Genomic DNA, 60948 nt, shown 5'->3' on the forward strand with positions numbered 1-60948 from the left:
TGAGTAACAAACCATTCTTAATCATTTTTTTGACCAGAAGCTGTAGAAGGAAAGAATGAGACATAGACTGACTGACGTTGATCTAAGAACCTTCTCTTTGGTATATGCAGGCTAAAGTACTCAAGTTGTTCCCCAAGACAATAAATACTGTGGAGATATATATATATATATATATATATATATATATATATATATATATATATATATATAATTTTTTTTTTTTTGCCAGGCACGGTGGCACACACCTGTAATCCCAGCTTCTTGGGATGCTGAGGCAGGAGAATCATGAGTTCAAAGCCAGCCTCGGTAAAAGCAAGGTGCTAAGAGATGCTGTCTCTTATAAATAAAATACAAAATAGGGCTGGGGATGTGGCTCAGTGGTTGAGTGGCCCCAAGTTCAATCCCCTGTTCCCCCCCACCACCACCAAAAAAAGATATAGAATATTTGGAAGACAGTTTATGATTTTAAAGGCATAGACTGAATGAGTTCATGGAGAGATCCTGGTATATTCCAGCATTAAGAGGGTGACAATAAAGTGAAGGGCCAGAAAGAAGACTAAAAAGAAGTGTTAAAAAAGGAAAGAGAAAAACAAAGAGTATGATGAAATTTGGGTGTTTCAATGAAAAAAAAAAAAGTGCTTTTCTTTAAATTATGTCAAAGGCTGCTGATAGGTCAAAAGAGATGAGGGCTAGCACCTGGACAGTGAAATCAACAACATATGACACTGGTGACCTTGACAAGAGAGCAACTGAGGGCAAAACATATGGACAATGTTGAGGGCCACAGCCGAGTCGGGATGATGCATGGCATTTTTGCCAGAAGTAGTAGTTGAGAGCTGACACCAGCGAGCCATTAAGATGATGACTTTTGTGTTCTCGAGGAGTTCCCATGGAGTTCCAGTTGAGCTCTTGCAGGGATTCCTGAAGAGTTCGCGTTGGTTGGTAAAGTTCCAGTGGTGGGAGTTCCGGTTGGTGTGTGGTGTGTTCCTGGAGGAGCCACGTGGGTGGCGTTCGGGAGAGTTCCTAGGGAGTGTGGAGTGTGCTGGTGAAGTTCGGAAATGAAGTTTGTTCCTGCTTGAGTGGCTCGTGATTTGTGCCCAGCCAGACTGCAGCATTTGGTGGCCTGTGCGGGGAACACCTGAAGCTCGGAGGTAAGTAAAATTGCTCACCCCTGAGGGAAGGAGAGAGAATGGGTGACCATTTCAAAAAACAATGTGTTCTTGTTTTGATTTGTTTAAAGCTGCCTATCCCTAGAACTTTCTCAGGCAAATTGGGGAAAATGGTTGGCTCAAGGTTTGAAGTTGTTTGGCCCTGAGGAACAGATAGAGATAGACCACGAAAATACATTTCAAGAAAATAGGAAAATTGTTACAACAATTTTTTGTTCCATTTTTGTTTCTTTCTGTTTCAGTTTTGTTTTGTGTTATAGTAGATCAGAAATTAGTAAAAAACAAACTGAAAGAGTGTTAAGTAAATTGTTAGAGATTCAGACTATGGTAGAAGACATTTTAGATCAAGCAAAAGAGAAGGTCTCTCGAGCTAGTCAGACAGAGGAAGAAAGTTTAAAGGAAAAGGGGCTATCAGGGAAAAAGTTACAACAGGAGGCTGCTACTAACACCTTTCTATCACCAGAGGGTGTAAGTGTCCAACCAACAGCTCCACCTATGGGGCCCCCAACCCCCGTAGTTGATAGATGGGATCCTGAGACAGGACCTCAAAGATTGGCATGCCCTGTACTTGAGCAGGCAGGAGGGCAGCAAATTCACCGTGCTTTAGATTTCAAAACAGTGAAGCAGTTAAAGGAGGCTGTAACAACCTATGGTCCCCAAGCACCCTTCACTGTAAGCATGGTCGAATCCATTACCAACTTGGACATGATGCCAGCAGACTGGGCTAGCATGTGTAAAGCTGTGCTAAATGGAGGACAATATTTGTTATGGAAGGTTGCCAATGAGGAATTTTGCATGGAGATGGCTAGGCGAAATGCAGCAGCCGGTTACCCTCAAAGAAATTTAGATATTTTGTTAGGAAAAGGACCATATGAGGGTCAACAGCAACAAATTGAATATGATCCTGCTATATATTCACAAATTGCTACAGATGCAGTTAGGGCATGGAAGATTTTACAAGGACATGGAGATTTACAAGGTCAATTATCTAAGATAATACAAGGAGCTAATTAACCTTATGCTGAATTTGTAGATAGGCTTATTCAAACAGCTACCAGAGTTTTTGGGGATACAGAGCAGGCAATGCCATTAATTAAACAGCTAGCCTTTGACCAAGCAAACAAAGGGTGCAGGGAGGTCATTAGACCATGGAAACATGAAGATTTAAACACATATATTAAATTATGTAGAGACATTAATGAACAAGGGCAAGTCTTGGCAACTGCAGTACAACAGGCTTTAGATGCCAGGCCAAAAACATGCTACAATTGTGAACAAACAGGACATTTTAAAAGGAGTTGCCCCATAGGAGGAGGGTTTAACAAAGCTCGGTATCAAAGGAGTAGAATACCGGGTATTTGCCCACGATGCTGTAGAGGGAGACATTGGGCTAATGAATGCCATTCTCAAACCACCATAGAGGGTACTCCGTTATCAAAAAACGGACAAGGACCAGGTGTTTACCCATGATATTGTGGAGAAAAGCATCAGGCTCCATTGCCAAAAAACGGACAGGGGGGCCCAATGCTCTGGGGCCCACGACCACAAATATACGGAGCGCTGGAGAAACCCAGTGACACCATCAGGGTAGTGCCCAGGACACATTGTCCATTAGATCTCATTAGACAAACCAGAGGAAGTGCAGGATTGGACACCTGCACCTCCGCCAGAGCAGTACTAACTCCAGAGATGGGAGTTCAAATCATTCCCACAGGGATGAAAGGACCTCTTCCCCAAGGAACAGTAGGCTTATTATTGGGACGCAGTTCTTCCACTCTAAAAGGACTTATGATAAGTCCTGGGGTAATTAATCCTGATTATGAAGGTAAAATAAAAATTATAGCTAGTTCTCAAAGAGGTATATCAGTAATTTCACCAGGAGATAGAATAGCACAGTTATTAATAATACCCAGCCTGCATGATAAATTTTCCAGCCGTACTATAGAAAGAGGTTCCAGGGGATTAGGCTCCACAGGTGTAGATTGGGCTATGCTGTTTTTAAATTTAGATTCTCGCCCAATGCTAAAACTAAATATTCAAGGATATGAATATAATGGGCTACTGGACACAGTTGCAGACCTTAACATCATCTCTCATCAAGAATGGTTGAAACATTGGCCATTACAACAAGCCACTCAAATGCTTCGAGGCCTAGGAGTGGTGACTAATCCCCATAGAAGTGCAATGGTATTAGATTGGAAGGATCCTGAAGGATGTGAAGGAACTATACAGCCATATGTATTGGATCATCTTCCTATAAATTTATGGGGACGAGATGTCCTAGATCAATTAGGTTTGACATTAACAAATAACATCAATCCAAATGCACCCACTATTAGGGCTAGACAAGGTTTTAGGAAAGAAGAAAGATTAGGAGAACAAGAACAAGGTATAGCAGCACCAATACAAATAGATCAAGAAATAGATAGACATGGATTGGATTTTCAGAAGGGGTCACTGAGACAATAAAAATTACTTGGAAATCAGAAAGACCAGTATGGGTTCCTCAGTGGCCCCTGACTAAAGAAAACATACAAGCAGCCCATGACCTGGTCAAACAACAATTAGTGGAGGGACATATACAACCTTTCGTATATCCCCATAACTCTCCCATTTTTGTCATTAAAAAGAAATCTGATAAATGGAGATTATTGCAAGATTTAAGAGCCATTAATAATGAGATGGTTATTATGCGACCTGCTCAATCAGGGATTCCTCAACTGTCTGCTTTGCCAAAAACCTGGCATGTTTTAGCTATAGCTATCAAAGATTGTTTTTTTTTTCAATTCCAATTCATCCTGAGGATAGTCCACGTTTTGCATTTACTATCCCTGCACTGAATCATGAAGGTCCTGATCAGAGATATGAATGGAAAGTACTCCCTCAAGGGATGGGTACAGCCCAACTATGTGTCAAATTTATGTTAACAAAGCAATCCAGACACTTAGAAATCAAAATCCTGAACTACAAATATTTCACTATATGGATGATATATTATTAGCACACAAAGATAAAAACACATTGCTGGAATGTTATGCCACACTTACAAACTTATTAAAAATTATAATCTAGAGATAGCAATAGATAAAGTACAATTAAATCTTCCAATTAATTATTTAGGAGTTCTATTATCCTCAACCATGGTCCGTCCACCAAAAATTCAAATACGAGTAGATCAACTTAAATCACTTAATGACTTTCAAAAGTTATTAGGAGACATAAATTGGATAAGGCCTTATCTAGGCATACCAACAGGAGAGTTGGGACCTTTATTTGATATCCTAAAAGGTCCATCAGATCCAAATTCACCCCGCATGTTAACACCTGAAGCAAGAAAGGCATTAAAAATCATTGAAACATATATGGAAAATATGCATTTGGATAGAACTGATATAGGTTTGCCTTTATTACTTATTGTACTACCAACAAAAAATATTCCTACAGGAGTATTTTGGCAAGAAGGTCCATTATTGTGGATACATTTATCTTATTCTCCTAATACTATTCTTACTAGGTATCCTGAAGCTGTAGGAGAATTAATACTCAAAGGAATAAAAGCAGGAAAGGGAGTGTTTGGAATTTCTCCCAATAAAATTATTACTCCATATACTATGGATCAAATTGATGAGTTAGCTAATGAGTTAAATACTTGGGCAATAATGATGTGCAAATCTATGTTTCATTTGATAATCACTTACCATCTAATCCTTTATTGTCTTTTTGGTCTTCACATCCTGTATTTTTTTCAAAAATGACAAGAAAAACACGTATCATGAATGCTCCAAATATATTCACTGATGGGTCAAATAATGGTACAGCAGCAGTAGTTACCCCTGATCAAACTTTTACATTTTTAGTACCCAAACAATCAGCTCAAAAGGTAGAGCTTAATGCAGTATTACAAGCTTTTGTGATGTTTAAAGATTCTGTATTTAATTTATTTTCTGATAGTCAGTATATATTTAATGCTATAGTACCCCTTGAAGATGATGGTAGGATTTCTCCTTCCTCTACTGTTTTCCACTATACAAAGTCTAATCTGGGACAGAAAAGATCCATTCTTAATAGGACATATCAGGGCACATACAGGATTGCCTGGAGCCCTTAGTTTGGGCAATGATTTAGCAGATAAAACTACACATTACATATTTTCTCTACACTAGAAGAAGCTATAAATTTTCATAAAAGGTTCCATGTCAATGCTAATACTTTACAAACGTGTTTTAAAATAACTAAGGAACAAGCTAGACAAATAATAAAACAATGTCAAAATTGTGTGACCTTTTTACCACAAGTTAATCTTGGAGTCAATCCTAGAGGACTGATACCTAACCATATTTGGCAGATGGACGTCACACACTTGCCAGAATTTGGAAAATTAAAATATTTGCATGTTACAGTTGATACTTCTTCGGGATTTTTGATGGGCTCCCTTCATGCCGGAGAAAAAACTAAAGATATTATAGCTCATTGCTTACAAAATTTTGCCACTGTGGGCGTTCCAAAACAATTAAAAACAGATAATGCCCCTGACTATACCTCTACCTCTTTTAAACAATTTTGCTCATCATTTGGCATTACTCACATAACAGGAATTCCATACAATCCACAGGGACAAGGCATAGTTGAAAGAGCTCATCAAACTATTAAAATGTACTTATTAAAGCAAAAAGAGGGATTTGGGAAGGGGTATATATCCCCCAAAGATAAACTTAAAATAACCCTTTTTACTCTAAACTTTTTAAATTTGGATTCATCAGCGCTTAGTGCTGCAGAAAGGCATATGTGTCCAAAAAATGTACATAAGCCTAAGGTACTTTGGAAGGATATTCTAACAGGACAATGGAAAGGTCCTGACCCAATGATTGTCTGGAGTCGGGGTTCTATTTGTTTACACAGGGAGAACAGCAGCCGATTTGGATTCCAGAGAGACTAACCAAAGCGATTTCTACAGACCAAAAAGAAGATGATTTGACTCAAATCCATAACAGCTGATATCCAGAGCTCCAGCTTGGCTATTCTTACATCTGCGACAGTGATTCTCCCACACTTGGAGGCTAATGAATAATGAACACCATTAAGGCCTATTTCAAATGTAAAAAACCTTGAGGCTTGCTTGTGGGAATACCTTCAGACCCATTATGCAAGTTACAGGAAAAAGGAGGGGATATCCAAAGAAGAGTCAAACCCAGGTGGTAATCAGGATGCCTTTTTCAATATCTATTTTATTATTGCCTTTTTCCACATCATGAAGTTCTATTTTATTTTTTTGAGCTCATACAGACCTAGGTTAATGTTTTTCTGATCAGTTCTAATTTTTGACTGTGGAGTTTTTAAACATTGCAATGGAGATTTCACCTGTGAAAAGCTACAAGGCCTTTACTATTATGTTATGTGTTGTATGTATGTGTTATGTGTGCACACTTCTGTTTTGTGTTGTATGTCTGTATGTGCGTATGTCATATATCATATATCAGGAGCGCTCATGAAAAAATGGATCCAAATATTTTTTTTATTCACGTGATTTAAATGGTTTAATTTAAATTGGGTAAACAGCTGTTGAGGATTGTTTTAATATGTGAACAAAAAAGGAGGATAACAGATCTGTTTGTTTACTTTCACCTTTCCTTTTCATTATATTTAATAATTCTGTTCAGGATAATGTAAATTGTTCAGAAAATTGTTTTCTTAGTACCTGTTGGAATGTTACATAATATTTTTTTTAGCCATCATTGACAGAATTCCTATCTTTATCCCAGTGCCGGTGAAGACAAAGATAAAACCAAACTCAGCTTCTTTGATAGCGATCACAGTAAACTGTATAAACTGATGCATCAATGAATAATAACTCAACAAGTAATGCTCAATCAAGGAGTCGATTTACTTTGGGAGGAAATGGACATATTGATGGATTCCTCTGCTTTGAACTGCTTACAGAACTTGCCTGGACTATGTATCACTTGTATGCATTGTGAACTATCTGTTGGTGAAGCGAATTGTGGTAGTGCTGGCGTATCTTTGCAGATGGCGTCATCAGTGGTACAATTTTTCCAAAAAGAGCCGTCATTTGGCTTGGTGTTGTGGCATTTCCTCCCTTTTGCTAATGATGGTCTAAAATTTTGGGGCCAACAGAGGTGAGGCAAAGAACCTCACCACCCCACACTGGCACCAAGGCCAAATTTGGGGGCCAACAGAGGTGAGGCAAAGAACCTCACCCCCCCACTGGTGCAAAGGCCAAATTTGGGGGCCAACAGAGGTGAGGCAAAGAACCTCACCCCCCCCAACACTTGTGCAAAGGCCAAATTTGGGGGCCAACAAAGGTGAGGCAAAGAACCTCACCCCCCCACTGGTGCAAAGGCCTATCCACAAGTATGGCTGTATGCTGGACCGGTAGTCAATGACTGGTAAGATCCAATTGCAGTGGTACCAACCTAAGACAGGAGGCTGATGCCTTGAGGTCAGCTCATCCGATGACGGCTAAGAACCATATGTAGTACTGGACAACCTAACAGGCACGGTCCCTAAGCCCCATTGCTTGTCATTTAATTAAACAGAAGGGGGGGAGATGTTGAGGGCCACAGCCGAGTCGGGATGACGCATGGCATTTTTGCTAGAAGTAGTGGTTGAGAGGTGATGCCAGCGAGCCATTAAGATGATGACTTTTGAGTTCTCGCGGAGTTTCCCGTTGAGTTTTGGTTGAGCTCTCGCGGGGATTCCTGAAGAGTTCGCGTTGGTTGGTGAAGTTCCGGTGGTGGGAGTTCCGGTTGGTGTGTGGTGTGTTCCTGGAAGAGCCGCGTGGGTGGCGTTCGGGAGAGTTCCTGGGGAGTGTGGAGTGTGCTGGTGAAGTCCGGAAATAAAGTTTGTTCCTGCTTGAGTGGCTCGTGATTTGTGCCCAGCCAGACTGCGGTAGGACAACCCTTTTAAAGAATTTCCTGAGAAAGATCCAGCAGAGTAGAAATAAAGTTTGTAAGATAACAGAGCTGTGTTCTTGATTATGTAGACAGGCTGGCACCCAGAGCAAGATGAAGGAAGTGGCTACAGATGAGAACCATTCTTAATCATTTTTTTTGACGAGAAGCTGTAGAAGGAAAGAATGGGACATAGAAAGAAAGAATGGGACATATAGCAACAGGGGAAGATGGAATCGATGGAGCAGTCTCAGACATTGGAATTGACAGATTTAATGTGGATTCATGTGGAAATTCTCTTTTAACTGCTGAAAGAAGAAGCAATGGTGTCATTTGAGGATGGAGGGAAAGGTGCTAGTGGTTTGAAGAGAAAGGGGAAGGTGTAAAATATCATAGGAGATGCATACAAAGTGGATCAGGGAAATATATCACATTATTATTGCATTAAAAGCCACTTGAGTTCATAGGTATGAATTTTTTTAAAAATATATTTTTTTAGTTATAGGTGGACACAATATCTGTATTTTGTATTTATGTGGTGCTGACAGAACCCAGTGCCTCACGCATGCTAGGTGAGTGCTCTACCTCTAAGCCACAACCTCAGCCTCCACAGGTATGAATTTAAAGCAAGGCCAGTAATCAGTTTTGTTTCCCTCTAGTCCTTTTTAGCTTCCATGATGCAGAGTTGAATTTAACTAATAGTTTTGCCTAACAGTATGAAAAGTGAGAGAGAGAGCAGAGGGGTTGAAGATATATGCAAGCAAATGATTATGATGGAATGGAATTTAATGTGGTGATAAAGGAAAGAGGACTCATCAAGGGGGATGTGGCACAATGGAAAATGGTAGAATCAGTAGACTTGAGTTCCCATGGAATAGGAAAACAGATGGAGTCAGAATACAAGAGCAGGTTGGATCAGGGAGTGAGATATATAAAGCTGAAATTATGGAGAGGTTACAGCCAGTACTGTCAGGATTAAACTGTGACTACAAGTAGTTGACATACGGTACAGAGTTCAAGCTATTTAAAGGATCACTTATGTGTTTTTTACTTAGAATATGTGACAGTAGTTTTGGATAGAGTAACAGTGAGCCGGACACTAATATTATCATGACATAGAGGGGGAGTGGGTGATATAATGGATGTCTCACCTTATATCTGCATTGTATCAACTACAGGCTTTTTCCTCCTATCAACAGGTTGGAAAATTGGGATTTTTGCATCTTATGTACTTTCCCTCTACTGGAAGTCTCAATTCTGGCAAATTGCAGCCTTTATGAAAACCCCTAGGCTCTCTTTATCTCCTGATAGTTTCAATGTCTTCCATAAAAGTCCAACTCAGGATATAGCCCAGTTCTACAGGAAACATCTTCAACTTCACAAGGGTCACCTGATTTATTGGCTCTGGAGCTGACATGTCAGAGTGCCCATCCTATTTTCTCACAGTACATATATTTCTCAACAAGGGCCTTTTCACTAATCTGAAATCAAGAGGAAAAACCTGCTGTGTTTGCATATCACTACCAATGCCATGGCAGGGTTTAAGCAAGACAATATTACTGAATCTTGCATTAGGAAGATCATTCTGACTACATTTTAGAGAATGGCTTGGAAAGGAACTTGTGGTTGTGGAAATAGGATCAAGACAATCTAAACTTATTTTGGTTTCCAGAACTTAATGTCATCTCCCTAACCTGAGGCACTGTAGTCAGTCCTTCTTAAAAAACTACGATGTTTCTTGCCTGGCTGACTTTTCCTATATATTTTGATAGATGTTACTTCCTCCAAGAAAGCATTCCCTCTGCCACCTTGAGTTGACTTCTCTGTACTGTTTAGCATCCTGTTTACCTATTATCAAAGACCATCTTATATTTAATTGCCTATTTACCTGCATCCCAACAGTGGCACTACTGACATGTTGGACTAGATGATCCTTTGCTATGGAAGACTGACCTGAGACAGGAAGTTTAGTAGCACTTCTGGCCTTGGCCCACTAGGTGCTGGTAACACCCACCCTCTTCCCCAACCGACTCCCCAGTTGTGTTTGTGATAGTCAATTATGACTCTAAACACTGTTAAGTGTCCACTGGGGATCAAAACTGTCTCCAGGTACAGACCCACTAATCTAAAATAATGTACAGGCTTTCCTCTATACCTACGGGTTCTACATCCATAGATTCAACCAACCAGGGATTAAGAAGAGTTTAAAAAGAAAGTTGCATCTATATTGAACATGTAGATTTTTTTAAATGTAAATTTAGCATTTACATTGTATTAGGTATTATAAATATTGTAGAGATGATTTAAAGAATATGGGAGAATGTGTGTAAATTATGTGCAAATTCGCCATTTTATATAAAGATGTTGAGATGGATTTTTTGGGGAGGGAGTCACAGATCCAATGTGCCTCATATACCAAGTGACAACTATTCCATCATTTACCTAATCATTTCCCTATCATTGAGCACATAGGTAGTCCCAGTGTTGATTGTAAACCGACTTCATGAGCTTCTTCTGAAACAAAAAGACTCTCATTAGGATTTTTAAAATTGACCTATTGTGGTTTAATTTTAATCTTTCACCATTAATGAGAGTAGACATTAGAGAATTTTATTTAATGCTTTTATAAAGAAATTGGCGAGAGTTCAAACCCTTTTCCAAATTTACCCAAAAAAAAAGAAAGAAAAAAACATTTCTCAGTTAAAATTAATTCAATAAATTTTAGCATCTATCATGTACAACTACAATACTAACTGACAGAGATATACCACAGTGAAAACAGATAGCACCTTTAGAATTTACATTCTAGATACGCACCGCCCAACATGGTAGCCACTGGCTACAAGTGACCATTGAACACTTGAAATAGGCAAGTTCAAATTGAGATGTACTATACATGAAAAATGCTCATGAAACATACATGAAAAATGCTATATGAAGTATAGTACAAGAAATGTGTGAAATATCTGACATTTTTATATTGATTACATGTCCAGATAATATTTGGGATATATTGCATTAAATAAAACATGTTATTGGAATTAATTTCAAGTATGTATATTTCTGCAGGAGAGCACTATTCTAAAATCTTTTTTAATCAGCTATATCAACCAGTTAATGCACATAGAAACTAAAGAACAATAGGCCAGGCACAGTCAAATCTCATGGTGAATTTTTGTTCATTTTCACAAATTACTTCTTTTAACTTAATATTTTCTACATATTCAAGATATTCCTTAAAAAATAAAAAGGGAAGAGAAACTTGAAGTAACAGAGATGTCAATTTCACAAAATACAAATATTTCTATTTATTTTTTTATTTTTTTTAAAGAGAGAGAGAGAGAGAGAGAGAGAGAATTTTTTTAATATTTATTTTTTAGTTTTCAGCGAACACAACATCTTTGTTTGTATGTGGTGCTGAGGATCGAACTCGGGCCGCACGCATGCCAGGCGAGCACGCCACCGCTTGAGCCACATCCCCAGCCCCCAAATATTTCTATTTATATGTAACAAATAATGTGTAGAAATAAATTTCACTTTTAATTTAAAAAATTTATCAGTTTAACATTTACTTGAATGCTTGAGGTATACAATTTTATTCACAAATTAATGTTCCTTAAATCACATTTAACTGGAAAATGGGAAAACTACTACTTCCCCTATCAAGTTGAAACTGATTGCTTATATACTTTTGTACTTCACAAGTTTGTGTACTATCTCTCCTAAGGATACCACTCTGAAATAATATGTAACTCTAAAGAATGAGGTGGATCTAATGTAATGACAAGGAAATATCTCATATATCATGTGAAAAGAGGCAACTTATAGAAGAGTGCATAAGGTAGGAGCCACTTTTAGAACCATGTGTATGTGTGACACAAAAGACCTGGAAGAGGGCTGGGGATGTAGCTCAGTAGTAGAATGAATGCTTTGCCTATTTAAGGCCCTGGTTTCAATCCCCAGCACCACCAAAAAAATAAAGACTGAGAGGATGTACACCAAATGTTTTTAGTTGTAGACGAACAGGAAGGTTTTTTGTTTCTTTACTTCATCTACTTTAAAATTTATTATTTCAATGAGGAGATTTCATAATTTACAAATTTAATTTAAAACATATTGCTAATATTAATAAACTCATCACCAGCTTAAAGGGATTTTTAAATTATTATCAGAAGCCATCATCACCTTCAACAATCTTCCCAAACCTTTTATACTACGATTGTGACCCTCCCCCACAAAAAACTACGATATAATAAAATATGCAAAATTGAAAAAATGTTAGATAATAATATTACTGGCTTTTTAAAACGAAATTAGTCCCTGATACAAAAAGGGCACTCTTCTCTAGATGTGAAATTTGATCCCCTCCAAAATTACAGCAAATGCTTTAGTTAGTAAAATAAGGGATGGCCTATTGCCCACCCAATAGCTATCTCCCAAACTCTCTGTCCTTCTACCCCAACAACTCCAGATCCCTCATGTTGCTCTCCTTCCGCAGAGTTGCCATTCTTCAAGAGGAACCCATTTTTAAGTCTAGTGGCAAATCTTCATGGTCTGAACCAATCAGAAGAACTTAATTCCCTTTGCAAAGCAATTGTTAGATAGGCATTGCTGTAACTACAAGGGAAAGTGAAACCTTCCTCATAAAAATGAATTTTATTTCAGCCTCTGGTTGTTATCTGCCACTTAGAATTTCTACTGTCACTTTGGAGCCAGGAGGGAAGACCAAGAGCACAGGGTGAGAATGGCAATGGGGACAAGGAAGGCATCAACATCTTTGATAAATTAGGCAACTGAGGAACTGCTCTCCACCTGGACTCCTGGTGATCCAGCATCCCCACTTAAAGACCATACAATTGTTCTCTGTTTTGATGCTGGGCACTGACTACCTAAACTTTTTTTTTCTCTCCAATATTGGGGATTGAACCAGGGCCACGTACATGCCAGGCAAGCACTTTACCATTGAGCTACATCCTCAGCCCCCCTAAAATTGTTTTTGACTATTTATTAGAATAATTCAGACATCATTCAAAAAAATTAAACATTTTATTGAGTACATGTTTATTTAGTAACAGCAACACAGCCGAATTCCTTCAAAACTGAATAAAACAACTTTTGATTATTCTCAAGTTAGAACCAAATGTATAATTCTATACTCTCCTTTAATAACTCCCAAAATACACAAAATACTTGGAGGAAGATATTCACATTTCTCTCAAAACAAAGTAGGTTAAGGTAAAAAGCAGTTACAGGGCAATAATCTCTACATACTGCAGTATACCATGATGCCTTCCTGCCGCTTTAGAACTGTTACTCAAAATATTAAGATATCTTCAACCTTTTTCAGTATTTTATTTCAGGAACTGGTGCAGTTTCTGACTGTCTCCTTCTCAAATCTGTTACAGCACCCTCAAAAACCACTGGTCCAACTCGCAAATACTGGTGACAATGCATGTGGACACATGTCAGTTCTGATAAATTTTGAGTGGATGGCATATTCTTCAAAAATACTACAAGCCCTGGATTATTTTTGCACAATAAAAATAACATTCCAATATTCCCTGAAGAGATTTTATATGACGTTGAAAACAGCTACGGTCCATCATAGTCAAAATCAATTTACTTTTTAACAGAATATTCACTGTTGCATTCTTTTCACCAGTTTTTAAAAGGGGTTGCTATGATGTATTATATGGGTGTATATGCTCACATATTCTAATTGTACATAAAAAAACCTAATCAAAGGTTGCACATCAGTTCTTAAGTTTGATATTAAGATGTCTGAGCACAGACCTTCCAACTAGTGTTCACAGTATTAGAGAGATAAGAGAAAATCTTTGCAAAAGCTCTCTTTTGTTTGAAAACTAAGTTTATAGAAAATTCTAAAGAAATATTTCCCTAGACATTTGGAATTATTAGAAATGAGGTGATAAAACAAATTTTTCAAAGTCAGACACTGATTTGCAGATCAAATTGATTACAGATTTTAAACTGCCCAGGCTAATATGCTATTCTTTATGCTATCCTATTATTTTTCATAATCCTGTAATTGCTAGATTTTGAATAACATCCTATTCACTCATAGCTTTTTCTTTTAGATTCGTATGCCACCTTTTAGACTTGTCTTAAGTTTATATAACTTAGTTTTTAAAAATCTAGCTTTATGTTCAATGAATTAAGAAACAACAAACATCAGAATAGTTTAGCCATACTTTAATAAGCAAAAAAAGGGTTGCTTTGGCAATGTATAAAAGGATAACTATTATAGTACAAATCATTAACCTACTTTTATTAAATATCAAAATGCAATAAGGCGATGATTACATCAAGATACTTGAAATTGCATTTCATAAATGAATAACTGGCCCCATACCTGACATATTGCACCCCTACTTTTATTTCCTATTTACTCTAAGGAATCAAAAATGTTACTTTATAAAAACAGATCAGTGGTCTTTCTAGAAACATTATAACTATGGTATTTATTACTTAACTTATAAGTGTCTAAAAAAGAAGACAGCAAAGACTAGGGATGCAGCTCAGTGTTACAGTGCTTGCCTAGCAGGCATAAGGACCTAGGTTCAATCCCCGGTACCAACGAAAAAGAAAAAATCCTCTTAAGGTTTTCTTCTTTAATTAGTGTTTCTACCATCTCCTGTTCTCTTGAATGCAGCCATAATAGTTCAATTGAAAACCTCTCTACTGAGGAATAAAACAATGTGATCTACTGTTGAAGCTACCATTCAAGATGAGGCAATGATTCCCAAACTCAGCTCCTATCAGTATCATTTGGGAAAACTACTATGGTAGATTCCTGCCCTCCAGACCTGATAAAGCAGTCCCTCCACCCCAGCCTCCCCTGGTGAATGTAGTTAGTCTTACATAATCCAAATTTAGTATTACAAAATCCAAAGGGCAAAGTTAAAATGGAAGATATTGTTTCCATAGGTCCCAGATCATACACTGGGATCCAGTAAAAAAAGATAAAATGTTGAATCATTAGTACTGAAAAATCAGTGAGCATCTATCTGCAGGGTCAACAAACCGAGGCCCTGAGCCTCCTGCCAGGTAACCAGCATCTTTCCTGACCTGCAGGACTAAGGCAGACAGTGACCTGGGGTGGGGGTGGGGGCACAACTCCAAAAGAAAAGGCTTCCACACCATTCCTCTCCATCTCTACTTCTCAATTTTCCCATTTCATTCCATCCTTCCTTTACTCTGCCTTTTGTCATTCTCTTATTCCCTTCTCTTTCCTCTCCCTTTCTCACTTCCTCTCTTTTCCTTCTTTTCTGATTACTCATCATCTTTCTTCTCTACTTTCTCTTCCTGAAAAACTCTTCCTTACATAATTCTTATTGGAGATATATGCCAGAAAACATTCAGCCTGAGGATAGGACCACCAGGGCCAAACAGAACCTAGAGCTAACACTGGTGTGGTGTAACAGACCAGGCAGGATGTGTTCAAATCCATTCTTTCTTCGAAGTCTCACCTTCTCTTGTGAGGTTCGAAGGGCACACTATACTGGCTCCACCTAAAAACCTAAGGCATAGTGAAGTCTAAACAGCATACCTGAGGCCTCTGACCATGAAGAGAATCCAGATCTTGTTCTCAGCCTGGTCTTCCTGTCACTCTACCACTGCCATCTGATTGAAAGCAATGCAGCAATGCGTAGGCAGTAATATCATTGCAGGCTCAAAATGTCCCCAAATCACTTGGTTACCGTATGCATGATGAACTCTTCTTCATAAGGAAAAAATAATTTTCTTAAAATATAAATCACAAAATATATTTCTAAAGGTTTCCCAAGTTCATTTAAGATGACTATTTTATACAAATGAAGTTAGACTACATTTTAATCTTTCCACTTTGGTGATACTGTAGCCCAGAGATAAATCTGAGGTCAAAACTGTGTGTTTTTTAACACACAGCCTCAAAGAATATATAGTATAATTTATATCAACTGCATAGATATACTATGTTTTCTGAAAGACTTCTTATACTGAAAAAATATTATGTTCTCCAAGTTATCCATCTGTAATTTAACCTTATTAGATCTGAGCACTTCATTTCTTAAGAATTCTCAAGGAAAAAATTACCTTAAAGATAAAATTCAGAAAATTCACTTTAAAACTGTTATAGATGTTCTGTGATACCATTGACTTTAGGTTTAAAAAAAAGACAGTTTTCACCATAACCCAATTTATGGTAAAATCCTCAATTAGGTCAGGTCTGAATAGACCAGAGGAAGAACCTTCCAGCTGGTCCACAATGTAGGCCACAGGACAGTATAAATAAGCCACAATACAAAGGAGACCACAGCACACAATCCAGTTGGATTAAACCATGACCACACTCTACACAGAACCATCCTCACACTGGAGCCCATAGGGCTGAGATAATCCATTCAATGAGAAAAATCAAATCTTAATAGACTCATATCTTGTCAATAACCCAATAGTTTTTTCTTATTTCAAAATCACAATTATAATTGACCTACTAGGCCAGGAATTGTGGCACTCTAACTTCAACCTTAAGGCTGGCAAATAATTTCCAGTGGTTCCCAGACTAGTCAACATCAAAATCACATGAGGTGTCTGTTAAAAACAGAATAATCATGTTACTTGTCTTTGTACCCTGATCCTAACAAACTAACTAAACAATGCCATACTGGAGACATCAGGGAAATCTGCTTAAGGACTGGATATCAGATGAGGCCAGAGGACTGCTGCTACTTTTATTAGGTACAAGACTCTGGAGTTGCCGAAGCATTTACAGTGATGTCTGGGATTTTAAGATACTTCAGCAGAGTGGGGGAAAAAAGAAATAAACAATTCAAATATTGCCCAGTATTAGATTGGAATGGTGAGTACCATTGAACTATGTGCTTCCTACTTTTTTGTAATTTTTAAATCTCTTCTATAATATTTTTTTTTTAACAGACATCATCCTAGAGAGTATATCAGTCTCTAAAGGGTGAAGCTCAGGATATCTAGTTTTAACAAGCTGCCCACAGAGTCTTATATAGCTAAGCAATGGTCTCATTTGTAGACACTTAGAAAGGGTCTTATATACATCAGCCAAAATTTGCAGTTTTAGGATTCTCATTTTCTCAGAGAGCTCAATTTCAACACAGTTCAGGTATTGCACCAAGGCATTCTGCCAAGGAGGTGGGCTCCTGCTCTCTCAACCCATCTGTTCTAGGAGTACTGGGCTGCTTATCCAGCTCTCTTTATTTATTTATTTATTTATTTGGGGGGGGGTGAGAATCAATTAATAATCTGCCTTTTTAAACCTTCCTCTCTCAATCTGTATCTGACTGAACTACAAAGATAGCAGACAACAAAGTACTGACTACTTCTTTCTACAAAGTCCTGATCTACATAAAGGACACTGTGTAGGCCAAACAGCATGATTTTTCCTTCATGAGTTCCCTTCTTCTATTTAAGCATTAAAATATAAAGAGAGAAAAAGAAGATAGCACATAGCGCTTGGTAAAATGAGATATGTGCCCAAGCATGGTATGTACTAACATTCAGAATCTACAATTAACTACATAGCAGTCAAGAACACCAAGAGTAATATTTTTCTCAACTTCAAGGCTTGCTTTGAAAAATTAACTGTCCTGGCCAGGTGTGATGGTGCAAACCTATAATCCAAGCAACTTGGGAGGCTGAGGCAGGAGGATCACAAAGTCAAAGCCAGCCTCAGCAATTTAGCAAGCCCCTGAGCAATTCAGCAAGATGCTGTCTCAAAATAAACTAAAAAGGGCTGGGGTTGTAGCTCAATGGTGAAGTGCCTGTGGGTTCAATCCCTGATATATATATAAAAAAAAAGTGTGTGATGTTAAAAAAGGCAAGATTAACCCAATAAAAATTATTTTTTCTGTAGTTAGATGTAACATTATTCTAATCCAAATCATCCACCAAGTTGTCTAATTTACTTAAGTAAGGCTCTATACATTTGCTTTTCAAAAATACCTTGCAAAGCCATTTTGAGGTAGAAGAAGTTTAAATGAACCACTTTTTCTACTCCATTGTAACTAAATTTACTGATCCAGGAAGTATATAGCTTACATATTTTGGCCCATTGCAGTTTCCACCATCAGATTAGCATTACTATTAAGGTTATCACTTTATTATCAGCATAATATTTTTTGCTTCCAGAATGCCCAGTAAAGCTGAAAATTTTCACTTAAAGTGATTTAAAAAACAAAACAAAACAAAAAACTTCCCCAAATACCTTAGAACCCAGTTTTGGCAAGACAGTTTAATAATACATACAAAACAAAAACACTTTATTTCCCCCTTTCACGCACACACACCACACACACATGCACACACACACACACACACACACACACACACACACACACACACAGAATAATGCCTCAGAGTTTTCACTATTTTTCTTCTTTCTTATACAGCTCAATTTTTCGTGCAGCTTAGTTATAGTCTAAAAATAATTTTCAACACGATTGTCACAAAAATATTGTAGATCGGAGATGAAATGTATAAAGGTACATAGATTGTCAATGGTTACATTGGTTACATCACATTTCTTGAGAAACAGAACCTTTTCTGTCCCTGTAAACATTTTTTTTCTCACATGTTTAAAGTGAGGTTAGTGCTGACATAAAATTATTGCTATACTCACAGCTTGAGTGTCCACCCTGTGTATGAGGTACGTTTTCCATCCATACACCCCTACCATTCTTACTCACTTGAGAGTAGGAGCCAGCAGAACTGTGCAGGCTACACTATAATATTTTCACCAACACTGGAATGACAGCAAGTAATGTTATGAAACATCAGAGATCAAAAAAGTCTATCATTGGAGCCCAAAATTTTAACTTATTCTTCATTACATGAGTACACTGCTCATTTAACTTCTTCAGGAAAAACATTACTCTGGAAATGAGTAATTCCTTCCTAAACACTTCATTCAAGACTATTCCTTCACACTTATCTTCTGCCACTTTGTTGTTTGCATCCATTTAACTTAGCAGTCACCAAGAATCACCTTTCCTTTGGTGGTCTGTCATAACGATCTCGTATGCTTTTCATTAGTTGCTTGATGAATATTTTGTAAATTTTTCCACAGTATGTATGCACTGTCTTTTGTAGTTCCAGTTCTAAAGGTTTTAATAAGGAACGAATGTTGTTATCTTCAAAAGAACACTAGAGGGGGAAAAAAAGAAGAAAAAAAGCAATGATACATATAAAAACTTAATTATTTTCCAAACAACTTCGTCAATTAGTTTAATATTAATAACTTCCATTTAATATCTCACAGAAAGTATATGTTCAACAAATATTTCCAGTGAATTATACCGAACTACTAGAGAAGTCAGACAGTGATGGCAAACCCCTGGGGGAATGAGGAAAAGCTTTTCAGAGAAGGGTAACAGAAACAGCATCCCAAGCCAAGGGAAGAACATGTCCAAAGGCAGAGAAGACCCAGAGATACTGATATAAGATGAGCAATGCTCTGAAGATACCTGGTAAAAACTATTTAAGCTGGACTCGCTTTAAAAAGGCATCCCTTTTTAAAAGGATTTGGGAAATATTTAGGAAGGAATGCTCATTTCCAGAGTAATTTTTTTCCTGAAGAAGTTAAATGAGCAGTGTACTCATGTAATGAAGAATAAGTTAAAATTTTGGGCTCCCAGCATCCCACCCCATTCCACCTTCCAAAAATCTCTCTGGTAACAGTCTTGAGGCTATATTAGAAAGGAAAGATGGGATGCATGAAAATGAGGAATGCAATATGATGACATAGTTTAGCATTTCCCAAAGAGCCCTATCTGCACAAAAGATCCCCACAATAATTACATTTGAGAATTGCTAAATGTTATGCAGTTTTCATAGGGATTCATACTCTCACATAAAAAAGTCCAAAAAGTAAACAATAAATACATCATTAAAAAAATCTATAAACAGGGTTGAAGTTGTAGCTCAGTGGCAAAGCACTTGGCTAGCATGTGTGAGGTACTGGGTTCGATCCTTAGCACCACATAAAAATAAATAAAGGCATCTGTCCACCTACAACTACAAAAAAAAATTAAATACATTAACATCCTGATGAATATATTTGGGAACAGTATGGTAGTAGTTAAGAGAAAATAATTTGTAATCATAGGATTTTCATTAGGTGTATTTTTTAACTCAGTATTTCCTATTAGGCATATTTTCAATTAGAAAGACGGATGGGTCTTGAAAATAAAAGAGTTTACATTAAAATTTGAAGACAGTGAAAAATGCAAACTCACTAAGTAAATTCAGAACCTGAAATCTAAGAGATCCACGTGACCTAAGATTACACCTGAGTTTCACTAGTACATTGAGGGAGGAAGAAGAAATGAAAGCCCCAACCTAAGCACAGTGAGTCAGTCTGTGGGAAGCCACGGGATTCAGCAGTGAAGAGATGCCAAGAAATCCTACACTTCAGCACCACTTGAGCAACAAGACTGTGAACATAAACTGCATGAGAGCATCACTTTTAGGTTGATTTTTAAAAATTAATCCCATATACTGAAGATAAATATCTAAAATTGTTTTGAACATACACACACACACCAAAAAAAAAAAAAAAAAGGAAGAGGAAAAGCTTAGCTAGGAACAATGTAATGAAAATAGTAACAGCACAAAAAGTGGTTGCTACATGTCAGATATCAATCTAAAAGTTTCATATGTATTAATAAATATAAACCTCATAACAACTTCATAAAATAGATAACAATATACCCATTTCACAATAAAGCAACCAAGGCAAGGAGTGAGAATTTTCCTAGTTATAATCCTAGTAAGAGGTGAAGCCAGGATTCTGCCCCAGTAGTCCAACTCCAAGGTCCAAGCACTGAACCACAATACAGCAATGCTTTTCCAAATAAGCCAACAAAACAGTGCTTTAAGTCTTCAAAACTACTGTCAAAGGATGAACCTCAATGAACAATGGGAAACTGAGAAAAGTGCTGTGCTATATATAGATATGCCTAAATGTGTCTGGTGTTGAAGGCAACATTGTCCACTGACATCCCAACATGTACAAAACACACACCTAAATGACTGTGTGACAGGCAAATAATTATGGGAAAACCAAACTGTGATTTTTTTAAACTATTCTGTAACAGTAAAATGAAACATTTAAGAATTAGGGGAAGACTGCTGATTCCTACACAGTACTTGAGATTTGGTTAAGTCGTTTTCATGGGATTTAAATCTGAATGTTTGGTTAAATATTTTTATTCCCTCACCAGTGGAAAAAAAAATTTCTGATAAATATTTTCTGAAATAAAATACAAAGTTGCATAAATTAGAACTCCTTCAGCCCACCATGTGAGACAGCAATTTGACCTTTAATGAAGGATATAAATTATCAAACTTGTATATAGCCTAAAGACACTGCATTCTGTCAGTCACATGAGCTGCACCTATGTGTCCCAGTCCCAAGCCACATGTGTTTGCCTTACTTGGATGGCAGGCCCTTTCCACACTGCAAACTACGCCTGACTCATCCTTCCCTCTACTTCTGAACCTAGTACTCATCATCCTTGGGCTCAGGTCAAATGCCAGCTCCTCTGGAAGCCTCACCCCATGCAGTTAATCATTCCCTCCTTTCATTGGCATAGTACCCAAATTTCTAGAAGTACACAAATTTCTAGAAGATCATGAATATAGATAGATAGATAGATGAAAAGCAGAAAATGAATCATGAGACAATGATGATCATGATTAGGCAATATGAGGCATTTTCACAGAATAAAACATGCATGAAAAGTATGGCAAACTGGCAGTTCAATCCAAAATCCTTGAGTGTCAACCCTATACAAGGAGGTACTGTGCAAAACTCCTTTTCAGACATAATTATGCTAATATAAGTGGTGTGTAAAGTAAATCAAAGTTAACACAGAAACACCAAGGAAATATAACTCTGAATGAAATACATGAAGCAGAAAATACCTCATAGAGTCATAAAATGTTTTGTTCCCATTTTGAATTTGTAATTTTTAAATAATTTTTATTCACTCAACAAACTAATATTTAACAAATATGTATGGACTACAAAAACTGATTTGCTGGCATACATAGCTATGCATTTGCATTTTAAATCTGGTTCATATCCTTTATAATTCATACTATTCACTGCATTCCATGGCTTTGACTAAGCTTCTGTCTGAAACTTGCATAAATACCCTTGTCTGTATGCAATTCTTTAAAAAATTACACTTCTTACTGAATTATAGATAAGGGAAGATAAGAGCACCATAAAAGACTGATTAACTTCATTAAGTTGAAAAATGGATAAATACAAACTGTAGTTAACACAGACCCAAAGCAAATGCAAAAAAATCATTCATTTACTATTTGAAATCATTTAAAAAATAAAATCTATTTTTTAAAAATCAAAAGTAATTAATCAACTTAAAGCAATTACTCATATTTTTAAGGATAAATATTTATAAACCAAAGGAAAACACCCAAACAAAACCGAAGAGATTTAACTTGCTAATAATAGTTTTTAAATGCTCAAGACAAAAGAATTGTGCTTTTACAGGAATGAATTTCTTTTCTATTCTGTACAAAAATCTCAAACCCCTATTAATGTTTTTATTCATTTTTATTATCTTCTGACAATCTGTCATACAACATTATTAAAATACAACATTAGTTTCTGAAGGTATAGAAGGCCTGTTAAATTAAAGTGAAAATCAACACTACACTTCATAATTCTTTAGCAAGTAGAGTCATATCATAAGTGATTATTTAGCAACTTCATCTGTCAAGTTTATGGGACAAGAGACTTAGCAAATAGTACCTGAAAATTGTGGCCTTCAATGCTGTTGGCACCTTGTCCACCACCAGGTTTGGTTTCCAGCAGAAAGCTCTATTCCATTCCCCGTCGTGGTGGACTACCATGCCAACATGGCACAGCACTCCTCGTCCATTTGCTGCCTATCCACTGACTACCTTCACTACCAGGCCAACTGCACAGCTCCATCCTGACCTCCCCAGGACCCTTCCACAGCCTCTGAAGCTTGTTCTCAGTGCAGACTGGCCCACTCACCTGGCAAACTCATACTCATTCCTCAGGACCCAGTTCAAATAACTCCTCTTCAATGAGGCTTCCCCAGGCCCTTCAGGACAAAACTGCTAAGCTTTCTTTTTCTAGTACAGTCTCTGTTACAATGGATCATAGTTAGTGTTTTTATTCTTATTGCTACCTGTGAGGCTATAGGAGACGAGAGGTTTTCAGTCACAAGCAAATGAGAACCTTGTAAATAGGGGTCATAATCTCTTCTAACCCTGACACTTAAACAAAACCAGCACTCCTATTATTTATTAATGTTTTGTCTTCACACCTAAGACTAAGTACAGTCTGGCAGAGCAGGCAGTACACCTGCATGAGAGCTCAGTGGTCACACATACTCCCTATCTAGTGGTGAATGAGCTGACGTGGAGAGCTCCTTGTTGCAGCATAAATCCAAAGCTGTCTGAATCTGCCCACGCCTTGTCTTTAGCATATTCACAGAGACCTGGTTCATTTTCATTCATTTTAAGTATTTTCTAATTTCCCCTGTGATTCCTTCTTTGATCCATTTGTATTTAAGAATGTGTTGTCTGGATCTGGGGATGTAGCTCAGTGGTAAAGCACTTGCCTAGCACATACAAGGGACTCAATCCCTGGCACCACCAAATTTAAAAAAAAAAAATTAATTTCACCTAGATATTTGTATTCATCTAAAAGTACACCTTGTATAATATCCTTCTCAATCCACTTTAATTACCCAAAAGGAGACCATAAAAACAAGAAAAACACACAGAAGAACAGATATCTGGGTTAAGGGAAGAAGAAGGGCATTATAATTTTTTTCCCCCAAGTCATTATAAAGCACATGCTTAAAATAAACCTTATTACAAAAGCAACAAAAAAGATAAAGTAAACAAATAAACAAAGTATGAACATACTTCAGAATAAACAAAATATGTTAAAAGGTATAATATGAAAATTACAAAACATTCCTGAAAGATTAATGGAAAGACAGCCTGCTGTTCTTGGTTAAGATGTCTCAACAACACCGTCTCAGTCTGTTTTCTGTTCCTATAATAAAATATTTGAGATTGGGCTAATTTATAAAGAAAAGAGGTTTATTCCTCTCACTATTCTGGAAATCCAAGAAAATGGTGCAAACATTTGCTACACTTCTATTGAGGGTCTCAAGGAGGAAAGTGGAAGAGTAAACAGGCACATGCAGAAGGTCAGGGGAGCCAGGCTTGCTTTCTAACAACCAGCCCTCTCAAAAAATAACCTCATCTTAGCCAGGTGAGAACTGTAATTCCAGAGACACAGGAGTCTGAGACAGGAGCATTGCAAGTTTGATGCCAGCCTTGGCAATTTAGTAAGATGTCTCAATAATAATAACAATAATAGTGGCTGGGGATATAGCCCTGTGATAGAGCACATCTGTGTTCAATGCCCAGTACGTCAAAAGAAAACTATCTCACACACAAAGGCACTGTTAATCCCTCACGAGAGTGAAGCGCTCATGACTTCATTACTTTCAAAGGCCCTACTACTTCCTCTCAATACCATTACACTGAAAATTACATTTCAATAAGAGTTTTGACAGGGATGAACCACATCCAACACACAGCAACCAACAAATGTCAATGTTCCCCGAGTTAATGTATGAAGCTAATATATTCCCAATAAAATTATCCACAAGCTTCCTTATCGAGTGAAACAAGTTGATACTTATGGGAAAATAAATATATAGTGGCTAGGAAGACACTGAAAAGGACAGGCTATGAAGAAAGGATAGTCCTACCAGATTTTAAAACATATAATAACTAAAACAGTATGACACACAAATGGATAGACCAAAGCAACAAAACAGAAAATACAGAAACCACAAAGAGAATTGCAGTATATTGATAAAGTCAGTATCTCAACTCTTTGCTTTGATAATAAATAAACTTTTTAAATAAATGGTATTGAGACAACAAGGAAGCCATTTGGAAAAGGATCAAATGGTATCCATTCCTCATCCAAAACAAAAGAGTAAAGGTAATAAATGAAATAGTGCATGGGAAATTCTCCTATAACTGGTTCTATCTCCCAAGTGTAGGTAGGAAAAGACTGATAAACTTGATTACATAAAAATTTTTAAACAAACTCTGAAGGGCATGAAATGTCATCAGCAAAGTCAAATTGGGAGAAAATATTCACAGTAATATATCACAGATAAAGGCTAACACCCACAATATACAAAGAACTTTTAACAATTAAAGGGAGGATCAGAACTCCCTTATGAAAATAGCTGTATAATTCCGTACATATGCTAAAAATCACTGAATTATACACGTGAAATAAGTGAACTCCATACTTTAATAAAATTATTTTTCAAAAACCTATAGAAGAATAGATGAAAGACAAGAAAATTCATTCCCCCAAATATTAAAGTGGTTCTTAAATATATAAAAAGATATTCAACTTCACTTGTAATAAGACCAATGCAAATTAAAACTCCACCAAGATTCAGTTTCTGAACTGACAAATTTTTTAAATCTTGATAATACATTCTATTAATAAGGATGTGGGCAATAGGCTGCCTCATGAACTGTTGGCAGGAATGCCAACAATCCTTACAGAGGGGAAACAGGCAATATCTTCACTATAATAATCTCACTCCAAGAATTTACCTTGAAGATTCACCTCCCAAATACACATACACACACAGCAAGGCTACTGCACACTGCTACATTATTTATAATCCAAAACACTAGCATCTACCAAATGTCCTAACATAGAGATTGGTACAGATATTTCCAAAATATTTTAAGTAAGGGGAAAAATAAAACCCAAAAAACAAATGAATACACATACTACCCTTTATGTAAGAAAAGAAAAATTATGAAATTATAAAACAAAATTATAAAATTATAAAACAAGCATTCACACATCTTCCCTTCTTACAAATAGAAACCTAGGCACACAAACCAGAAAACGACACTGGAAACTGTGGGGGAAGAGGGTTGGCGGGTAAGGGACAAGGAAAGAAGTGTTACATCTGAGTAAACCCTTACGTGGCTTTCACTTTTTGAAGTGTATTAATATTCCATATACCAAAAATATTGTATCAACAAGAGTAGAAAATAAAAGCTAAAACTAAAAACTTTCTGAAAAGAAAAAATGGACCCCAAATTTCCTTCAAATAAATAAAATAATTACATTGAAAGTGAAGGACAAAGAACTACTTCAGGTAACTTCTGAACACAGTATTGAGTGTTTACCCTTGTTCAGGAGCAGGGGAGGAGGAAAAAGGGCTGGAAACAAATCCAGAACACTTCAGTAGGTTGGTTTTGCGGGGTGGGGAAGTGAAGGTAATGGCAGAATGAAACATTTCTGAAATCACTTTAAGTGTATTATGGGGTTAAGCAAATAAGGAAGTGTATTAATGTTAGAAGTAAGGATTCTAGGGGCTGGGTTTGTGGCTCAGCGGTACAGCACTTGCCTAGCATGTGTGAGGCCCTGGGTTCGATCCTCAGCACCACATAAAAATAAATTAATTAACTAAATAAAGATATTGTGTCCATCTACAACTAAAAAAAGGAAGCCAGGATTCTAATGGTAGAGTTAAAAGGGGATAAAATATAGGGTAGAAGAAAGCAAGAAAGAGCTTGAAGGAACAGGCTAGAAGTGGAGAATCAATGAGAACATCTGACTACATGTCTGAGTTCACATCTCCTGTTGTCACTGAAGGGCTCCAAAGCAAAGACATTTTTGTAGCAATAAATAAGCCTAATATCCAGAGCCACAAAAGGGCACAAGAGCACCTTTGTTGGATGACTAATTTCAGAGATAGGGCAAGGAAAGTATTAGATAAACCTAGAGTATTTTGTTGGGACAGAAAATAAAGAGGTACTCAAAAAACTATTGGGATATGTCAAAATGGCACAATAAGTAGCCAAAAAATGACTCTCCAGGACAAAATCTGAAACAGCTTCAGCACCAACACAGAAGAGAAGAATATTATAAATCACTGGGGGAAGGGGAATAAGTACCAAAGATTCATACCAATTACATATAAATGAATAATAGGGCAAAAAAGGAGGGCTAGGTTCTTCCTTACAGAAGAATGCAGAATCCCAGATGATATGTGGAAAGAGTACTAGAACTGGACAATCATCAATATGCAATTGCCATAGTAAAGACTGATCTCAGCAAGAACCAACAATGAATGCTAAATCTAGTAGGGAATCTAGGGGCGGGGAAGTTGTGATAAGAAGCAGAGCATCTGCATGATTTCTGAGACTGTCCCTACAGACTTCTTGCAAGAGGAAAAATTATTATACTGTGGAGAAATTAAAAACATTTTGATGGAGTGATCAACATCAACAAGGGGCAGACAAAAGTGACTTTGTTCAGGAGTGCACATCCTGAACCTAATCAGAGGGAGCGTCAGATAAGCAAAATAAAGAAAATTCTAATTTAAAAAGAGAGTGATGGTAGTGGCAGCGAAAGGGTGCTATTCTCCAAAAAACAAACAAACAAACAAACAAGATCTTAAAGGACAGTGAAAAACTGTTCCTTGATCAACAGAGAGTACATATATAGAAACACATGAAATACCAGAATCAAATTTTCAGAGTTTAATATTGGTATTATGGTTAATAAGAGAACTTATTCTTAGTAAAACACACAGGATTTTAGGGGTGAGAGGCTAACAGGCAAATGGTTCAGAAAAACACAATGTATAGGGGAAAAAAACAATGACAAAGCAAATAAGGCAAAAATGTTAATAACTGATGAACCTAAATAAGGGATTTATGAAAATTCTTTGCATTTTTTTTGTCAACTCTCCATAATAAGTTTGTATGTTTTTCCAAATGGGGAAAAAAAAAAAAAACTTACATTTCTCAGTGCTTCATAAACAGCTCTAAATGCCGGCTGCTTATCATCGTGGTAAACACCTCTGTTCCCGTGAAGAATAAAGATTCCTTCATCTTCTGCTTCTTGGCAATTGCTTCCATATATACAATGATCTGGTCGATAATTCCATTGACACGGAAAAACAAAAAGGCTTTCTAATATTTAAAACAAACAAACAAAAATGAAACAAATACTAATTCTACAGAATCAACATTTTGCAAAACATTTAGTTTAAAAATATAACTCTTACAAAATAAGACTTAAAATAGTATAAAATACAGGTGGCATTTAAATCTCTCCAACTAAATCATATTCAAGAAAAGTTTTACTGTGTCTCAAATATAAGTAACAACCAATAATAAGTCAATATCAATATTCTGTGATTTTTTTTTACAAATGCAAAGAACAAAGGAAATTTAAATGATTACCTGGATTATGAAAAAACATAATATTCAGTAGATCTTGATCACCCCACGTGATGTTTAATTTGTATTTTTTAAGCAATGGCATAAGTATATCTCCCCATTTTAGGTGTACAGTTGTCATATCATTCTGTTGATAAAACATTAAAGAGTCTCAGAATTCCAATTTTAAATGGCATCATGATAGTTCCTGATTCTTCCTTTAGCAACCATTACATAGGCACAAGGAGAAATGCAAACTCCTTCTGCTACAAAACCAAGTGATATTTATAACCCTAATTGTGAGAAGAGCTGTCTAGTAGGAGAGGGGAAGATAGCAAAAGATCTGAAGTTACATGTAGGAGTAATAAGACTAATAAATCCAGGAAAGAAAAAGTAGTAATAGTTTGATTATAACTTAATCACTACTTTTTTTTTTCTTTTGTGGTGCTGGTGATCAAACCCAGGACCTCATGCATGCTAGGCAAGTGCAATATCACTGAGCTACATCACCAGTCCTACATCTCAATTTTAAGAGGAGGACCATGAAAAGGTGAAAGTTTTCAACTTAATAAGAAAAAAATTTTAATATGACTATAAATACTAATATACATGTACACTTGTTTCAAATACATTTTTTAAAAGGTCCATTGAATATACAACCAAGTTTATAGTGTCACTTCTCACAAAGGCATGAAACTTGAGAGAGAGAGCAGAGTAGGCACTTGTCCTTTGCATACATTGAATTATTTGATTGTTTATAAGAATAATTTTGCTTTGTAAATTCTAAAACCAGAAAAATCTAGTTCTAATTTCAGCAAATCTATGACCAAAATGAATACTGCATTAAGACCAATGAGCTTCATTTTAAAATTGTGTATGCTTTTGAAAATAGATTCATTATCATTGTCAGCCTACCCATAAATATAAAATTTACAAGTGTCTATTCATATTATGCTCCAATAATGCTAGAAACTGGGAACTCATTAGTTTCCCAGGATTCATTAATCCACACCCTTTGGCAAGATGCTCATTGGTATTACTCTGCTCACATGGCTATCTACATCAACACAAATACTCCATCACATACATCTTTCAAATACATAAAAATAAAGTTTGCCCTTTTCATACCAAATATTCTCTTTTTCAATATTTTCCAATAATTCATTTATGTTTTCATTTCTGAAACATTCATCTGACTGTTCTTTGCCAGTTACTAGCCACTGAGGTGCTATTCTATGCACTGTGCTAAATATTCTGAATACAAAGCTGTACAAGAGATGCATCTGCCCTCAGTAGGTAAAGAAGACAAAAACACTTTACAAAGTAATATGTAGCCAGACAGGAACAGGGTACAGTAAACATATAAGGAATGTGTTCCTAAGGGCCTAGTTCACATTATTTGTTTTTTCTCTATTTTTTAAAAAAATAATAATTCTAATTTTTTTTTAAAAGAGAGGAAAGAAATACTCCAGTAAGGATTCAAAACTACAAATATCATAACCCCAAATACAAAGTAATAGCTAATTAATGTGATATCATTGTCTATCAAGTATTAAGAGATACAAAGAACAAAAAAAATTTTTACTATTTAAATTTTTGCAGGGGCAAGGGATACAGGGGATTGAACCCAGGAGCACTTTACCACTGAGCTACATCCTCTAAAAAAAAATTTTATTTTGAGATAGGGTCTCACTAAGTTGCTTAGTGCCTCGATGAGTTGCTGAGTCTGGCCTTGAATTTATAATCCTCCTGCCTCAGTCTCCTGATTAAATTACACTTTTTAATATATGTAACTATCTGTGGGAGGTGAGGGAAATGTTTGTCAAAGGTGCAAACTTCCAGTAATAAGATAAGTAAATTCTGGAAATCTAAAGTACAGTATGGTGACTAGAGTTAATAATACTAACACAGATACCTACAATTTAAGAAGAGAAAGTTTAAGTGTCCTTTCACTCCAGACACACAAATGGTACTCTGAGTGGTAACAAATGCATTAATTTGACTGCGGTAGTCAGTACATTGTTTATACTTATATTAAATCATCATGTTATACATCTTAAATATATAATATACAACTGGTTATTGAGTTATAAAACTAGTCATTGTTTCCTATCCTTATAGTTTATTACTGCTAATAACTTTTGTCAATTCAACATTTTTTAATAAAATGTTTTTGAAAAACCTTTAAAAAATAAAAATATGTTACAATATCAGGTTGGAACTAACCAGCCATGAATAGTGAGAACTTGGTGATAACAAAGCAAATAAATACTCTAAAATAAAATCTTTATCCTAAAGGGGTAATCTTGTGCCTTTCCATGTGATAAGAATTATGGGATGACATCCACATATCTGTTTGTAACAATATGGGGAGCAACTGGAAATAATTCAGTTGTATGGCTAAAAATATAAAACTTTAGATGGGAAAATAAATTTAAAATCCATAAAATTTATGGAATCATCCCAGGAATCATAAATACAACAATATTTGAAAATGAAGTAAATCTGAACATGGTTTCACAGGCCAATAATAGGTCATCTGTAACATACAGCAGTAGGTCTGAAGTAAACTGGACCTACTGAACTAGTGTGCAATCAAGTCTCTCATCTTTTTTTTTTAAGTCATTAATGCACAGAAGAAAAGAAAGTTTGAAAGTTTAGAGATTATTTCAACTCCTTTTCTACATTTCCAACTAGCTACAACATATCACAAACAAAAGGAAAAGTGAAATGGGAGAAACAATTGAGGTATTTAAGAACAGCATCTAATTAAGAAGAAAAAATAGTAATGGACTTAAAATTATATAGCTATATTTTAATTTTTTAAATCAAATAATATTATAATAAACTATCTCTAGTTCTTTGCAACACTAAATTTCTCAAAATTCTATAAATTTCAAATGCAGTTACTGAGCAGTACATTATTTCTTAGCAGATAATCTTACAGCACCATCTTCTGGTATAATATTACCAAGCATGGTCTAACAATCACAAAATCAAAATCATGTTATAATGCCAGTTTTACTCAGTAACACATCATGGACCATGAAATTTAAAAATTCAAAATACAGTAACAAACTGGATACCTACAGATGTTTGTTCTGTGTTAAGAAAGAGCAGAAGTCACCTAGCACTAGTCTCGTTAATGCATTCAACTCTGGGAGAAAAAAACTGAGATGGAATCAAGATTTTCTAAAGGTTCAGAAACTGGAAGGCTAAAAGAATGAGGCTTACTAGAGTAATAGGATGTAAGGGCAATCGGTACTATCAAGACTTCCCAGACTGGCCGGGTACAGTGGCACAATCCCAGTGACTCGGAGAACTGAGACACGAGGATCACAAGTTTGAGGTCAGCCTGGGCAACTTAGAAAACCTCTGTCTCAAAATGAAAAATAAAAAGGACTGGGGATGTAGCTCAGTGGCAGAGTGCCCCTAGGTTCAATCCATAGTACTGGGTGAGGTGGAAAGAAGACAGTTCTAAGACTGAAATGCTGACACGCGGTGGTGATTGCTACAAGCCATATAGCCGCCCATACCAAAGGAAAGAAGGAAAAACTCTAAATGAAGCAAAGATTTAAATCCAGCATGTACAAGGGATAAATAAATTCAACAATGTAAATTCTATCTACCAGAAATCATAGAAAAATATGAGATAGGGCTGGGGTTATAGCTCAGTGGAAGAACACCTGCCTAGCATTCATGAGGCCCTGGGTTCAATAGCGACAAATGAAAGAAGGAAAGGAGGGGTAGAAGGGAAGAAGGGAGGAGAGAAAACCATATAACAAATAAGCCCATATAGATAGCCATGTAAACATATACAGAGACTCACAAGACGTAATATCCCTTAATGTTTAATTTAGTCCTAATTAGTTAGAAAGGAATAAATGGTGGGTATTTGCTCAGAAGGTACTGTTTTTAGCTAACATTTAAAATCTGCTCCCTCAGACTGGGGAGGCATCTCAATGGCAGAGCATCTGCAGAGCATGGCCAGGCTCCTGATTCAACCCCAAGCACAGCAAAAAGAAAACAAAGAAGAAAAGAAAACCTGCTTACTATGTGCCATGCTCTGTACTAAACATTTTTAATCAATTTCTTTTAAACTAACTCAGATAAGTCCATTTACTATCTCTGCTTTTAGCTGAGAGAACTGACGTTCAAAAGCTAACTAACTGGCCAGTGGTTAAGAAGTACCCTGGTGGCAAAGCTATACAGAAAGCCAATTTGACCTCAGAGTCCACAAACTATAACGACTTACAACTTACTGTACTCAAACTAACCTGCCTAAACTTTACTCAGAACATAGTGATGATTCAGAGTACCTCACCAGTGAAATTAAATAATCTGACTCTTTTACTGATCCCACAATTTGATGAGAAACACACAAGGATGTTTTTAACTTTCAATATAGCAGCATAATACAACATTTATATATGTCAGCCACCATTTTCACTCATTTAATCCTCACAAAAAGCCCTAGGACACTGGTACTGCCATGCCACCATTCTACTTCACAGACAGAAAACTTAAGCCTGGAGATATGATCAAAATGTAACCAAAATAACTGAATAACAAAAAAAAGGTGCCAGACCAACAGCTGTAGTCTATATCCTTAACCACAACCCTGTGTTGCCCTAAAAAACATCATACTACTGGTTCCAGTGTCCTGCAGGGAGAGCCAGGGTGATGGTGCCCACTGCTCTTCCTTGTATGTGACACCATCCAGTTCCACCCACTCCATTAAAGAGCACACTGTGGCCACTTTTTTCTTCAATAATTCTATGTAAATAGAAAAATTCTGAATAGTCTGGACTTTAATAAAAGGAAACTAAACTATAAAGCAAATAATTTCAAAAGAAAACCAGAAAAATATCAGCCAAGCACCCGCCTCAGCGATTCACCTTGAAGTACTTCCTTCTCATCCGCGTCATGTTCATCAGCATTACTCCAGAGTTCACTCCGGTCTTCCCATAGTATGGATGCCTGGCAAAGCGATTGTACCATCCAATTCGAGGCTCCTCATGTTCTGGGGCCATTGCAGCAATTTGTGTGGAATTGAATTTCTTTAGTAAAGACCAAATATCATCAACTGGTCGTAAAAAAAGGATATCAGTGTCGACATACAGTAGCGAATCAACTTCTTTCAGGATTAACTGTAAGGAGAGATATTTGAAACATTAACTATGTATTGATTTAATTTAAAAACATAAGAGGATCTAATTATAGAAAATATACCAAAGAGATAAGCTAACTAACATTAATTTTTAAAGTAATTTTTCTTAAATTTTTGAAAACAGCATAAAGAAGATACTATGCTAACTTTCATATCAAATTTCAAGAAGCTAAGCAAACAAACCAAAGCCAAAAATTCAAAACTAACAATCGGGAGGATAAAAGCATTATCCTCAAAAGATCAGAAAAGGAATGTTTTTCACAATGAAAAAATAACATTAACATATGGTAGATTCTTATTTCAAATCTAAATTTCCAATCATGAAAAAGTAAACCAATACAAATTAAGATCTTCTGAATTTGTCCCCCTCAGCCTGTGACATCAACCCCTACATCACTTGGTATCAACTAGTAAGAGTCATAAAACCAAACTGGAAGCCAGCCTTCCATTTCCAGAGTCGTTGGTTTTATTTCCATGCTTACTATCTCCTGATAAGTAAAAGAAAATGTGCACTTAGGAAGGGTGAAGAATTGTCTTAGAAGAAAAAAAAATTGGCCATGTTCCACTTTTTGAGATACACTATGTCTCCTACATGTACCTTCCACAGAGACGTTCAAGGATAATTCCCCAAGCTGTACGTGCAGTCTGCAACCTAAAGTTAATACTATCAATGTACATCACTGGTATCAGACCTGGTTCCATTAACATCTGACCTCTATTCCTTCTTACAAAGAAAACCATTCAAAGCAACTGAATGAGTTACACTTATAAGAAACATTATTTTGACAATAATTACTAAAAATTTATTTATTTTTGTGTGGAACGGGGATGGAATCTAGGGCCTCACATATCCTAGGCACTCTACCACTAAGCTACATCCTAGACCCCAAATTTTTCATTTTTAACATCATTTTTATTACAGTTTTGATTTACTCTATATAAATTTTTTCTAAATATCACATGCACGTGTGTATTTGTTTAATTAGATTTATATATTAACTCCTCATAAATAATCAGTGTAAAAGTAAGTTTTAAAACAACAACAACAACATTGTGGCAGAAAAAACTTACTGGCAAGAATAACCTCTGGGAAGCACATGGTTTAAAGAGTTTTTTCCACTCCGCTGCATTCTCACTTGGAAAGGTAATGGGGTATAAAGTGTAATTAAATGTTTGTAGAAATGACCAACTGTCAAGCTGAAAAATAAAAAATAATATTTTCTTTAAAAAGAAACCAGTTTAGACTTGTTTTACTTTCAATTTTCTCCATAATATCATAAACCAATAGTTTAAAACAAAAGAGCTAAAAATTAAGATCATGTACATCTTATGTTATACATTGAAAACAAAGAACTCTTCCGTCATTGTCCTTGTTTTTATTCAAAGCCTAAAAGCCATAGTAATATGCCAGAAAGACTTCACCCTTCAGATCCACAAGACACAATCAATTTATGAGCGTATGAACCAAAAATATTAGAAAGTTGAAAGAGCTTTGTAAGCTTTCATGTCCCTTAACTTTACATAAATACATACTCTGAATCCCTAAACAAAATAAGGTCAGAAAAATTAGGTACTAATCTTATTAACAAAATATGTATAATAAAAATGTTTACACTCAAAGTCAGACTAACATAAAACTAGTTTGTCCATTTATATATAGTTTCAATGTGCGTGAGAATTTGACAAAAAAATTCTAATAATTATACATCCAATGACAGTTCTTTAAAAATTATAAAAAGAAAAATATACCTAAAAATCTATAATGAACATATTCCTTGAACTGTTTCAAACTCAGGTAAGCACTTACTATCTATTACTTTTGCTTTAACAGAATTGTTTTTGATTAGTTTTTTGGGTTTTATTTTGATTTGCTGTTGCCCAGGCTGGCCTCAAACTCCTGAGCTCAAAGGATCTTTCTGCCTCTGCCCCCTGAGTAGCTGGCACCTCAGGCACATCCACCAGTCTATCAGGCCTGGCTTTGAAATTGTTGATTCAAAGTACCCAAAGAGCAGCCAGAGACAATGAGGAGGAGGGGATGGCACGGCAGGAGACTAACTAGTTTCTATAGCAGGTTGTTTTAAAAAACAATCCATATAAAGATGATCTTTCTGAGTTATAATTGTGTTTAAGGAATTTTAAAAATTAATATATTCCAACATAGTTTATGTGAATACCTGCATCAATACTCCGCTTTGGTGTCTCTGTTGATTATTTTAAAAGACCAACCTTTTTATTTTGCCTCCCAACTTAGAGACCCTTTCAATACAAATTTCAAAATAAAATCTTTTGCATAAAAATGCAAAAAGAAAATGCAAAATGCAAAAAGAATACTTCTAACATTATAATATTTAGTTATTTTTTGATACGAAAAGCATGTCCCATCAAATAGTTGATATTCTTTCATCAAAAGCAAAATCAAACATTTTTAGGATTGCTTATTATAATCAAAGAAAATCTAAATTTCAAAACGTGGTATAGAGGCTACATCTAAGGTGAAAGAATTAATGATTTACTTTTTAAAAATTACCTTTTCAAGTGTTTCCACAATGAGTAGCAGTAACTTATACAACAAGATTTATTACTCAGTATTTTTTAAAAACAATAAAACAATCCAAAGAGATCAAGATCACTAAAGTATGTAACAAAAATGTAGATGCCAGAAATATTTTCAAGTTAAGTAAATTTCTACACCTCTTGGAATCAAAGATTTAGACAGAAAAGTAAAAGACTTGAAATCACAAGTGGTATTTTTCCCTTGACATGCAAAATGAACTAAAAAAATAGACCAAGCATCAAAATCCAAATAAGGTTGAAAGTATAATTTAGTGGGTGTGGGGCTGGAGAATGAGAGAGAATTAATAGTCATTAGAATATCACCATATCACAAATATGTTCTCTTAAGAGAATATCATGCAAAGCAAAATAAGCCAATCCCAAAAAAAAAAAAAAGGCAAAATGTTTTCTCTGATAAGTGGATGCTGATCCAGTGTGTGGTTGGAGGGTCGGGTAGGGAAGAATGAAGGAACTCTGGATTGTGCAGAGGGGGAGTGAGTAGCTGTAGAAATGGGAAGGGCAGTAGAAAGAGACAGACATTATTACCCTATATACATGTAGAGCCAGAGGAATGAGAAGTTATGCTTCATTTCTGTACAATGTGTCAAAATGCATTCTACTGTCATGTATCACTAATTAAAACAAATTTAAAAAAATTTTTTAAACACAAAAAATAAAAATGTTCTCCCTGTATCTGATCTCCAATCCTTTCTTTAAAAAATATTTTTTAGTTGTATATGGACACAATACCTTTATTTGATTTATTTATTTTTTTGTGGTGCTGAGGATTGAACCTAATGATGCTCTACCACTAAGCCACAAACCCAGACCCTGATCTCCAATTCTTGCCCAGTAATTCTTGTTCTTGTTAAGGTTACAAAGCTGCCCTGATTAAAAAGTATATTATCTACCCTAACAGTTAGGCATGGCCATATTTACTAAATTCAGACTAAGAGAATACTGGATTGGCAGAAATGTCACAGCTCTGCCTAAAAGTATCCTTAAAGATAGGGAAGGGATTGCCCTTCTGCGCTCATTCCTCTCTCCTCATTTAGAAAGACTACAGGTGTGACAGCTAGAACTTGAGTACACATCTTGGATCATGAGGTTGAAGCCTCATGCTGAAAATGACTCAGCCAAAATCAGGAAAAAACAGAGCCCCTACTACAGAGGCTACTTTTATATGTGAGAGTAATAAACTTGTATCTCGTTAATCAAAATATCCTGGAACTGTAGTAGGTAAATTAAAATCTTTATGCGTGGCAAAGGACTTTAAGTTGCCTACTCCTGTTCACAGACAAACCTTCCTCTGGACTCCTAGGGGAGATAACTACAAGGAATACTCTCCAGTCTAGGAGGACAGAGTTACAGAAAAAATATTTTTGCACAATGAAGGAATAAAACAAAACTAGTATACTGTATATTAATATTCAACTCTATGACCATGACTAAGGCTTAAAAATACTTACTCTGTCTTTAAAGCTATCATGTAGTTGGTCCTCAGCAAAAATATGGAACTGAAGAGGTTTGATGCTGAAAATGATAGCTGACTTCAGCATAGTTAGAGTTTCTTCCAGTCTTTCACCACAGGCCACTACAGCAAGATGCATTTTCTCAGGAGGCTCTATTTTCAGACTGTACCTAAGAAGAAAGAAAAACATATTTTCCAACAGTGTTAGCACATTTACAGGAATATGGTGTTTCTTAACCATGTTCAAAAACAGAAGTTCAAAACTTCTATTTAAAAAGGCAAAATAAATAAATAAATTACAACGCAGAATCAATCAATCATATATTTCTGTACTTTCTCTACCGATATTGCTCACTAGGAATCACTGAACACAAAAAATTAATACTTTCTCACTTCTCCCAAAAATAAACGACAGCATCACTGTCATTGCCACGTAGGATATAAGTTAATTCATTACTCATTCTGGATACTTTAGGGCCTGAGGGCTTAATTCTCTCAAGGAGCCTGTGGAAGAAAAAAAAAAAAAAAACTTAAAACATTCTTATTTCATCTAAACCCTTCCCACACCAACTTCCACTAAACAGCAGACCCCTGTGAAGCAAATCAGCCATAATTTCATCCATAAATATTTCGGTATTACATCTAGCCTTAAACCATGGCCAATAACAAGAAATTTCCTTTACATACTATTTTTAAATGTCACACATTCGGTTCCATTGACCAAATATTCAGCAAGACACAAACATTTCTAAGAAGACCTAAAACATACCAGCACTAATGTGTCTTTGTGGAAGGAGAGATGTCCTGAGTACATCATGGCCAACACTGCCACAACCCCTTCCAACACAGAGTAGCACAGACTCCAGGCTTAAGTGGCCCGAAACCTCCTTGACTCTGCTGTGCCACTTCTCTCACTCCGCTGGTGTGGGTATGGCTGGGTCTTGCTTAGTGCCCTCCATCCATTCCCACTAACAGTGTTAAAAACAAGTGGGACCCCTTCCCTTCCTTTGTCTGTACCCTCTGTCCCTTCCCCTCTTTCTGTTGAGCCCACCAGTTCCTAACATGGAACCTGTATTTATGACAGGGGACATGAACCCAGTTCCTCTCAAAGAAGTGGAAGCCAAAGAGAAAATTGAAGATAAGGAAATCAAAACACAATTGTACAGAACTCTGCCATCTCATCTTCCTTAGTAACTGCCTCCAACTCTGGTGGTAAAACATCATTAAAACATCATGATCTGAGAATTTCATTACTATATCAGATTGCTTAACTGGCCATAACAAGATCTAACCCACAAATCAAAAACTAAGAAAAGATTTTAGACATAAACTATAATGGTCCTATGTTGTGCACAAAATTCTCCACATATGGAAATAGGTATAGTAAACTTTCCTCCAGAGGAAAAACTCCTCCCTATCTCAGTCCCAGGGACGACTCCTCCCAGGCCTTTTAGCAAGAGCTGTTTTGGTCACACTGCCAGCACTCTCTCTACCAATCTCTGCAGGGATACTGTCAACCTCATTACATTTTTTCTTTCTTTAGGTGTTCCTTTTCAGTAAAAGCAATAAATGATAGCACAGACTCCAACACCTACATTGACAAAATGAAACATATTTTAAAAATGTCTTTACCCACACCCCAAGGAGAGGAAACTCAATTGTAACTCGAAGAAATATAAAATAAACCATACACAGTGGCGCACACATGCAATCCAGCGACTTGGGATGAGGCAAGAGAATTTCAAGTCGGAGGCCAGACTCAGCAACTTAGCAAGACCCTATCTCAAAATAAAAAATAAAAAGAGATGGGGAGTACTCAGAGGTAGGGCACCCCTGGGTTCAACCCCCAGGGGGTTGGAAAAAAGCAATCTAAGCTTCTACACTAAGGAAGCGATAACTAAAACTTAACTTAACAGTCATGGGAAGCAGCCATTCATTCTGGAAGAATGGTCTACCAACCATTCTACCAACAGAATGGTCAACTCTATTCAAGAATAGGCTAATTTTAACCACAGTATGAATTAATATCCTTATGGGTTTAAAGAAATGTTATCCAAAAAAAATTGAAAAATCAAACCTATTTTTCTATTTAATTTGAAGAAATTCTTTGGATAACTCAAAGATAATACCAGGGGTTCCCATGGTTAAATGTGGCATAACCTGAGCACCAAAAGTGTTACAGTAATGAGCAACATATCAGATGTAAAAAATGAAGCCATGACTCCAAATAATATTAAATAAAGGAGCGAGGGGAGGTAACCTTCTGTTTTAAAGATGAATACTAGCTGGGTACGGTGGCACCTGCCTGTAATCCCAGTGGCTGGGAAGGCAGAGGCAGGAGGATCACAAGTTCAAAGCCAGCCTCAGCAAAAGCAAGGTGTTAAGCAACTCAGTGAGACCCTGACTCTAAATGAAATACAAAATAGGGCTAGGCATGTGGCTCAGTGGTCAAGTGTTCCTACATTTAACCCAGTACAAAAAAAATTTAAAAAGATAAATACCAAATGATAAAAGCAGAAAGAATGACATAATTATATAATCACTATCTTGCAATCATCTTTTTTTTTAAATACCTTCATTCTATTTATTCATTTGTATGTGGTGCTGAGGATCGAACCCAGGGCCTCACATGTGCTAGGCAAGCACTGTACAGCTGAGCTATAGCCACAAGCAACAAAGTATTTTCTCACTTGTTACAAAGAGGATAAAGATACTGCTACAGTATAGAAATGGGAGAATATAATTGCAACCATGTGATCAGATCTAGCCAATAAATGTTAAGCTCATGACATCAGCTGTCTTCTGACAGTATGATCAAAGAAGACTATCTCCTATGCAGTAAACTGGTCCCCAATCCTAAATCTAACCATGAGGAGACAGGCAAATACAAATTAAGGGCCATTCTGCAAAACACAACAAAAATGTCATATCACAAAAGACACCATTACCACTATCACACCCCCCAAAAGGCCAGAGAATAGTTCTAGGATAAAGAATACCAAGTAGATCTAATAGCCGAGTACAATGTATGATCCTTGACAGGGTACTAAATGGGAAGGAAAACCTATAAAGGCAATTAGCCGGGCGTGGTGGCGCATGCCTGTAATCCTAGCAGCTCGGGAGGCAGAGGCAGGAGGATCGTGAGTTCAAAGCCAGCCTCAGCAAAAGCAAAGCACTAGGCAACTCAGTGAGATCCTGTCTCTAAACAAAATAGGGCTGGGCATGTGGCTCAGTGGTCAAGTGCCCCTGAGTTCAATCCCTGATACCACCCTCCCCCCCAAAAAAAAAGAGAGAAAAGAAAAAAGAAATATATGTTCTATCAGTATTAAATAATGTGAAGTGACAATTTTATTATGGTTATATTGGAAAATGCCCCTGTTCTTAAAAGATAAATGCTAACTACATGTATTTAGGAGTAGGCCATATGGCTACAGTTCCCTCAACTGGTCTAGCCAAAGAAAATGTCAAAACGTGACTAAGAAATGAACAACTAAGTAAGGATGCATGATGTATTCACTGCACTATTCTTGAAACCTTGTGGACTTGAGACTTCTAAGAGCAAAAAGTAGGAGAGGGGGAGCACACAAAAAAGTTAGTACTTAAAGAATGTTTTGAATGACAAATGCTAATACAAATACTGTTAACAGATTTCAAACCCTTAGAAATTGCCTTCTAAGTTTATGAAAATTTCTACTAGCGGAATTATAACAACTTTTCTTCTCAATTTTTATTCAGGCAGCATGGATGGCTTCCAGTGTTTTCTTGTAGCCTATTAAGTTAGTATGCTCTCTATAAATAAATGATGTATAATATTTAGAATAGGAAATAGCATTAAAATGAAGTATATAAAGTCAAATAACAAAATAAAATTTCTAATAATAATCTCCCCAAACTAAAAAATACCTGCATGTATCTTTAAACACTTGTGATTGAACAAATGGAAAACCATATTTTCAACAGCAGAATTAATCCGACATAACTTTCCTACGTGTACATACGAATACATGACCATTGTAACTTCACATCATGAACAACCACAAGAATGGGAAGTTATACTTCATGTATGTATGATATGTCAAAATACATTCTACTATCATGTACAAAAATGAACAATTTTTAAAAAAAATTATAACATAGAAAAAAAGAAAAGAAAACCAGATTTTGAAACACTAACAATAATATCCTTAAGATCTAACTTTTTAAAAAAATCCTATTAAAAAAAGACTTGTAAATTGAGCTGCTATAAACATTGATGTGGCTGCATCACTATAGTATGCTGATTTTAAGTCCTTTGGGTATAAACCAACAAGTGGGATAGCTGGGTCAAAAGGTGGTTCCATTCCCAGTTTTCTGAGGAATCTCCATACTGCTTTCCATAGTGGTTGCACCAATTTGCAGTCCCACTGGCAATGTATGAGGGTACCTTTTTCACCACATCCTCACCAACTAGGGAAGAATAACATTACCTTAGATTAGGATTAGGTAGAGGGAAGTGATGGGAGTGGAGGGGAGGGGATATGGGGGGAGGAAAGATAGTAGAATGAAACAGACATTATTACTGTATGCATACATATGTCATGTATAACTAATTAAAACAAATAATTTTTTTTTTTTTTTAAAAAAGGACTTCTGAGGCTGGGGTTGTGGCTCAATGATAGCTTGCCTAGCATGTGTGAGGCACGGGATCTGAGTCTCAGCACCACATATAAATAAATAAAGGTCCATCAACAACTAATATTAAAAAAAAAAAAAAAAAAAAAAAAAGGATTGTGGCTAGGGATGTAGCTCAGGAACTGTGGCTAGGAATGGTAGCGTGCTTGCCTAAGCATGAATGAGGCCCCAGGTTCAATTCCCAGCACCACAAAAAGGGAGAAAAAGGTGGGGGTGGGGGGTGGGGGTGGGTTCTTTTGAATTATCATACAAGATAAACTAAGGAGTTGAATATAAATAACTTTTGAAACAAAATACTTACCAAAATTCTTTGTGATTTTTATACAAAAATCATGAAAAGAAAATCTTAAAATCTAACATGCAATATAAATAAGCATTAACTTCTAAAATAAAATTTTAAATAGTGGTTTAAAATATCCCACCTTTGACCACAGACTCCATGAATCCAAAAATCAATTCCCATAATAATCGAGAAAGATTAAATAGTGTAAAGAAAATATTCGTTATCAATGGCTAAAGCAGAATAATATTGTTCTAAGAGTTCATTAAAAACTCAGTAATACAGACAATATATATAACAAAATATTTTTAAAAGCTAAACAAGTATGGAAATACCATCAATCAATAATGAACTAAATCCAAATAATAAGCTAACACTTTATTCTAATAAGTGGCAAAATTATGACATCCAATAATCAAAGGTTATGATGACCCCAGTACACACATAATGCTGGTGCTGACTTGTATCCATGAAATTTTTTTATAACATGCTTAGTGTGTTCTCTTTCATTCTTTTTAACAAATTTTTTAACTCTTATGTTTTGTATTTTCTAGTTAATTTTTTTACCTTTTCATTACAACAGACTCTTATCAGTTTCAATACATTAGTTTTTTTATGACTTGAACTTTTTTTAAAAATAATTAGTTCTTTTAAAATATTTAATCTTGGTGGATGTTGTAGCACATACATGTAATCCCAGTGACTCAGAAGGCTTAGGCAAGAGGATCACAGGTTTGAGGTCAGCCTCAGCAACTTAGCAAAATCTTAAACAACTTAGTGAGACCCTGTCTCAAAAAATTAAAAGGACTGGGAATGTAGCTCAGTGGTTAAGCATCTCTGGGTTTAATTCCCAGTACCATTTTTTTTTTAAATTTAAATTAAATTTTTAAAAAGCATGGGGATTGCTTAAGTAGAAAACACCCAGGACTACTAAGGAGGTTTACTACACAAACACTTGAACCAGTCTCAAAGTGTTGGAGAAACTGTCCCATACCAACGATCCTCTTGACCATGGTATTCACTGGTCACCCAACACCTTTCTAGGGCATGGGGTTTCAACACCACGTGCTATCACTAGGCCAAGGGCAGAAATGGATAGAGATTCATAATTACAATAGATAAAGTGTAAGAGCTCAGGAGATGTGGAAAAGGGAAGTACAGTCAGCAGTGAAGGAAGATGACACAGTGTGGCACCAAGCGATGAGCAGGACCGCACAACAGCTAGGGAGCAGGAGGGCAGAGGTAGCCAGAAGCAGTGGCATGAAAGCAGACACACAAGAAGAACCACAAGACACACAAGAGTGCTTATGTGTGGACAAAACCAGTCACAAACCATAATTTAAAACACAGAAAAGGAAGATCTGAGAAGCTAGGCCACGAATTCAAGTTTGAAAATGAGTCTCTGAGACATCCGAACTTGCAAAGTGAAAATTACCAACATGCAGCTAGAAATACTGGTCCCTGAGAGGAACTTGAAGTGGAGACATCAGTTGCCTATGTTCATGAATAGCTAGATAGGAAGTTTATTCTTTTTTCTTTCTTTCTTTTTCTTTTTTTTTTTTTTGGTTTTTAGAGAATGAACCCAGGGGTGCTCTACCACTGAGCCACATCCCCAGTCCTTTTTATGTTTTATTATGAGATAGGGTCTCACGAAGTTGCCTGGGCTGGTCTCAAACTTTTGATCCTCTTGCATCAGCCTCCTGAGTAGCAGGGATTACATGCATACACAACCATACCCAGTTTTGCTATTGTTGTTTGTTTTTTTAAAATAAAGAAAGCCAGTAGGTGGGTACTCTTATAAGTTTCCTGGCAATGGGCAAAATAAATTGGCAAAGGCTTGAAGTTTTAGCAAAGATGGGAGGAAAGGAATACTAATCAAAAGGTACAAAGTTCCAGCCAGAGAGGATTAAAAAGTTTCAAGATTAATTGCACTGCAAAGTGACCACAGCTACTAGTAATTTATTATTTCAAAATTGCTAAAAGATTTTACATGTTCGCACTATAAAAATAATGATAAATGTGAGGTGACAGATGTTGATTAGCTTGATATAATCATTCCACACCCTATGCACAGATCAGAACATCACATTGTACCCTTTAAATGGAAACAATCATTGTCAGTTTAGATAAAAGCTTAAATTTTTTTTAAAGAGAGAGAGAGAGAGAGAGAGAGAGAGAGAGAATTTCTTAATATTTATTTTTTAGTTTTCGGCAAACACAACATCTTTGTTTGTCTGTGATGCTAAGGATCGAACCCGGGCCGAATGCATGCCAGGACAGCGCGCTACTGCTTGAGCCACATCCCCAGCCCAAAAGCTTAAAATTTTAAATGCAACTCTTCCTACCTAGAAAGCTTTACCTCCCCCATCCTTGAACCAGGCTAATTTTCTGTTCATCAACTGGTCTCCCACAATAGAAAACCTTCCCTGATGTCTTGTGACTCATCACAGCTATAAATTATCTCCCTCTAATGTAATTTCAGGTTCACTACTGTATACACTAGAATGAAAGCTCCAAAAGAATGGACCCACATTAACCTTACTCAGGAGCAGTCATTAGTACCAACAATGGAGTCTGATAAACAGAATGAGTAGAATTGAAGTTTAAATTAATAATAAAAATACAATAGCCAGGCATGGTGGTGGTGCATGCCTATAATCCCAGGGGCTTGGGAGGCTGAGATAGAAGGATCTCAAGCTCAAAGCCAGCCTTAGCAATGTATCGAGGCCCTAAGCAACTGGTTGAGACACTGTCTCTAAATAAAATACAAAAAAGGGCTGAGGATGTGGTTCAGTGGTTAAGTGCCCTTAAGTTCAATCCCCAATACAAATAATAATAATAATAATAATAATAATAATAATAATAATAGATGACTCTCAAAAGAAATTTACTCTCTGGAAGGGCATTTTCATGGAAATAGTCTGAAAGCTACTGCCTTATCCCATTCCTATTCCTATCAACACTTGTTTCTCTCATTGAAGATTAGAACAGGAATGGATCCAAGAGGTCAGCCAATCCAGTACCTTCTTTATACAAAAGTTAACAAAGCCAAATTCTGCAATAATTTCAAAGGGCAATAAACGATGTCATATTATTTACTCCTTCAGTAAATTTGTCTTTATCATCACATTCCCCTATATTCAATCTCTCTGCTAAAAATTAATATAATCCTTCCCAATCGTCCCATCCACCCATGTTTTTTCAATACACCAGCTTTAAATTAGGTAACTGCAATATATATGTGCATACCATGTGTATGTGTGTGTGTGTATATATATATCTAGACACACATACCTGTTTATCACCTGTTATCAAAGGTTAGATCATAAATTCTCCTAAAAATAATGGTTTACCTTAATAACATCTAAAAATATTTAGACTATTTCTATACAGAATGTACTAAAAGTTAGTGATAACCATAAATAAGAAAAGGGAATAGAAAATCCAATCAGAAATGAATTATTTACTTGTATAATATTAAGTTACAAGAAAAGAAACACTTTCATGTTCTATTACAGTGTGAGGTTTTAGTATTTACTATCTAATCTTACCTACACTGATCTATCAATTAAATATTAAGTGCCTACCTAAAAGCCGCTTCCCAAAAGCAGTTCATTCCACAAACATCAGAGGGCAGCATCCAATAGGGATTCCAGTAACACAGAGAGAAATCTTTACACCTAACAGAGCAAGACAGAAATAAGAGTCCTATGTGAGTATTTCAATTGGTAACTAACAAGGAATTCACTGAGTAATACGATAACTTACTGTTCTGTTTTACAATAACAACAACAACAACAACAACAACAACAACAAAACCCTGCAAATCTAAGTTGCTATGTGAACTTGAAGATTTATTTTTTTTCTAGAAAATTGATTTCTCCCTTATTTAGGGTCCTATTATTTATTTATTTATTTGGTACTGAGAATTTTTAACTCAGGGGTGCTTTACCACTAAGCTACATTGCTTTAATTTTTTTTCTTTTTTTTTAATTTTGAGGCAGGCTCTTACTAAGTTGCTTAGGGCCTCACTAATTTGCTGAGGCTGGCCTCAAATTTGTAATCTTCCTGCCTCTGCCTCCTGAGTCATAGGTGTGTACCACTGTGCCTGGTAAGTTACCATTATTTTAAATAAAACTTTATAACCTTTAGTTTAGATTATACTACAAAATGGAAAACAGTTTTCTAATCAGGAACTCTCTTCATGTATTAAAATTCTCCCCTCAGATGACACAGACAATATCTATTTTTTTCTTCATGGACTATGCATACAAACCTAGAACAAAATCCATTTCATCCAAAAAATTTTTGCTTATCATGAATTCAAATTAAAATGTCCCAAATTTCTGGTGGAAAGGGAAAAAACGATCTTTAAACACTTTTAAATGAACCCTCAACTCTAGCTACTTGCATGGTGTTTTAAACTAAAAAATAAGAAATCATGCTAATATTCATGGCTCAGTTTCATTTTTACATTATCTCGGTTTCACTATATCACACAGCTAGAATGGAGGATCAAGTATGGTCCTCCTTCTTAAGATTATAGGGTAGAGCTTTAAAAAAGCCCCATGTTACAAAAAGTATGTTCTTTACCATTATTTCTTTTCAAAACAATCATCTAAAATTCACTACAATGGAGGTCTGGGTACTGACGAACGTGTGTATGAAGTCAGGGTAAAACACTCAACTAGACTACTTCCAAACTCATTACCATGTAGCTTTGCTTTCTCTCACTATTCAATTATAAATTACTGTTCTTATATCAAAAGGTCTATAAAATTTCAGGTTTGCCAATACCTTTAATCACTTTTCTCGAGAACTGTCAAGGGGTTCTCAGCCCTGAAGGTGTAATAAACACTCACAGAGCCCCACACAGACCAGTGAAATCAAAATCTCTGAAAACAGGGTCTGACAATGGTGGTTTTTAAAATGCCAAGAAATTCTGTATACTATTTCATAAAGAACTACAAATTTGGAATTTTAAAATCAATAGAGAAAAGTTAAGCTATAATTTGTTTTCCTTTAAAAGACACCATTTTCTAGGAAACAAAAAATCATATTTTTAAAAGGTTGATCAGTTAGGAAAACAAAATGTGAACATATCATTACCACTTGATTAGAAAACCTGTTTGTGTGCCCTCCTGGGCATGGTCTTGTATGTTTAAAACCTCACACTTCGTACCAGGGAGTCAAGCTCAGCAGCACCTTAACAACTAACACAGTTCTTTCACATTCAAGTGCTTTCACATCTATTTAAGCATCAAACAAACCTGTTAAGTTAGATAACTATCTCCACCTTTCAGATACAGACATCATCATGCTGTTATTTCAACAAATGTACAATTTATTTACATGCAACTTGGTTCTATGAAAAAAAAAAACAACAATTATAACTAAACATTATTCCATCCTGTTTCCAAATCTACCTGAACCTAAGGTTACCTGTTAGAAATGGAGACACAGGATCCTACTCCTAGTTAACCAAGAATCTCAAGATGAATGGCCTGATAAGCTGAATTTTTAAGTAATACCCCAGATAAGTCTTAAGGTCAGACCTGAATGAGAAATACTGTTAATCATGGGATATCTAGAGTCAAGTTGGAATTTTTAATCAAAAGTATTGATACTTGGGGCTGAGGCTGTGGCTCAGTGGTAGCATACTTGCCTGGCATGTGTGAGGCACTGAGTTCGATTCTCAGCACTGTGTATAAATAAATAAAATAAAGGTCTATCAACAACTAAAAAAGGAAGAAATTTTTTTAAAAAGTATTTATACTGAGGGGGCTGGGGCTGTGGCTTGGTGGTAGAGTGCTCACCTAGCACATGTGAGGCCCTGGGTTCAATCCTCAGCACCACATAAAAGAATAAGTAAACAAAATAAAAGTATTGTATCCATCTACAACTAAAATTTAGGGGAAAAAAAGGTATTGATACTAGTTTACCTAGTATGCAAGAGGCCCCAGGTGTGATGCCTAGCACACACACATCACATCCTGGCTCCTCAAAGGTATTGATACTTCTTTTATCATTCTGTTTATTTACCAGAACTTACATAGATCTTTAAAATTTAAAATTTGTATATTTATAAATGCTTCGATCAATACATGTTCATTAAGCACAATTTTTAAAAATGTAAAAGCCTAATAAATCACCCACCACTGTTAACATTTTGACATCTTTGCTATCAATATTTTAAAAATTTCTGCCCACAAATATTTGTCTAGGAAAAGTTCACAGGCATGTTGCCAACATGGAGAAGCTGCTGAAATTACTTAAGTTTCATTAGAATCAAGAAACATGCCTGTGAGCTGGAAAGCACACCCCAAACCTGTCATAAGGTTGCACCCACCCGGGAGCTTCTGACTCAGGGGATCCTTTGCAGTTTTACAATTAAACTACACTGTAAGGCAGAGTTTTTAAAAAGTTGATTCAAGAGCCTGGAATGTTAGAGCACGCCTGTCATCCCAGCTACTCCAGAGGCCAAGGGAGGAGGGTCACAAGTTCCAGGCCAGACTGAGCAACTTAGCCAGACCCTGTCTCAAAATGAAATAAAAAGGCTGAAGATGAAGCTCACTGATAGAGCACCCCTGGGTTCAGACCCCAGTACATAAAAAACAAACAAAAAAATGATACAAAATGGATAAGACATAAACTAGAGAATAAAATTCAATAAGACCAAGGTGTTGGACAACTTAATGATGAGTTTAATTTTCCTGAAGCTTTTAGCCACACCAAGACCCCTGGACTTTTGCTACCATCAAACTTTAGGAGCCAAGTATGGTGGATTAAGGGTGTCACAAACTTGCTGACACAAGAGTTAGGTTCTATCTCCCCTCACCCACGACAGAGACTAACTGCACTAGCAAACAGGGACAGGACAGAGTGTCAATTCCTACGCCCTTGCCTAAAGAACATGGCAACATCCATTGCCTATTTCTTGGTACACACTTGTCTCCATGTTTTAAGAAGTCTAAGGCACGTGGAGAAGTCATTTGAGAGGATGGAGGTCAACAGCCCCAGCTGGGCTCTCAGCCAAAAGCCAGCAGCAACTACCAGCCATGTGAAAGGGCCACTTGCTGCATCATTCTCATCTACCGACCTACTAGGTCCATCTCAATCAAACATAAGCATCACAGTCCTCCTCTCAACGCCAAGTTCCACTTTCCTCCATACAATCACACAATAAATAAAAATCTACTGCATGACCACATACACAGGCAAAACAATGGAAACACAATCGTGAGTAAAATGGGCATGGGTCATTGCGGTCAGTAGAGAATAAGAGTCATCTTGGATGTTGCCTTGTGGGAGACCTAAGCCAATACCCAATTCTTCAACTCCAGGACTTGTACTTCCTATTACCTTCAGTTAAAAATAACATATCCTAGCCTTTGTCAACACCTGAAACTGCAATCCTAAACTCCAATATCTCATTTCAGACTAGTCTCTACTCTAATTCTCCATATTCCATTAGAGACTCACACCTCCACTCATATGCCTCCTAAGTATAAGCTCCTTCTTGTACCTTATTTCTGTCCCTACTCAGACTAGACCATATAGCTCATCTGTTCACTTTCCTAGAGCTACAACTTCTACCTCACTCTTTAACCATACCTTTCCACTAAAATCCCAAATTGAAACCAATCCATTCATTCACTTTCTCAGGTGACTATCGAACAACTAAGGATGACTACGCTGATTAGTGGAACTATAAACTCACTGTCTCCTTGGATTGCCCCTCAGGTTACTATCAACTCCATATGCATTCCACTCTACTGGCCATCTTCTCAGAGGAGTCTATAAAGACCTCCTTGCCCTTTTTTCTCCTTAATCAATATCCACATGTACAATCATTCATCCTCTACTCTTATCTATTATACAAACATATTCATCACCACATGACCTGCCTGTCTCTAAAAGGAAGAAGTAAATACCTCTGCCTCATTCTTTGACTTTGACCTTTTTCCAGGGACTTGCTCTGGTCAATGTAATGTGAACAGACAAGATATCACAGTATTAGAGCAGAAGCTTCAAATCAGATTGTGAAATTCAACCCAGCCCATCACTCTTCCCCTGCCATTAAACTAGGCATATTCAATAGACTGCTTCCTCAGTCTGGGTCCTAGGATAAGATGATACATAATGCAGGTTCATAGCCATGAACATGTAAACAGCTACAATAAATAAATGTTGTGAGAAACTGATGAGATGTTTAGAGTTTTTACAAACCAAAAAATAATAATATCATAATTCCCTTTTAAATTATACAACTCGGGCTAGGGTTGTGGCTCAGTGGTAAAGCACTTGCCTCACATGTATGAGGCACTGGGTTGGATTCTCAGCACCGCATATAAATAAATGAATAAACTAAAGGTCCATCAACAACTACAAAAAAATATTTTTCAAAAATTATACAACTCAGTGGTTTTATTATATTCACAGAGTGTGTAGCCATGATCCATCAGTTCTACTCCTTAGGTGGATGCTCAAAAGAACTAAAAACATTTTACGTTCACAGAAAAATTACATATGAATGTTTAGAACACCATTATTCATAAGAGTCAAAAAGTATAAAACCACTCAAATGTCCATTAACTAATGAATAAACAAAAGGTGGTACATCCATTCAATAAAATATTATTTGCCTATAAAAAAGAATGAAGTGATACATGCTACAGTAGTTGAACCTTGAAAACACTAAGAGGGCTGGGGTTGTGGCTTAGTGATAGAGCACTTGCCTAGCACACATTAAGCAATGGGTTCAATCCTCAGCACCACATAAAAATAAATAAAATAAAAAAGAAAACACTTAGAGGCTAAACTCAAAAGGCCACATTTTGTGTGATTCAATTATGTGAAATGCCCAGACAAACATATGAAGACAGAAAGCAGATTTGCAATTGCCTAGGGCTGAGGACTTGAGAAGTGGAATGAGGAGTTAACTGCTAATGAATACAGGGTTTCTTTGGGGGATGACAATCAACTCAACACAGGAGACAAATATGCACAGAAATAGTCAAGTTTTAGTAAAATTTCTTGACCATAATTACATAGCAGGAAAAAAAAATACAGAATGAAGAAAGAATTTTCTTTTCTTTATTGGAATATAAAAACATACGCACTTGTCAAGTATAGTGGTACATGCCTGTAATCCCAGCTACTGGGGAAGATGAGGCAGGAGGATCACAAGCTTCAGGACAGCTTCAGCAAGTAGCAAAACACTGTCTCAAAAAATAAAATAAGGATGCAGTGGTGCACACCTGTAATCCCAGTGACTCAGGAGGCTGAGGCAAAAAGATCACAAGTTCAAAGCCAGCCTCAGTAACTAAGCAAGGCCTAAGTAACTTAATGAGACACTGTCTCAAAACATAAAAAAGAGCTGGGATGTGGCTCAGTGGTTAAATGCCCCTGGGTTCAATCCCCAGTATCAAAAATAAAAATTAAAATAAAATTAAAAGGGCTGGGGATGTAACTCAGTGATAAAACAAGGTAAATTTTCAACATAAGGGGAAAAAACACAAGAAAATATGCAGTAAAATACACAGACTGCTCACCATTAAAGAAAAAAAAATCATAAAACACTAAGCTACTGGGGCTGGAGACATAGCTCAGTTGATAGAGTGCTTGCCTAGCATGCACAGGCCCTCACTTCAATCTCCAGCACCAAAACAAACAAACAAACACTGCTGACAAGAAGTGGAATCATTTGTTTAGTTTCTTAACTCCCAAATATCCATTCTCACACTTATGAAAAACTGGTTTTGAAGATTGAGACACAGTAGAAACTGAAAAAGAATTCACTATGTACCAGTAACTTGTTACAAGCAATAAAGTTAGGAAAAGCAACCAATCTGAACACAGTGGTTGTACTTGCAGGGTGGTGGTGGAGGTGGTGGAGATGATAGTAGCAGTAGCAGCAGCAGCAGTAGTAGTAGTAGTAGTAGTAAGAGTAGTAAGAGTAATAATAATGTTTTAAAATAGTAGAAAAGTAAAGGTAATTATCAAGGTTTTGGTTATTAAGGCTTATAACTGCTCAAAATGGAATACTAGATGTTCAACATTTAAAGTGGTAACTCCACTAAATAATATTAATGGGAGCTGATTGGTGGTGCATGCCTATAAACCCAGGAGGCTGAGACAGAAGATTCACAAATTTAAGGCCAGCCTCAGCAACTTGGTGAGAAAGTGTCTCAAAATAAAAAATAAAAAGAGCTAGCAATGTAGCCACTGGCAGAGCACCCCTGGTTCAATATCCAGTAAAACACACACACACACACACACACACACACACACACACACACACAAATATGAATGGATAAATAAAATGTGATATAAACCCAGGAATGGTGGTACACACCTGTAATTCCGGAAAGTCAGAAAGTTAAGGCAGGAGGATCATAAGCTCAAGGCCAGCCTCAGCAACTTAGCAAGGCCCTTAACAACTTGGCAAGACCCTGTCTCAGAATAAAGAATAAAAAATAAAAAAGGGTTGGGGATGTGGCTCAGTGGTTAAGCACCCCCGTATTCAATCCCCAATACCAAAAATAGATAGATAGATGATAGATAGATTGATAGATAGGTAGATAAGTAAGTAAGGTATACGTACACAATGAAGTTTTACCCAGCCATAAAAAAGAATGAAATATGTCACTTGCTGGAATAGCTGGTACTGGAAAACACCATGCTAAGTGAAATAAGTCAGACTCAGAAAATCAAGTGTTGAATGTTTTCTCTCATCTGAGGAAGCTAGAGGAAAAAAAGGAATCTCATGAAAATAGAAGGGAGACCAGTAGAAGAGAGGAAAGAGATCCAGGCAGAGAAAGAAGAGAAAGGGCAATGCTAGGGAATGAAAATTAAGCTATGTACATGTAACTGAATCCCACTTTTATGTATAATTATAATGCACCAATTTAAAAAATGGATTAGAGAAAGAGGATCAAAGGGAAGGAAAGGAAAGGAGAGGTATTAAGGAATAAAATCCACCAAATTATGTTATATACACATATAAACATATCACAAGGAACCCCATTTTATGTATGATTTAAATGTGCCAATTGAAAAACAGAGGGAGACCTGTAGAACAGAGAAAGAGGATCAGGAGAAATGAGGAAGAGACATACAGAAAATGAGACTGATCAAATTATGTGTGTGTATGAACAAGTCACAATGAATCCCACTATGTATAATAATGATGCACCAATAAAAAACATAAAAATGCAAAAGTAAATAATCAGAGTCTTGAATCAGGATGTGGAGCTCAGTGGTAGAGTGATTACCTAGGATGCTCAAGGCTCTGGGTTCAAGGATCAGCCCACAAAATAATAATAAAAGAGTCATAATATCTTAGGAGTTTGCCTGACCTTAATGAAATCATAGGGTAAAAATGTGACAATTCAGCTTTTCTATGTCGTTCCTCTGTCCACACGACTGTTTTGCATGCAAATGTAGAGAAACATTCTTTACCACTTTATTTTTTTTTTCCTGGTACTGAGGATTGAACCCTTCAGCACTGAGCTTTATTTCCAGCCCTTTTTGGTTTGTTTTTGTTGTCATTTTTGTTTTCGTTTTGTTTTGAGACGGGGTCTCCCTAAATTGCTGAGGTTGGTCTCCAACTTGCAGTCACTGTGCCCAGCACCTTCACCAAATTTGTGTGAAGACTTATATACATTTAATTTTAAGTTATACTTAAACTTCATTTAAAACAAGAAGTAAAGTCCCACATGGTGGCGAATGCCTGTAATCCCAGCTACTTGGGAGGTTAAAGCAGGATGATCACAAATTCGAAGACAACCTTCAAAACTTAGAGGGGCCCAAAGCAATTTAGGAAGATCCTGTCTCAAAATTTAAAATAAAGGGTCTGGGATTGTAGCTCAGTGGTAGAGCACTTACTTAGCATGTGTGAGGCCCTGGGTTTGATCCTCAGCACCACATAAAATTAATAAATAAAATAAAGGTATTGTTTCCATCTACAACTAAATATATTTTTTTAAAAAATTAAAATAAAAAGGGTTGAAGATGTGGCTCAATGGTACAGTGCCCCGGGGTTCAATCCTTAGCACACACACACACACACACACACAAAAAAAAAAAAAAAAAAAAAAAAGGAAGAGAGAAGTAATGCTACAAGAGGACCTATAAAGTACAGCATTTCACAGGCTGAGGTTGTGGCTCAATTCTCAGCACCACGTAAAAATAAAGGTATTGCATACATCTACAACTAAAAAAAAAAAACTGTTAAAAAAAAGTACAGCATTTCAGCTGACTCAACTTTCACACATCAAACTTAGCTTTATTAAATATTTATTAAAACTAAGCCTCTTTCTAAAATTCTTTTTTTTTTTTTTTTTTTTTTTGGTACCAGGGATTGAACTCAGGGGCTCCCAACCACTGAGCCACATCCCCCAGCCCTACTTCCTATTTTATTTAGAGACAGAGTCTCACTGAGTTGCTCAGGGCCTTTGGTTTGCTGAGGCTGGCTTTGAACTTGTTATCCTCCTGCTCAGCCTCTGGAGCCGCTGAGATTATAAGCATGAGCCACCACGCCTAGCTTTTCTAAATTTCTAATAAAGTAACTTTGTTAAAATTAGCTGGACAAGCAGATTTATAAAAATCCGTCACAAATATTTGAGACAAAGTAATAAAAGTGAATGTTACTCTATCAAACTGACATGCTAGTATTATACTTTGAAGTTTTTTTAATGTTTGATTAATGTTTTGCATCCTGCCTGGCACTGTATGTAGCACATGCCTCTAATTCCAGCGACTCCCAGAGATTTGTGAGGCGGAGACAAGAGAATCAAAAATTTGAGGCCAGGGTCCGGGGTTGTGGCTCCGCAAAAGAGCGCTTGCCTAGCACTGGGTTCGATTCTCAACCACATATAAACAAATAAATAAATAAAGGTCCACCAATAACTAATAAAAATATTTTTAAAAAATTCGAGGCCGACGTGGGCAATTTAGCAAGACTCTGTTTTTTTAAAATAAAAAGAGCTGGAGATGTGCGTCAGTGATAGAGCACCCCGGGTTCAATCGCAGTTCAAATAAAAAGAAAAAAAAAAAAACAAACAGAAAAATTGCAGCCTTACAATTCTATCCACTATTTCATAACTTAAAGGCCTCATAATAAGGTAATAGTTCAGAAATAGTTTAGCTTCCCTCTATCATTTTTCATGAGCTGATTCAAATATTCAGCCATTAACCCAATTTTGGTAAACCTGGCTCTGGAAGTAGTTCTGCTTATGAATACGAAGTCCTGAATCCTATGAACTTCTCTGACTCATCAAATCAGAGAGTAAAAATGTGATAATCCATTTTTCAATGCTACTCCTCTGCCTAAACATCCCCCTTTCATCCCGGAAATGACCAACACCTCTCAGAAGATGTTCGACAAGAGCTTAAAGTTGACCTAGACTTCCTCCTCCTAATCCTACACCTTGCCATATAAAAGCTTTTACCTTTTACTAATGAGCACTTCCGGTCACTGCCAGAGAAGTGTGGGTGCCCATCTATCAAGGAGTGCGAAACGCTCAGATTTTAAGTATTAATATGTTGCTAAAAAAAAAAATTCTGTTTTCAATTTAAATCTCATGTTGATTCCATCTCTGGCAGTGATTTGTGCAAATCTGCCAGAGTCGCTGCTTCACAAACATGGATTTTCAAGAGAGGTTTCTTCATTCCATCCCACAAGTTATCTTGAGCCTGCTAAGTATCGCTTATTTTTACCTTTCTGTTAAGTTTAAGAATAAACCGAGTGTTTAAAAAAATTCATAACGTGCACACATGCCATCTCCAGATTTAACTAATCGTCTCTATTAATGAAAACTCCAAGCATTAACACACGAAAATTAGACAATCCTTTTGGGGGGGGGGAGGAGGTACTGAGTAGGGCGCCAGTCTGTTTAAATATCTCAACTTCAACTCCATGGAAACAAGAGGGAATTCCCACTAGTAAAACAGCAAATAATAAGTGAAAGCACCATTCATTTTCAACAAATCTTTTTTAAAGTTGCAGATTAAATTCGATTTCTAATTTCTGTCTTATAAAGCACATAAAGACTGGGTCAAAAGGCAAACGGCGTGGGGTTCTCGGAGGTGGGAGCAGCGCCGGGCTCACCCCCCGCTGGAAGGGAAGGAGGGAAATGAGTGAAGGGGGTGCGAGCCCGCGGCAAAGAAGCGGGAGGCCGAGACCGACCCTCAAGCAGCTCGGGCCAGGCCGCGCCCGGAGCCCCCGAGCCCGCCGCCCAGTCGCGGCCCCCAGACCCGAGGTGGCCCGTACCTGTCCGACCGGCCGGGACGCGCCGCGGGGCCCGCGCTGCCCGCCCCTCTCCCGACACCCCGTCCGCCGTCCGCGAGCCAGGAAGCCGCTGCGGCCTGCGGCTTCCAGCCACCGCCGCCCGCTCCTTCCTCCAGGGACACTGCGAGCTGGCTGAAGGCGTAGAGCAGCGAGCAGAAGCCGCAGGCCAGACACAGCACCACGACGCGCAGGTAGCGCCGCATCGCCCCGGTCCCAGTCCCGCGCCGCGGCCGCCTCCGTCGTCGCCGCCACCGCCGCCGCGCCCGCCCGGGCGAACTGGAGTGGAGCGAGCAGCAGCGCGCAGCCGCGGGTGCAACAAGTTCCTCCTCCGCCACCGCCCCGAGCCCGCCCCCCTTCCTTTCTCCCCTGGCCTCCCCGCCCACCACCTAAGAGAGCGCGGCCGCGGCGCCCCAGTCGGCCGACAGCCGCCCGGAAGCCGGGACGCCTCCTCCGCCGCCGCGCGCCCGGCCCTGCCCCGCCCCGCGGCCCCGGAGCGGCCCGACGCGCCAGCGCGCTGGGCGCTGGAGGACTGGCGATCGGGTGCCCAGGACGCGGGACGCGGCGGCGGGGTCTGGGCCGTCTCTGAGCCCCTGGCAGGGAGGGCGGAGGCTCTGAACAGCGCCGGAGAAAAGTGTGGAGAAAGTAACAGGGCTCTAGAGGCAGTTGACCTAAATTCAAATTCTGGTTCTAACACGGTAATTTGTAACGTTGAGCAACCTAAAATTCTCTGAGCATGTTTCTTCGCCTCTCAAATGGAGATACTGTCACCATCATAGGGTGATTGTAAAGATGGAATTGTTTAACTCGTTAAAAGTATTTAGAAATCTAATATTTAGAGGGCGCTTAACTAAGCCCTTTCATGTGCTGTCCTCCTTAGCAGGTCATCCTTGGCCTCTAGGTTTCTATAGGGTTTGTAGAAGCCATTTCACTCAAATACCTTTCTGCCTCCTAAAGTTCATAATGCGATATATCTAACTTGCCTCCAAACGGGCTGTAATTTTACCTGACATCCTTTTGGCTTTACTTACAACTCACCATTTGCATATCCAAAACAAAATTAGTGTTCTCCCCAAAAAGCTTCTCCTTCCTTTTGCGTTTCTTCTCTCTCTTCTTCAGCTGTTTCCACCCAGTTCATTCTTTGATTTGACCGTCTATAAAGCATCTTTACGCGCCCAGCAATGTGTGAGAACCTTGAGGTATAATGAAGCCTAGTGGTGATGTGAGTGGGAAGGTGTATACTTCGGAAATGAATGAAACATTAGACACGTTGGGATACAGACTTATAAGGGTGTGAGCACACATCCAAAGGTGTAATCAGACCTGAAAACGTAGTCAAAAACAGACTTCTTCAAAGCAAAGTTAGCTCTGGAGTTTGGGGAAGAGAGGTATAAGGCAAGTAATTCTAGACTAAGGGGTCAATGAAACACCCTCTTGTGTTTAGGGAACTGAAACCTATGATACTAGCAGCTAAGTGAAAACAAGAGAATAAGATGAGTGAAAAGACAGCAGAAATCGAAGAGGCCCGATATTTGAGTGCCTTGCTTAGTTTACCAAGGAGTTTGAACTTAATCTACCAAACAATGGTGAATCACTGAAGAGTTTTAAAAGTAAAATAGTAACATGATCACTTTTGCATTTTAGGGAGCAGATTCTGGCTGCAGTGGAAGCTGGAACAAAGATTTGAGAGATTGGAGAAAGCAGCTCCAGTGCCAAAAAGGGAAGTTTAAATAGGCGCGGGCGCAAGTACACACAAACATTCTCATTCTCTCTCTCTCTCTCTCTCTCTCTCTCTCTCTCTCTCTCTCTCTCTCTCTCTTTTCAAGGAGAAAAATCATGCTGTTAAATTGTTCAGATTACATCTAGGGCACTGAAAAGTTTGACTATGAAATACAGGGTAGGGAAACTCAATACTACATAGAAGTAGCTATGAATTTCTACACCAAAAAGTTCTCATCCTGTGATTATGGGAAAGTCACTATACAAATTTAAGATTCAGTTTCCTCCCCAATAAAGATTCAATTTCTTCCTTACCTGGCAAAAAAATGAAAATCAGCATGCTATCAAGATGTATAAAGAGAATAAAACGATACATTTGTTCATTCAATAAACATTTATTGAATATTTTCTTCATGCCAGACAAGGGGCTCAGATGCACAGTATTCAGAAATAAAGGATTGTACTTCCCTCAGAGGGGAGACAAGTTGGTTAAAACAATAATAATAAATCTTTCCACTATACCTTACAATTCTTAGAGAAATGAAGATAAACTTAATGAAATACAGAGAATAGTAATAAAAGCATTGATAAGAATGAAAAATTTATGGAGTTGAGGATATACCAAGAAATTAGAGTAAGAGTACTCAAAGAATGTTTAAAAGATGCAAACTGCAATTGTTCTCTATTCCAGTAAAGAAACTACCTTATAATCAAAAATTAAGAACAACTTTTGTACTCCCATGCACCAGATTAAAATACTGAAATGGCACAAAGGAAGGCCAGGAAGTTTTAATTTCTGCAACAATTTGTGGAAAGAGCAGATCCAAAAGAATAATCATTCATTTACTTCACATCAGAGTTCTGGACCATATCATCCTTTAGGTTCCCTTTAATCCTGCAATTATAAAAGAAATTTTGAGAAAAGGGTACATAGGGCATTCTATCTAGAAATGATCTGTCTATCTAGAAATGATCTATTTACCCACATATTAGTTCATCTGTTTTTTTTTGTAGTGTAAGGAGTGAGGTGCAGGCTGGTGTCCCAGATTTTGATCATTTCCAGAAGTCACAAATTGTATGTCTGTATTCATAAAATTAATTTTAAGTATTGTGTGTATGTATTCCTAAGTCTATTTTTCATCTTTAAAACCAGTCTGTTGCTGGACTCAGTGGTACACACCTGTAATCCCACTTACTCAAGAGGCTAAGGCAGGAGGATTGAAGGTTCAAGGTCAGCCTTGGTAACTAAGATCTGTTTCAAAATAAAAAGGGGTAGGGATATAGCTCAGTGGTATAGTGCCCCTGAGTTCAATCCTCAATTACCACCACCACCACCCCCCAAAAAAGAATTAAGATCATCTCTTAATTCTCTAATCACAGGCTGGCTAGATCCAACTTTTTTATCCTTGTTGATCTTCCTTCATCCTACCAAAAAGAGAAGATTTAAGTGAAGGAAATGGAATTTAATAGTAGCAATATTTGTTGTTCAAATTAGGAAACAGATCTCCATGGTCTGGAAAATTCTCTAATTCAGGATTAAACCAAATCCCCAAAATCTTAAATTTAAAACATTAACCTTGAATTTTTTATAGCTATTATATATTAGATATATAATGGGCATTCAGTTAAGCGTGGGGGTTCTTTTTTTTAAATGTCTTCTCTAAATCACTAGAGATTTGGGGTCCTGCTCAGCATTTTCTCATTTCTACCTTTGAATTGACTCTTAAAAATATAATAAAATAAAAAAGACATCCTATGGGAAAACCGTTGAATTCTGTACCTAGAGTAAAACTCAAAAGACTTTTTAATATAACTTCTGCTTTTGTAAATGTCTGCATCATCTAATTTAGTCCTATAACATACCCAGGAAGAGATGGTTTTTTTTTTAGGAAACAATCTCAAATTCAGAGAGGTTCCTTAACCACATGGTTAATAATGAAGATCCATAATTTGAAATTTTTGAAGATCCAAGATGCATGTTGTTTTTCCATTTTACTATGTCATTTCATGATGAAGAAATAATCGCTACATCAAATTATGCCAATTAGAAGTGGAAACAGAAAGAGGATGTTATATGAAAATCTCATTGACTAGTCTTAAAGACTAAAAGGAACTTTACAATCAGAAATATGTGTCACATTAGCTAGGAGAGGTGACTCATGCCTGTAATCCCAGAAACTCTGGAGGCTGAGGCAGAAGGATTAAAAGTTCAAAGTCAGCCTCAGCAACTTAGTGAGGCACTGTCTCAGAAATATGCATCATGTTAGTTGCTGAGCACAAAGAATCAGAAACTCAGACTAAAATCAAAATTTATTCTCACCTGTAGTTGGCTTATATTTCTCCATTTTCCATAGTCCAACTCCTATAGACCTTGTTGGACTGG

The 60948-nt window shown here is 37.0% G+C and overlaps 1 protein-coding gene across 2 annotated transcripts; it reads right to left on the reverse strand.

The window, feature by feature from the left end:
- Window positions 1-17344: 17344 nt before the first annotated feature.
- GXYLT1 (glucoside xylosyltransferase 1) lies at window positions 17345-57191 on the reverse strand. Of its 2 annotated transcripts, XM_081311255.1 has the most exons (8): window positions 56832-57188; window positions 46144-46236; window positions 37604-37775; window positions 34653-34778; window positions 33310-33561; window positions 28436-28559; window positions 27990-28162; window positions 17345-19255 (listed from the first exon to the last, which is right to left on the reverse strand). In XM_081311255.1, the coding sequence occupies exons 1-8, from the start codon at window positions 57050-57052 to the stop codon at window positions 19094-19096; spliced, it is 1323 nt and encodes a 440-aa protein (XP_081167381.1). In that variant the 5' UTR covers window positions 57053-57188; the 3' UTR covers window positions 17345-19093. The 2 variants fall into 2 exon arrangements, with proteins under 2 accessions (XP_081167381.1, XP_081167382.1); XM_081311256.1 differs by lacking the exon at window positions 46144-46236 and having other exon boundaries at window positions 56832-57191.
- Between the last annotated feature and the right edge of the window lie 3757 nt (window positions 57192-60948).

The sequence above is a fragment of the Spermophilus citellus genome (genome assembly GCF_964194105.1).
Source record: "Spermophilus citellus genome assembly, chromosome: 10".
Lineage (NCBI taxonomy): Eukaryota > Metazoa > Chordata > Mammalia > Rodentia > Sciuridae > Spermophilus > Spermophilus citellus.

Bases quoted from the DNA above. Each gene is read 5' to 3' on its own strand.
- GXYLT1 (XM_081311255.1), bottom strand. From the start codon at position 57,052: ATGCGGCGCTACCTGCGCGTCGTGGTGCTGTGTCTGGCCTGCGGCTTC. The intron at 28,560-33,309 runs GTGAATCGCTGA...TTTTATCAACAG, and splicing joins TGAGAAGGAAGTACTTCAAG to AATGATATGACAACTGTACA. The intron at 28,163-28,435 runs GTAATCATTTAA...TTTAAATATTAG, and splicing joins TATGTTTTTTCATAATCCAG to AAAGCCTTTTTGTTTTTCCG.